Source organism: Stigmatopora argus, chromosome 4 (assembly GCF_051989625.1).
Source record: "Stigmatopora argus isolate UIUO_Sarg chromosome 4, RoL_Sarg_1.0, whole genome shotgun sequence".
Classification (NCBI taxonomy): domain Eukaryota; kingdom Metazoa; phylum Chordata; class Actinopteri; order Syngnathiformes; family Syngnathidae; genus Stigmatopora; species Stigmatopora argus.
This window is the reverse complement of record NC_135390.1, coordinates 19755371-19824680: the sequence shown is the minus strand read 5'-3', so window position 1 is coordinate 19824680 and position 69310 is coordinate 19755371. Positions and strand designations below refer to the sequence as shown.

Sequence of the window (69310 nt, the reverse complement as noted above, 5' to 3'; positions counted from 1 at the left end):
AAACCCCTTCAACGCTAAGCATTCTTATCATCTGACTGCTGTTTTGTAGAAAAGAATCACGGTATCACCCGTAAGCGGCCCATTGATTAGAACAGAATCAGACGTGCAATGCGCTCGTCATTGCGGCGCGCTAAATTATGAAGACGAGCTGATGTCACTCCCTACTTGCTGGAAAAAGTGCCGTAATGCTTGCTGGCCGCGGGGCCCGAATGAGGCCGCCTCACCACACTCAATTCTTCTCTTCTCTTCTGTCTCCAGGATAACATTAAGGAATTTGGAGAGAAGCATCCCACGCAAAAGTAAGCACTTTTTTTTTCCTCCCAAAACCATGTTTGCTTCATTTAGTAGCCCAAGGCGAAAACGATTGGTGATACATTTGCCCTCGCGCTGTTATGACTGCGCTACATTTTTGTGGTATGATGAAAGTGAGCTGCAAAATTGAGCAGGGTAAAAATAACCTAACTCGGCCTGGTATTACTCAAGATGAAATTATGTAAGGAACTGATTTTAGAAGGGCATTCATTCATTACCTGTTGTGTCCAGTTCCAACGAGCCGGAAGGCGAGATTAGCGCGGCCGATGTTCAGAAGTTGTCGTCGGATCTTCGGCCTTTGATGTTCTGGATGTCCAATGCGACCGAGCTCCTCAACTTCTTCCAGGTTAAAGTGGAGGTCATGGAGAAAGAGTGGGAATTTGAAGGTGAGGAGGCATGTAGAAGCAAACTATTATCATACCTGTCAACCTCTGCCGATAACTGCCCTTATAAATGATTATTGATTCCCCTTACAAACCCCCCAAAAACCTTACAAACACCGTACGACGAGTCGTACGGTGTTTGTAAGGTTTTTGGGGGGTTTGTAAGGGGAATCAATAATCATTTATAAGGGCAGTTATCGGCAGAGGTTGACAGGTATGTTTATTCACATTCATACTTTTGAAGAACTTAGATAAATTCAAAATGCAAACTCAAGACAGAAAAAGCCAACATTTCCAAACAGCAAAAACACAAACTCTTACTTCGTGGCTTGATCTTATTCTAAATGTATCTACATTTTACTTCTTTAGATGAAGGATATCATCATTTGTAAAATATATCCCCAATTATAAGTTTTCTTACAAATTAATTTATGATTTTAATAATAATTTTTGACCGTTATCTTCTTAAAATATCAGCATAGATTCATGTGAATATTTTTTTATATTATTTTTCAATTGTTATTATGATTTAACCTTCTATAGAGCAAATCATTCTTTTTTTGTGAGTGTGGTGTGGAACTTTAAAGACAAAAAAGTGAACGGCATGTCTTGATAAGAATGAATTTTTTAAAATTCCATTTTTGTACTTTTTATGAATACAATTGATGCCCCAAAAAAATGAACGATGAAGAAATGATAAAAACTAAATGAATAAATGAAACATTTTTGCGGTCTCAAAACACACCTGGGAATTGAATTAATTTTTTAACTTTGCAGTATTTAACCTATTGCTTGCATTGGACACCATGCCAATCCAATGAACTCAAAATGGGAGAAGCTCATTTTTAAATGGGATAGATGGTGTTAAACATCCAATCCAATTTGACTGGGGGGGCTGGCAGCGATCGAACAACCGGACATTAACGATTAACGCCGTCAACAAGTGAATGAGTTCAATGAGCGACCTATAAAGGGTTAAGCTATAGAAATACACTTGACTACACAAATTTCGCTGAAAATCACATTAAAAACATGTCCAATTCAACACCTGCCGACCAAATAAAAGTGAGCTGTTCTCGTAGACCCTCGCTGTCTTTGGTTTGTTTTTGCTTTCTAGCAGAAGCCCTCAACTTTTGCGGTGAGTCAATGTGTTAGTAATTGCCTCCACCTTGACTAAGCCCCCAGATCCATTTGCACAAACCGCACCATTAGACATTTTCCCACATGTGCTTGAAAGATTTTGTTATGGTCCACTGAAATCAAATCCAAAAAAGTAGGTTTGGCGCGAACATCACGCTGCTCGTCACTAAAAGAACACCCGAACTACAAGTGGAGTGTTACCATTTTAAGAGTGTGTGCACATTTGCGCAACCGCATTATCTTAGTGGTTTTGTTTTACTTTCCCTCTTAAAAAGATTAAACAAGATGTTCAATTGAGCTGTGATGGTTGTAGATCACATTATAACGGGGTGGGATTTTTGTATCTTGAGTTGATTTATTTCATAAGGGACAGCACATATTAAAAATCGTATTCATGTTAATGAATATATATGTACATTATGTAAGATTTTAGTCCCTTGGGAAGGTTAAAGATGACACATACTAGTCACACATACACGTAGCACAGTTTTAGACAGCGTTGTGATCGCAATTTTTGGCTGTAAGATGATTGGCGAAGAGGTTCAGAGACGGGAGTTGACGTATGATAATTGGAATTGAGTTTCAGGTATGTGTGGCACGGAGAGAGAAGGTGCTTTGCCTGAAGGCACTCTTTTTGAAGGGAACTACACATTCACCTCTAGAGCCAGCCCTTGCTGATGTGTTGGCATTTTTTGGTACAAAATCTTGCAGTGGAGGAGGAGCTTTGTGTTGGAAGATTTTGTAAATGTAGTTAGGTCCGATAAGTGTTTTTGACTGCTATTTATTTGAATGCAAAATAGAAATTTGGTCCCCGTTTTTCTTTGGCAAGTCAAGATTTGTAACTACAGGGAAAAAAACACTATTTCTTAAAAATACTTTATTTAACAAAGATGTGCTTTTTTTAAAGCCATCTACTGGGCAACCAGAGCCTGATGTAAAAAAAAACAAAAAAAATACAAAAAAGTTGGGCTCTGAAAATCAATAATGGAGTAGGACCTCAAATTTAGTGTCCACAAGAACAAGAAAAACAGCAACAATTGTTTTAGCGACAATTTAAAAGGCCTTCAGCCTGCAAGAATTGACGTGGTAGAAAAAAAACCTGACATTGTTCTTTATCGGCATCCCATATAAGTGTTTGACTTTTAAATGGCCCTTATTTAACGACTATGACTTTCCCCAAACCATTTTAAAGCGTTATTGTAGTTTTCAGTTATTTGTTTTCATTGACATTTCGCATTTTACCATTTTATTTAGTGTTTAATACATTGATTTTTTTTATTTTTCTGCCATCTGAGAAGGGTGTGTAGACTTTTAACAGCCCTCTTAGGAAAACCCTAAGAACAACGTGGCTTACGACCAACAAGAGTTGACAGTCGTAATTTAATAGGTTCAAATTTTGAGATTGACTCGCGGTTTATTTTGTCAACGTCGCGCCTACAGCTGACGTAATACTTCAATTCCTCTTTTCTCCTTCACTGCCATGGACCTTGATAACCATCCAAACCCATTTTGAATACATGAATTGCACGTAATTTACTCATATAATCCAGCCCCAGGAGATCCGGTGTTGACGGCCGACATGGACACGTGCTCGGAAGCTCTCGCTCAACTCGATGATGTCATCATGCACACCTTCCAACAATGCGTTTACCACCTGACAAAGGTAAACAAACCACCCCCATCGTCATTTTGTCACTCACCTTGCAGTGAAATATTCTCTTTTCTCGTCCGCCAGACCCTTTACTCCCTCCTTCCTTCCTTGCTGGACACCAACCCATTCTCCAGAGAGGAGAAGGCGGAGAAGAAGGCCGGAGAACAGGAAGCGGAGGGAAAGGAGAAAGTAGAAGAAGAAGCGGAGGACGTGGCCACCCTGCCGCCCAAAGTGGCCGGCTTGGTGGAAGTCTATCGCTCGTCCTTGACGCTCTCCCGAGAAGCTTGCCTGTCGCCGCCGCTCACGTCCCAAACGTTCGGCTATCTCTTCTTCTTCACCAACACTTCTTTGCTCAACACCTTGTTAGAGAGAGGTGAGACGTATGCACATGAGATACGTTATTTTCTCACATCATTCAGAACCATTATTATGCAATGACATCATATTTTCGAACACCATATTCACAGAACAGAAGCGACACTCACTGTCAATAGTATAATTTTGGATTCTAATACGTCAACAGATCATTTCATATTTAGGCTTGGAAAAATTACAAATGTAAAAAGGAGCTGCTTTTCAAGTTCATATGTAATTGATACTAGCCTAAAATGAAAGAATGAAACATTATTTCAATTTTGACGTGTCAAAGTGGCGGCCAAGGGGCCAAATCTGGCCCGCCGTATCATTTTGTGTGGCCCGGGAAAGTAAATCATGAGTACCAAGTTTCTGTTTTAGGATCAAATTAAAACGAAGAGTATAGATGTATATTAAATTTACTGATTTTACCCCTTTTAAATCAATAATTGTCATTTTTTAATCCATTTTTTCTGTGTTTTTAGTTCAGAAATCATTTTGGAAAATCTAAAAATTTGTATATAAAAAAAGCTAAAATAAACATTGTTTTAGATCTATAAAAACGGAATATTCAGGGCTTTTAATCCAATTCTTTTAATCCAAGGGTGTCAGACTCGGGTTGGTTCGCAGGCCGCTTTAACGTCAACTTGATTTCACGTGGGCCGGACCATTTTAGATATAATATTTAGATTTGTTTAAATAAATGGAGTAAAAGAACTGGATTAAAAGCCCTGAATATTCAGTTTTAATAGATACAAACCAATGTTTATTTTAGCTTTTTTTATATATATTTTTAGATTTTACAAAATGATTTTTAAACTAAAAACAGAAAAAAATGATTAAAAAATTACAATTATTGATTTAAAAGGGGGAAAATCGGGAAATTTAATATACATCTATACTCTTCATTTTAATTTGATCCTAAAACAGAAAATCGGCACTCATGATTTACTTTCCCGGGCCATACAAAATGATTCGGCGGGCCAGCTTTGGCCCCCGGGCTGCCACTTTGACATGTGTTTTAATCCATTTATTTAAAAAAAACTAAATATTATATCTAAAATGGTCCGGCCCACATGAAATCAAGTTGACGTTGACGCGGCCCGCGAACCAACCCGAGTCTGACACCCTTGTCCTTGAGGGAAACTGTAGTTTATAGTATTTATAGTCTGAATCAATTGGAGAACTATTCCAGTTACTTACTATTAGATCATCATTTCTTTTTTCAGTCAATGGGGACTTATCAGCCGCCCTTAACGACGCTAGATTTCCACTTCAAACGGACTGGACGTCTACTACTGCTAAACTGTTTAAAAACTCACAGTAAATGGATGAAAATAAATAGTTCGTGAATGAGGACCAGTTGGTTCCCACGGTGGTGTTGACATTGGTAGCACGAAAAAAACATGTCTGATTTATTTCATATATTTATGATGATTTTGAGGCTATTTCTTGACCAATGGCTTTAAAAATATACACCTATTCTTCCTCTGGCCAACGTGCACCTTCCCAACAAGTTACATTGTCATTCCAGGGTGAGATATTAAAAAGATAAATAAAAACATCCTATTGTGTTTTTTTTTTTTTTTCCGTAGATGGGCTTTTCTCCTGGTCCCGAGCCGTGCAGATCCGCACAAACCTGGACTTAGTTCTGGACTGGCTTCAGGGGGCGGGGCTTGGGGACATTGCCTCCGAGTTCATGAAGAAGCTGTCAGTCATCGTCAACTTTTTATGTATTCCCAAGACTCGTCTAATACAGGTAATGCGATTTTCCCATTTTTTTTGGGCCAATTGGAATTCCGGTGAACATTTTCCTTTTCTCTTCTAGTCCTGCTGGAACAGTTTAGTAGAGGATCACGCCTTGCTAAGCCCCGCCCAACTGCATCACCTACTCACTCATTACAAACTGGGACCGAGTCGAGCACCCCCTGCCTGTTGGGCTCCCCCACCTGGGACGGAGCTAAGTGGAGGTAATAGACGCATCACATTTTATTCATGGAGCAATTTTTCCATTGACGGCAATTGGGCTACGACTCCCACAGTACAAACTGTGGTGGCATCGAATGAATTCATATTTAATGTGATTCCATTTTCCATTTTAGACATATTTGAGAGCTTCCTGGACCACCCTCCTCTCATCCTGCCAAACGAGACCCCTCGCCTCAACCTCTCCCAACCGGTGCCGAGCCCGGACCTCCAAAAGGAAGTGACGCGTCTTCGCAACTTCTTATGGGGGCTCGATCAGGACGAGCTCCCGGCCAATCAGAGGACTCGACTTTAAGATTTATGGATTTCCCATCAAACAACACAATTGTCACATTTCCGTATCAATTTATGTATTGGATTTGAGTTTTCCAAGTACAGTAAGAGGAACATTCCCAAATATATCTTTAAAAAATGTTCTACACGTCAGTAAAAAATCAAGTTGCCTCAACTTGAAATTGTAACCAGCTTCACTTGAATTTTCAAGTTTGGACGGGAAAGTTCAAAAAGACTCGTTAACATTGTAAACTCAACATTTCAAAACTTCACTTAAGTAGTTTGAACTCAATATTTTAACTGAACTGGACTTCAGTTTAAGTAAATATATATCATAATTTGCATCAGTTAGGGATTGAACACTAATTTCACACGACGTAGCCCATAAATTTGATAATGCAAGTTAACTCGACTTTATATAAACTTTTATGGGCAAACTTACGTTTTTTATTTTACAATTTTACAATTTCTTACAGAATTGTATCAATTAAAACAACTTGTTCTTAGAAAAAAGTCTCAATTGTACTTTTTTTGCTATGATAATTTAGCAAAGTTGTGCCCAAAGGCCCACAGCGCTTTGACATTTGATTGCTTTCCACAAGGCGGCGCTGCATGACCCATTCCCCAAAGACACGCAATGCTGAGTCTGCATGCAAAATTGAGTAAAGAGGCCATCATGACAAAGGCCAAGGGTACAATTCTCATTTCCTGCCATAATGATGACATATAACATCAACTCATGAGTCAATACAATAAATGATGATCAGACAAATGATGGTAAAACAGGTCAGTCTCAAAAGTCGAGGTGATTTTTAAATTCCCCTTCAATCGATGTGACACACTTGAGTGCTTTCCCATTTCGTTCATGTGGTTAATCCCCCCGTGCCGATGTCCGAGAACTCAAAGAAGGGGCAGGTGGCGCAAATATTATGGGCTGGCATGACTAAGAGCCAAGCACGGACTTGTTGATGCGTCCGGTCTCTGTCATATCCAGTTAAGTCCATAAATGTATGGAAGGGCAAGCCAAAGAAAACAATGCCTCAGCGTCTCTGTTTGGAGGCTGAATCTCTCTGACGTCGCTGCAAAGTTATTGTTCTGCGAGACTGGCTTCCACCCAGACCGGTTTCCTCTCTTACAGTGAACCTCTTGCATAGTTACGGTAAAACGCTAAAGGGAAAAAAAAGAAAGAGAACGTCACTATCGCCGAGGGACGCTATGAGCAAACTTCCGCCCCCTTCTCTACTATTTGCATCAGCACTGTTGCCCCCCCTGGTCTGGCCTCCTCAGGATTCTCACCGTACAGACGTTCCAAAAACAGGTTTTGTTGCTGCCTGCTAGACACTACTTCCACTACAGGACCGTTCCACTGAGTAATTTTCAAAAAAGCCACAAACCATTCTGACGTCCACTTAAAAAAATGGACAATCACGAGTTCAAATATGCCAGTGGAGGTCCGTGCATTTTCTCGTAGCGCCTTCAACGAATCAATCCAACCCTCAAAAACTATTTTATGGCTATAAAACCTCGACTGCAGCTACAGCTGCGACACATAAAAAATAATCAATAAATCAATGCACAAAATTGGGGTAAAATCCACTTCCTAGCAGCATTTAAAGATTAAATACAAATACTGGAGCTTTTCAGACATTACAACCGGGCCAGGGAGGTGATTTCCCCAGGAAAAGACAGCAATGGACGTCAATGGCGAAACGGCAAAAATTGCACTAAAATGGGGTAAAATCCACTTCCTAGCAGCATTTAGTGATTAAATACAAACACTGGAGCTTAAATACAAACACTGGAGCTTAAATACAAACACTGGAGCTTTTCAGATATCAGAACTTGGCCCACAATTGAAATATTATTTAGGAATATAGCCATATTTTACTCACCAAAAATCCTTTTTAACTCTACACAATATCCATCCTCCTTTCTTTCTTCCTTCTTTTCTATCGCCATTGAAGCTAATGCTGAAAGTCGAGCCTGTCCTGTCATATTTCTGGCATAGTCCTTCTTGAAAATGGCTTTAAATCAATACAACAATATATTTGCTTGTGCAGCTAGCTCCAGATACAGTTTGGTAGCTAATCATAGTTGGTGAAAGCGATGACGTATCCCTACGCCTGCGACAAGGCAATGACGTATCCCTACGCGTGCGACAATACATTGTGGTGTTGCCAACTCGAAATCTGATTGGTTAAAGCAACAGTCTTATCGACGCTTGTTTAATGCAGCAGAGCCCGCAGAACTGATTGTGAAGGCTTTGAGGCAGATTTCTGACCCTGGCAACAAATAATGGCTGAAATGTGATTGGTTAAATGCTTCAATCTGAAAACACACATCTGGAAGCAGTGCAACCAGGGGGGAAAGCAATGAAAGGAAGCTAACAGACAATTTGGAATTATTTCATAAGTATTGATGGACAAAATATAATATATGATTCAGATATTTCTTAGGCCAGCAGAGAAGGCCTCGAAGGCCCTGACGGCCCACCACTCAAATATGCTAATCATCGCCAAATTCTACCATCAAGTGTAAATAAGCACTTGACAAACCCAGTCACACACACCATCATCGGACCTATCCTCCTGCTTCCATTAAAACTTCCTTTAAAGACACTCAAATTTCTCATTCTGCTTTTCCAAGGTGTTAAACAATGAAGCCGTGACGTCATCGTACAGTCCAAAAGTATTTACCAGAATTTCCACAGATTTATGTTGAGGGTGAGCTCAGCCATTTTATAGTGCGGCTCTATGGAAGATTGCTCTGTTTTGAAGCCAGCCTCCAGTGGGAATCTATGGTACTGCAAGCTTTAAGTTTTTACGTTGCAAAAGACCCTTGGTCACAGAAGCGATGCAAGTTGAGAGTCGAAGTAGTAAAGTACGCTAATGATTTATTGCTAATCATCTTTGCGAATCCCGGGGTTTCCCCATGCGGTTCCTGAACCACTGATTAAAAGTAGGCGATTGTAATCAGCATATTTCAAATTTCCAGTAACACCACACAAATGTAGGTCGTGACACTGATTAACTTAACACAGATGGATCTTCCGACTGGCCCTCTGCTAATGGTTTGAAGTTTGGCACTCCCGTGAGCGCTGTCTGACTGGGATTAAGTAACAGCGCAGAGATTTAGTAAGCATGTGACACACAAATGCTTCCTGTGATCCGACGCAGACGGCATGTCATGCTCACTTTCACCCGGAATTGCGCCATCGTGCAAACCTAACGCACGCACCTCCCGGCCCAGGTGCTCGGCCCCCCACACCTGTTGTTGTGGCCTTTCTCTGTAATTAGCCCCGCACAATTACCATCGGAGTTGAAGACAATGGGGTACTTCATCTCCCCCTGTCATCTCCCGTTTTACCTTCTCATGGCTCGCTGTCAAGTAATGAAAGATTATTTCACTCTTCAAAGCGACGGAGTTTCCTACAAAAACAGCTGAGTCAGAGGAGGAAAGAGAAAAGTATGATGGGGGGGGCAGTGCGAAGATTTCATACCTGTCAACCTCGGCCAATTGCTCCCCTGATTAACGATTGTGTGACATGCTAGTGTTTGGTTTATTAACGATTGCATGTTGAGAATGTACAACAAGTTTGGATTGGATGTGTTTATCGGTGTTCGATTGTTGATCCTTTGATCCACATGGCAAGTGTGTGGCATGTTAAAGAGTATCGGTATTCGATTATTGATGTCTTAGCACATAGCTTGAGGCACGGGGGATTTGTACTCATTACAGTAAAAAGTTGGATCTAAGAAACAACAATGGATCACTGTTCTGATTATTTCTCCCTGTGTTTTAAGATTAAATGCAGGGTGTAACAATTGCATTCCCCTTATTAAGCGATAAAAAACCATACAAATGCAACGCGACACATATTTACCCACATAGGGCGCACTTAAGTCTAAAATTTTCTCCAAAGTGGACGGGGTGCCCAATCAGTATGCACTAAATTCAAGATTCTGTAGATGTCGCTGTATGACGCTCACAGCTTGACGGTCTGGGTACATTGCTTGCTGATGTGCTATATTTATATAGTAAAAAGGCGGATGTGTGAAAGGGGAATGCGCATGCGCATATATTCCTTAAAACATAACAATATTAGCAGTCGACAATGATGTTTTCGTCTGCTACTAGTGACCCAGACGATCCGGATTAGATCTGAAATGGGTAAAACCAGATCGGTTTTACAAAAAAGCTACTTTAAAAAATCCCGTACAAAAGTTGTCATACGGCAAAGCGTATAAAATAGGGGGGGGAAAGTATACTTGGACAGGTATGAGATTGATTGAACTCAGGAGTCCGTATCGGACCCTCAGATTAGATGAGGGATTTGCAGACTTTACGCTAAAAGCGACCATTTTGCAAGGGCTCTCTCATTTGTGATCTGGCAACATTTTTATTGGAGTCCTACGTCACCCTGTAGCCGGCGGTGCACGGACGTTTTTCAAGTCATACATCAGGGCCGCTGACGGAGTCTGTGAGACTATCAGGAAATTGGACTGGAAAGTGTGTGGGCTCCTTTTGGACCAAAGCAGTCATCATTACCACACATTGTGGAACCTTAAACGTGATGTGGACTTAAATTGTTTTTGTATCATGGCCTCGTCGTAGAAATGAGGGGGGAAAAAAGCCCTTTTGGGTCTCAGAGTGAAAATATTTGAAGAGTCTGGTTGTATCAGACGCATTCAGACAGCCAAAGAGTGGAACATTGTTCGCGGCCGAGTCCTGTGTAAAGGTGAGGTAGGAAACACTGCAGCTTCGGGCAGATTCTCTGTTAGTTCACAGACTGGCACGGAGACAGACTAGGGCTGTAGACAGACTGCTCTTGAAGGCCGCTGAGGGAAATAGGTCGCGTTCAGCCAGACGACAGGCAGGGCAGAATTGAAGGACATTTTATGCTCCACCCTTCCAAATTTTATATAATCCACATCCAAAATACCATACCAAAACATGCCCTTTCTGAGTAAGATGCCTTGTTACACGACCCAAATCTAAAACAAAAAAAAATCCTGGAACTTGTACTGGCACAATGACAATCATAAAAGCTATCAATTGAATCCAATGTCTAGAACAGGCATGGGCAAACTACGGCCTGCGGCCCATATACGGCCCGTTAGACCTTTTAATCCGGCCCGCCGACTTTGTCCAAAATCTTATATTTTTATTTATTTATTTATTTTTTAATTTTTTTATTTTATTTTTATTTTTTTAATTATTTTTTTTATGCGGTCAAAATACAGGAAATCATTGGATGACCTGCATGAGCAATTCTGCCGTCGGTTTTGTGATTTTGGAAAAATTGACAGCTTGTGTCATGTCCTTTCTCACAAGACCCGGAAACGCTTCCACAGGAGTTGCAGTTGGAACTGATTGATCTCCAATGTGAAAAGTTCAACTCCCTGAAAGTCTCTGAGTTTTAGGCTTCATTAAGTGCAGCCAAATTTCCAAACATCCAGAAGATGGCACAGAGGATTCTGGTGTTATTTGGCTCTACATATGTGTGTGAACAGACCTTTTAGTCTGATGAAAACCAAGAAAGCACCCCATAAATCCCACATGAGTGATGAGTATCATACTTTAGTCCTTTTTTTCTGTTTATGTTTCATATGTACTGTTAACGGATGCAGTTTTTTATATGTATCGTATCTTGTGCTGACCCGGCCCGCCTGTCAAATTTTTAAAGTCAATGTGGCCCCCGGGCCGAAAAGTTTGCCCAACCCTGGTCTAGAATGACCCAACAAAGAAAAACGTTTAACGGACAAATGAGTTTTTATCCTATCCGCATCATGCAAAGGCGAAAATAGACGCAAACAGGGTATTCCTCTGGTAGCGCGTCCCCAACTCCAGGAAACACATTCAGACATATACTGGGGTATAAAGAAGCCCTGTGAGGTCAGGTCCAGTCACGCAGTCACGCAGTCTCACCACTACCACGAAACCACCGTGCCCTGCCCCAGCCCCCGGCCGGCTCTGCTCCGCTCCCCACTGGCGGCGGCGTGTCCCGGGGGCCGGTGTTTTCCTCAAGCTCTACCTTTTGCCCTCCAATCCCCTCGTCTTCTCCCGCTTCGGACCGGTCGGCCTGCGGGTTGGGGCCTTCTTCCATCCAGCTTCTGTCAGACGTTTGTTCCATTTTGCGTCACGGTGTTGACTGAGCGGACCCCACACTTCACTCCCATAGAGCCGAGGGGCCAGGCCGGCGAGGGGCTAGCGTGGCTCCCGTGTTCAAGCGTGGCAATCTGATGGCCGTGTTTATTTTATGTAGCTCTCCTTTGATGGAGCAGAAAAAAAGTCTTTGGGCTTTTTGTTTCGACAGTTTCACTGCCAGGTCAGAGGTGCTTGCCGTGGTAACTGTCAGGAAGAATAATATTTGCCCTCATATTCGCTCCAAACGGGCTTTTTTTCCATATTAGCGTCAGGGATACTCTTTGGGGTTTCTTCACCTCGGAGGGAGGTCCCCACCTAAATAGGATTGCTCCCCAGAGGATAATTGAGGTGATCCACATGTCGTCCCTGGGGGCCTGCACTCGTGTGTAGCGTTCGGTAGATCCTTCACCTTCAACTGTGGCCGTGAGAGACCCCCGCGTATACCGTGTACCAGTGGCGGTCCGTGCATTTCCTAGTGACGCCTTCAGCAAAACCTATTTTATGGCTATAAAACCTCTACTGCAGCTACAGCTGCGACACATAAAAATAATCAATAATAACCTCATACAATTGAAATATTATTTAGGAATATAGCCATATTTTACTCACCAAAAATCCTTTTTAACTGTACACAATATCCATCCTCCTTTCTTTCTTCCTTCTTTTCTATCGCCATCGAAGCTAATGCTGAAAGTCGAGCCTGTCCTGTCGTATTTCTGGCATAGTCCGTCTTGAAAATGGCTTTAAATCAACACAACAATATATTTGCTTGTGCAGCTCGCTCCAGATACAGTTTGGTAGCTCTGGCTAATCACTAGCCACTCATAGTTGTTGAAAGCGATGACGTATCCCTACGCCTGCAAGAAGGTATTGATGTATCCCTACGCCTGCGAGAAGGCATTGTGGTGTTGCCAACTCAAAATCTGATTGGTTAAAGCAACAGTCTTATCGACGCTTGTTTAATGCAGCAGAGCCTGCAGAAGTGATTGTGAAGGCCTTGAGGCAGATTTCTGACCCTGGCAACAAATAATGGCTGAAATGTGATTGGTTAAATGCTTCAATATGAAAACACACATCTGGAAGCAGTGCAACCAGGGGGAAAAGCAATGAAAGGAAGCTAACAGACAATTTGGAATTATTTAATAAGTATTCATGGACAAAATATAATTAACATCAGTCTGTGATTCAGATATTTCTTAAGCCAGCACTGCCGTGTACATACAGCACATACTGTCGGTTTGAGTAGAGAAGGAAAACATGCGTGCAAAAATACAGGAAAAAAAGTTCCCCTGCCTACTGGGCCACCCTCAAGCTCCACCTCGGCTGTCAGTAATCCAAACTTCCCAGGGGTTCTTTTTGAATGCGGTTACCTAAAAACAGAGTTACCTTTGCCCGTCTGCCTGCGCCTCTCAGCGCCTCTCCTCAAAAGTCACTCACACAGCCGCCAGCCGCCTTGCGTCAGCTGTTTCAGATGGGTCGAAAAGCCAGGGAACCGCACTATGTCATTACGTGAGGTTTTGACCCAAAAGTTAAACTGCGGCCAAACTGTTCACATTTACAGAATCAGAATTCCGACCCCAATTTTTTCCGCGCAAACCACACGGTGGGACGAGTAGCGTGTCGTGTATTGTCTGTCTTTGTCTTCGTGGCACACTGCGCCCACTCGGGTTGACTTGACCTTTGCAATGTTGATGCGATCCCACAGAAAGCGTCCTTTGCTTTATTTTATGAAAGGTCAAGTCTTGTTTTAAAAGCATCATTATTATGATACTTCAGAGAAAAGCAGTCTCGATTGTGGCTGGAATTTTGTGATCCATCTCAATTTGGTTATTGTAATTGGCCAAAGTCTGCACTGTGATCTTGATATTTTAAGAATTACACATTTTCATACAAAATACAACACCCCAGGCGGTTTGATGGCGACAATCTTTCATTTCCTTGAGTAGTTAGACTGATTTTGATCTGCATACAAAGACGTCTTGGTTTTGGACTAGACTAGAACAGTAAGAACACTTGCAAAACAATACAAAAACCATCCATCCGTTTCCCAGAGTACTTATCCAGTTCGGGTCATGGGATAGCGCATGCATGGCGGCACTGAGTAGAAATTGATCCAGCCAATCAACTGGAACAATGTCTATGTGGACCACTACAACAAAATCTTTGGACAGAAACCATGGGTTGGTTTCTGTTTCACATATCCTGTTCTGGGTATTGGGAAAACTGGACCACATCCTAGCAAATGAAAGATGACTACACCCATTTGGAACCCTCTCAAAACCCAGTCAACAACCCACAATGCCCATGTGGATTAACACAGGTGTGTCCTAGGAGCTTAACCCATTTGGACATTACCAATGGTAGCTTAGAAAACATTTGTATCTCTTATCAAAGCTGAATCGATTAATGGCAATGAGAGTAGGTGGCAACCATTTGTTGGATTTTTGTCACACAGTCAGGGAGTTATGGGTAATTTTCAAACAGATTGGAGACCTTTTGGCATCATTCTCTATTTTCACGTAGAAATTCCTCTGCGATGAATCAACAACTTCTGACTACTTCTTCTGATCTCGTACTTTGTTAAGTTGTTCTTTTAACCCCAATAAATTGAATCACAATTTGTCTAGACTGAGTCCTGAATCTGGCACGCTGTTCGGCCAAGTCTTTTAGAAGTCAAGGCAGAGATGATGACCTTCATAATGGTGAAGTCCAAGACCAAGATTGGTCTTGGGTGTTGCAATACTACTGACCACAATGCTATTGCGTGGGTGGGGAGTTGGTATTGTGTGGGAATTGGCCTGAGCAACCAGCTGCTTGAAAGTGATACGTGAAACCACTAACAATACTAATGTCAGGAAATAAATAGCAATAAGATAAGAAACAATTCCTAAAACCTTTGCAGAAGCCCATTTGCCAATCATGTGTGGACCTCCCCTGCGACTGTGAGGTATGTGCTTACTCACAGATCAAGGAGCCTATCCACTGATGTAATCCAGGAGAAACCGTCCCTGGTGGTCGGTAATCCGATCCTTCCCGAGGTAATTTACAATCCCAAAACAATTTGCAATGGGCTGACTGCATCTGTTACCAGACAGAGGGGAATGTGGAGTGACATTTAGTGAGATTTACGAGGTTGACTACGGTTCGATCCCAGACTGCCAAATGTGGGCGATTGTCAAAAAACCCGGGAAGTGACTCATGACCAGGTGCTGTCAGTCAAAACGTGGGGACTCAGCGACCAAAAATCTGCCCCCAGGCACGATTCCTCACCTTCTCACCCGCCGTCGCCCAATCCGAAGCCTAGCGCTTCACGACTTCCTGTCCTATTGACGTGCTCCAATAGCGTGACGCCCTCCGCCAATGTCATCTAGCATTGGGTCATCCTCTTGCATCCTTTTGTTTTGTCTAATCCTGCTCCATTCCGTCCGTCATTGTTCATTAGGCCTTTTTTTCTCATGACTACCCGTGTAATCCCCACCCGTCCCGTCCCATCCCGTCCCTCCGCTTTCCCCTCTTGGTGTGTCATCGCCCGTATCTCCGTCACCGCTCTGGGCCTCCCAGGATAGCCGCCGTCGCCGTGTTTATTGTCTTAGTGTCAAAGTCAGACCGGCTCAGGCCAACCCGCACTTTGTCGTCATCCCCTTTTCATTTCTCCCCAGTGATAGTCTGCACGTCTGTTGTTCCTCGGACTTCCAGTTCAATTGGACGCAGGGAATTTCCTTCTTATCGTTCACCAGGGGGGCCCATTCCTCGAATTCTTGGCATGTTTTCTGGCCCGACCAGAAGCGAGGGCGTCGGTAAAACAACCCGGCCTGGCCGACGCTATCCCTGCATCTAGCGGTGACCTTAGCCACTGTGATTGATGAAGAAAAAGTGAACGAGGAGAACAGGAGGGAGGGCTAGACATCATCAAGAAAACCCCCCCAAAAACTGCAACGACGGTGGGGCAATGCTAACGCGTGTGAACTCGGTGCCAAAAATAGCATAACATTCCGAATGGCTTTCATTTCAAAGACCTTGACTCAGTCAGTTATTGATAAAAGAAGACGTGTCAGGCATTCAGATCTCCCCCGGTAGAGCCATTTGTGGCAAATTGGTAACAGCGGGGGGTCAGAGTTCCCATTAAACAGTGGGAACAAGAGGCATAAGAATGCCGACCGTGTCATTCCTCTTAGTCACGGCCCTCTTCATGATAAAGGTGGTCCTCTAAACAAAGCTTCAGCGAATTGCCACCATCAACAAAGGGCAGAGTAAATGAAAGCAGAGTTTGTGCTGCTGTTCAGCTGAATGATGCGAATTGCAGATACTGCCATTGGCGGTTAGGAAGAATGCATGCAAACACATTACTTTCATATCTTACTGTGCCAGAGATAAGAATGCTTGTTTGGAGGGAATGATGGATATAAAATTCATGGCTTGTGTAAACAATTCCGCCAAGTTCTTACTTTGAGAAATTATCGTTTATTAGAATGATGGGTCATTCCTGAATTTGGCTTCAAAATAATAAACAATAAAAAAATACAATTTTTCTGATTTTCTCCTGGATCAGATCAATGGTAAACGTTTGTATTGTTAAATATCATATATACAGTCCTGGGGAAAGGCCCGGTGGCTTGAGTGGTTAGCACGTGGGCCTCACAGCTCTGGAGTCCTGGGTTCAAATCCAGGTCGGTCCACCTGTGTGGAGTTTACATGTTTTACCCGGGCCTGTATGGGTTTTCTCCGGGTACTCCGGTTTCGTCCCACATTCCAAAGACATGCATGGTAGGCTGATTGGACACTCTAAATTGCCCCTAGTTATGGGTGCGAGTCCGAATGGTTGTCCATCTGATACAGGGTGTCCCCTGGCTTTAGCCCAAAGTCAGCTGGGATAGGCTCCGGCACCCCCCACGACCCCAGTGAGAATAAAGCGGTTCAGAGAATGAATACATATCAAATTTTCTCGGGAATTGACAATAGCTCTTTAGCTAAATATTATTGGTGACCATGAAAATAAACTCCTTTATGTATAGGAAAGAAGTTTTCAAATCTGTTCAAAGGTTCGCATTTTTAAGATAGAGAACAAATTGATGTTAAAAATGGTCTTATTCTGAGTACATGCATAACATGGTTGCATGCAGTTGAATTTTAAATTGACGATGTAAAATCCAGTGTAGTATCACTCTTTTTTTTCCTACCATGATAAAGAGGTTATGCAAACAGAGTTGCGTGCATGTTGTCATGAATAATAATGATTATTGGCCATGTTGTTTATTTTTTGAACAACTGTTCCCACAGTGATCAGACTGCAATGTAACAATTCTGGAATGACCCGCATCTTCTTGAAAGGTTGAAATTCACACTCACAAATTGGACATTGCAGTGTTCAACTGGCAAACATCTCCAGACATGGACATCTTCCAAACATAACGCCTGACAACGTACGGATATGAAATTTCCTTTCTTGTGTTTGCTCTCGGGCGTGACGAAGCCTACACACTCCCAGGGTTGACGCACAGGAAGCGACCCTGGCGGAATCAATACAGCCGCACGCTGCCGTGATAGAAGTTTGCGTTATCTGCTGTCCACCGCTGCGGGAGCCTTGATTTACGACGTCCCGCGTGTAATGAGCTTTAATTTAATGAACGGCCGCTAAAGAGGGGGCCTGAAGTGCGTCAGCGCTGGCCAAAATGTCACGTTTAAGAGGCCGGCGGGTTATAAATGGTTTGAAATACTGGCACGAACCGCCTCGCAGACGTAAGAACCCTGACTCGTACGCGTTTACATCTGCAAAGAACCCTCGCCACGGGGGTCATGTTGATAAACGTTCAGGAAGGTAACGTCACAAGTGTCACTTTTGTCTTCCTTCTGTCCGCCTTCTCTTTCTTTCACACGCGCTCGGCCCTCCTCACTTCCCATGAGCGGGACTTCCGTAGAAAAACACGGCAACCGGGTCATTGTGGGACTGACGTACAACGTGCCTGGTAAATGGCGCCCGGCCCCGATATGGCGTACATGACCCGGGGTGAGCGCGTTCAAATCTCCAGGGGCAACCTCCACGTGCGCTCGGGCATGCATCAGAGATGGGATTTGACTCTTAACTCTAGTAGAAATTGGGAGCAGCTGATCAAATGATCTACTGTTTGGCTACATCTGGTAGTTCAAGGCTCGCTCTGTTTAGAGTTCATCGATGATGAGCGGCCAGGGAGCACAACTGGAGGCGCGTGGGAGAAAGTGAGACGAGGGGGAAGCCATCCGGAGAGAGGGAGAGTTGTAGACAGACGCGCCGTGCAGTGACGGACAAGGAAAGAATGTTTAGAGCGACTGAGAACGGCGCTAGGAGGAAGCGGGACGCTCCGAGACGCTCTCGGCCCGATTAGCAAGCGTTTCAGATGGAAGGGGGAAGACGGAAAGAGTGTTTGCACAGTAAAAAGTTCCCTCTTGCGTGGGCCTGCTTGCTTTTGTAGTAACTCCCCCCACCCTGTAATAATCACTATCCTTTTCATTCTTCAAAAAGCTCATTCGCAGAATTCCTCGCAAGTAAATGACGTCAGTGTCATCCAGATTGAAAGTGTAGTTACCGCAGCATTGATAAAGTCAGATTGTCAAAAGTCAGTCAGATTTGGATTGATTCCAGATTGACGAGATTCCAATTTCTTAACTGAAAGTGCCTATTGATCAGTTCTAATTGCAATTGTCACTAAATGGTCGGCATACAAAAAAAATAATACATGATATCACTGATGACATCATAATACAGAAACAAAATATCTTTTATAGGGTATTTTGTAGGGGGGTAAATCACTCATTTCATGAAAATATAATGTAAATCATATGGACAGTTGGATACAAAGGCATTTAATCCATGTAACGATCCAAATCGAGGTATCGTTTGTCAAACTATAGCCCTAATATCTCATTTTCATGTGAAATGATGCACAACTCTAAAGCCGAGATATTATCATTACAAAGCAATCAATGACATCATCTGACCAGCCAAGCAACAAATCAATTAAATGGAAATTCTTCTTTTATTTCGCAACCCGACTGCTGTCGCAACCACAAAATTCCGTTATAACCAGATGATATTTCCCAATACAAAAACCACAAAGCCCACGCCCATAACATTAAATCCCTAATATCTTAAATAACTTTACCCTCATAAAATCAACAGCAACAAATGTCGTCATTGAGAAAATCACAACTTGATAATGCTGAACTTCTCAAATCACCGAATGAAGACGGACATCGAAACTTGACTCTGCTTCTCACAGAGGATAAAGAATATACGACAGTGGCGGCACGCTGCTAGATATCAAAGTCTTTTTAGTCGCATGCAAATTGTCCTCGTGACTAAAAAAGTGATGCAGACGAAAATATGCCCTCACATTCTCCTTTATTTAGCTCAAGTCAGAGCGAAACATTAATGACGGCTGCACAAAGCAGACAGGTGACTCAAGTCGTTAGGGCCAAAGTTTTAACGAGTCCGAAATCATCGGCTTCCGAGAAAAGTCTGCTTCCTGTGAAGTGGACCGGAGGTTACGATGGACAGAAGAAAGGGCGACCAGACTGGTAAGGAATTGAAGTGGTGATGATTCATTGAAAAAATGAGACGGGCTGAAAATGACAACAGAATGGCCTGCAGGGGAAGCATTTTCACTAGAAAACAGGAAATAACTTCAGCGATATGCAATGTCAAGGCGTGAACTAAACAGCATTGGAGACCAAAATCATTTTTTCCAAATTCACTTTTCATTCATAAGAACGCGGCGAAATCCCCTTTTTTTTTCTTCCCAAGACTGAGTTGGAGTCAAAGATTTGCGCAATCATTAATTTGAAGTAACTTGATAATGCCATGACATCATTAAGTCAAGAGTCTTAATATGATGAAGATGACAATGCTGACATTCTTTCATTTATTTCATTATTCGATGACACTTTAAGCTCCTCAGAGTAGTTACCGATCAAAAAGTCATGCACTGGAATAAAGTGGGAATCTTTCTCATCAATTCATTTCATGATAACGGTGCTGTCACAAATAAATGGCAGATGAGCTAACACTGAGGTAGTAAGGTGGACCCAGAAGCAGGGCGGCACAAAAAATATATATATTCCCCCCAAAAAATTCACTTACGAAAAATACGAAAGAAAGTGTAAACAATTTCCCGAAAAACACGAAAGAAAGTGTAAACAATTTCCCGAAAAACACGAAAGAAAGTGTAAACAATTTCCCGAAAAACACGAAAGAAAGTGTAAACAATTTCCCGAAAAACACGAAAGAAAGTGTAAACAATTTCCCGAAAAATACGAAAGAAAGTGTAAACAATTTCCCGAAAAACACGAAAGAAAGTGTAAACAATTTCCCGAAAAACACGAAAGAAAGTGTAAACAATTTCCCGAAAAACACGAAAGAAAGTGTAAACAATTTCCCGAAAAACACGAAAGAAAGTGTAAACAATTTCCCGAAAAACACGAAAGAAAGTGTAAACAATTTCCCGAAAAACACGAAAGAAAGTGTAAACAATTTCCCGAAAAATACGAAAGAAAGTGTAAACAATTTCCCGAAAAACACGAAAGAAAGTGTAAACAATTTCCCGAAAAACACGAAAGAAAGTGTAAACAATTTCCCGAAAAACACGAAAGAAAGTGTAAACAATTTCTCGAAAAACACGAAAGAAAGTGTAAACAATTTCCCTAAAAAAGCAACTAACAACCAACCACATTAAATGAAGTTACGCCCAGAAATACACAGAAACACAACATGCTAAGGCCAAAGACAGATCTCATCTCATCTCATCTAATTTTTGGAACCGTTTTATCCTTATTAGGGTAGCGGGGGTGCTGGAGCCTATCCCAGCTGACTCTGGGGCAGAGGCGGGGGACACCCTGGATCGGTGGCCAGCCAATCGCAGGGCACAAGGAGACAAAGGACAACCATGCACACTTTAGAGTGTCCAATCAGCCTACCATGCATGTTTTTGGAACGTGGGAAGAAACCGGAGTGCCCGGAGGAAACCCACGCAAACTCCACACAGGTGGACCCACCTGGATTCAAACCCAGGACCCCAGAGCTGTGAGGCCGACGCGCAAACCACACGCTCCACCGGGCCGCCCCCAAAGACAGATATGTCTTATATAAAGCAAAGTTGGCATCTTATACTTACACTGGTGGCCATCTTGTGACAGAGTTCTTCTCTGGGAAGTTCTAAAGTCAAAAACATAAAGTTCCTGATTTCCCTTCCTGAAATACTTTATTTACAACCGCTTTGTTTTATTAGCGGGTTGTCTGAAAATTAATTGAAAAGTGAACAATCTGTAATTATTTCAAAGATCAAACTCCGTTGATTTTAATGTTATGTGCCTCACATAGTCCAGTCCTTAAGACGAGCCACACTTATTTTGAGAACCTTTTTACTTGTTACCTCAGCCAATTTTATTTACTTGTTGGAACCAAAAAAGTAAGATGCTTGAGAAAAAAATACTTATTTTTGAAGTGCAATTTTTTCCAGCGTAAACAAAATGCCGAAACACAATCAAATGGACAAAGCAGGAAAAAACATCCAAGGATGCTAACATTAACCAAGAACCAAACTAAACAAAAACCAAAAGTTACGTATGCGCCAACCCACTAGAAATTTCCATCAAATATATCTCATCTTGGCAAACTTAGTCATTTTAACAGAATCCAATATTTCGCAATTGTGTTCTGCTGGCAATATCAACACATTTGACTGGAAAATTTCCAGTTTGGAAACATACTGATTCATTTGTCTACGGACTCTTGTAAGAACAGAAAAGCGTTTCATGCTTTCTCACCGCACGATCATCTTTATGTTTTTACATGAACACTCAGTCCTAATTCCACGTCTGACTTCTCAATACGACAACGATGCAGTGTTTTCGGACGTTAAATGATCAAATCCTTCCATCCGTCTATGTTTAGAAGACCCCGAGTTGTCCGAAGACCGCACGGAAGCATCCTTGAAAGTGTGAAAGTGCCGCACGTGAGTCACTAATCTCAGCAACACTCACTCCGGCGGCGTCGTTTACACATCAAGACCGTCTTGTCGAAGGTTGTACACGAGGGAAAGTGCATTAGTCAAAGACTTGAGGAGGGTCCCGTGCATGAGCGGCAGGTTGACCCTTGACCCTTATCACAAACAGCGGCAAAGAATACGAGCCGGAGACGTCATGTATTGCTCATTAAGCGCTGCTCCCTTCCTGTGTTACTATACAGTGGTACCTCTACATATGAGCAGCTCTACCTACGAGATGCTCGAGATACAAGGAAAATTTCTAGCAAATAATTCGCTCTAGATATGAGAAAAATTTCGAGATGCGAGAAAGCCAGGTGGCCATGACATGAGAGGCTGTTTATCATTGTAGCGCAGTCTTTTATTTCCGCATCTCTTTCGTGTATAACAGATATCTACGAGCACTGAATGGTTTCTTCACATGAGTTTCCGCTACACATGGGCCAGAAAACGCACAACTTGCATGCGCGGGAAAAAAGAGGGCTTTCTGGGTAATGAAGTATACTCGTGCACACAATACCGATAGGCAATGGCACCCTTTCTCAGAATAAAACTTCATTACCCACAATCAATACGTGAGTAGGCTGAGCTTTTATTACTATTAAACCACTAGTTATGCGTTACTTTGTTAATAGATGGCAAATTACAAGAAATAAAACATTTTTTCCAATCCAATATCCTGTTTTAGGTGTTTTTTCAGAGGGTTGGAACGAATTCATTAGTTTTTAGTTCAATTCAATGGGAAACGTCCGCTCGAGTTACGAGAAGATTGACATACGAGCTCAGTCCCGGAACGAATTAAGATCGTATGTAGAAGTACCATTGTACTATATTTAACCACCTATAAACAACTATTCACACACTCATTTTCTCTCTGACGCAGGTAGAAAATACAAGAGGATATATGGGGGGGTTGTAGGGCAGCAACGGACCCGCGAGTCGGGGTTCGGTTACCATAGCGAATCCCTGGGATAAGATGCCCCGTCGGAGTCACTCACGTGGGAGCGAGCCGGAGAGAATGAATGAGGGGGCCGAATGACGGTGTCGAGGGGAAAAAAAGAGAGAACACAAGGTCAGAAGGAAACTTAAAAGTATCCTGTTATGGGAGAGTAAACATTAACATGAAAAGGTTGGGCCTTTGGTTTCGTCTTTGAAAGTAATCACTGCGTTTGTTTACTCAAGCCCCTACTGGAATTCCCTGGAGGAAATGAGCGTGCGCTTGAAAAAAAAAAACTGAATTTATTACCAGTCCTTCCGAACGCCGTTGCGTCACGGCCAACGTTTCCCTTGTTGACCAATGACGCTCTGAGGGAAACGGACCTGACCGCAAAAACCACGCAAATTGTTTTATTGTCCACCTGGACGGGCAAATACTCACAGCCATAAAAACAGACGGGAAAAAACAGCCATATCGCAATGGACACGCGGTTCAGAATGGCAATAGAAGACTACCTCACCCTATTGTAAAAATATTTTGCCTGGTAAATGAGAAAGTTGACTTATTCATTCATTTTCTGAACCACTTATCCTCGCAAGGGTTGTAGGGGGTGCTGGAGTCTATGCAACAATTGAACAACCAATCATGACAACCTTGCCATAATAAAATATGTTCCTTTTAGTAGTTTCGAAATATTGGCAGTAAATGGAAAAAAACCCAATTGTGCTTAAATTTTTCCCACAAACGAGAAATATTTCCATACATGTTTTACCCTGGACTCATCAGCGTTGGTGGTGACAGTAAACTCGGTACACGGTCCATTGGTCGACGGTCTTTTGGTCGCCCGGAAGGTTATTGATAATTACCATTTAAATCGTTGCTCAAATTCCCTAAATACAAACTGTGAATTACTATTTAGTCATACTTAATGCCCTATTAATTATTAGGCTAAAGAAAAGCTCCAAATTTCCCGGACTTTTATTGTTTTTTGTTGGAGAACTTGTTAAGACCCTGACTGACATGTACATACAAACTCTTCTACACTCACACGTCGGCTCAGTGAAACTGCTCATGGCCATTGTTGGCTTTTATTGATGCGTAGACCGTGTTGTTTTACCTTGTTTGATTGCCGGTCTTTTGGTCGCCTGTTGTCGCGGTCCGGGCGACCAAACGCTTGATGACTCAAAATGTAGCATTCCAGTTGAAATTTTTTGCATGTCTATCTATCGTTGTCAATAGCAGGTAATGAGTTCACTTCCTTATAATAATAATAATAATAATCGGACATAGGCCATGTCGTCATTACCACAACACAAAATGACGACATGGCCTATGTCCGATTATTATTATTATTTATTTATTATTTATTATTTATTGAAGGATACTTACAGGTCTCTTGCTGTTGTTTTTGGGTCACATTTTGCACATTTGTGGCATTCCAGGGACACTTGCTGTCCGTTTAGGATCATTTCTGGGTCACTGAAAAAAAACACAAAACCCCCTTGGTCACTTTCTGTATATCATGAAGTTTATACAGATAACTGATGTTGGGCCATTTAAAAAAAAAATAATGTGCCCACTGGAAATAATTAGGTATGTTTTTGTCAAATTTTGGTAACAATAACAACAAAAACGCCTTAATTTCCCGAAATGGGTTGATTATGTGAATTGGACTTTTTAAAAAATGAAGGATGCAATATGGACATTTTTATAATTGGAAATGAATGAGGCTTTTAAAAAATAATAATAATAATAATAAAAAACAACAACAACAAAAACTGTATTTTGCTTCATCTGCAACCGTCAATAGTTGTTGTGTGACTTTTTGGAACGTTGAAATGACGTCCACGGGTCCGAATACTATTGTAGCATCCCTAAAACAAAGAGAATGACGTGTTTACAAAAGCTGTCAAATAATGATGGTTTTCACCCGCATTACTGTTAAAAAAAAATCCCATTTACTAACACCTGGGATAGCATGATCATACAACCGTGTGATCCTCCCCTATTCGTCGTAACGTCAACTCCGAACAACAACACCATGGTGTTTGTCTTGTCGGAGAATACGGCTATAATCACTCCCAATATGTTCAAATCGGTGCGTTAAAGAGGCTTTGGCAAACACGGTCATGAATCAAGCAACTGTGCGGGCAAAAACCACCAAAGGTGAGCGAAGAGTGGCGGGCATTGAAATGATGTGAAGCCTGCGTAATAATGTGTGAACGCACGCCACGGCGCACAGGAAACCCAGTGTTGCGCAGCTGAGAGAAGCTTGTGTGAGTAAAGTTTGTCTGGCGGCGAGGCCGTGTCACAGGTTCCCCTTCCTCGCCGTTGCCTTTGAGGTCGCAGCCTAAGTGTCTCACTCTGTTTCTCCTCCTGTGGCGCTTTAACACACATCGGTGATGTAATGGGTAGCATATGAAGGCCACACACACGTAGATGCACAAACACACACAAACAGCGATGCCCGACGCGCTACACAGGCACCGCATTTATACCGCCACATGCCCATAATTACACACGCGTACACCCATTTGCACAAACCCTGGATTCCCCCTTTTCCAGCAGACATGTGCCAGTAAAAAAATAAAAAGGCCTGACGCCCCTCTTTTGTGTAGGAAGCGTGCTCGCACAACAACACAGCAGTTTTTTTTATGGGCATGCAACCATTTTGGATTCCTAAATTGGAAGTTCAAAGTAGGGCCAATAAGCTTCACATTACCAAGGGACTGTTTTTTTTCCACAATGGAAATTTTTGATGTAAGGTACACACTTTGAATGCTGAGTTCAGAATAGGCCATTTTTTTTTCGTTGTGCGATGGGTCCTCACGCAAAGTCAACGTAATCTCGAATGAAAAAGTGACAGGCGGCCTCGAACGTTGAATTTTAGTGCCGCGAGTTGATCTTTCTATGACAGGACACAGCCAATCAAATGTTTTCTCGTTGACGTGACTTCAGCTACTGGCACTGGAATCTTCCTCAACATTCAATCAACTAAAGTGCAACAAAAGAAAGACAAAAATGATGGCCACAAGAATACGCCAAATAAAACTCCCAGGTGGCACATTATAACCGTTCAGTCTAAGAAGACACTCTGATTTCAAGTAGCTGAACTGGACAGGTTAAAAAAAAACTGCAAAATAAAAAGAAGAATATGCTAAATATTATAACTACTACTACACCTTGGGTTTGTTCCGTGCGAGGTCGCCACAGAGAATCCAATTTTTCCATCTCACCTTTTGCATCATGTCCTCGCTCACTACATCCAGGTAGCGTCTCCCAGGTCGACCTCTAGCTCAGTTGCCGACCAGTTCCACCCTCAACATCCTTCTACCGATATAGTCCCTACCTCTCTCACGGAAATCCCCAAACCATGCAAGTCTGGTCTTTCTGAACTTGTCTCCAAAACGCCTAACCTTCCCTATCCTTCTTATTGTCTCATCCCTAATCCAACCTTTTGCAATTCCTCCAGAAATGGCTTTTGTCTCTATTCAATAAATCCGTGCTAGCCAATGTCTGACAAAGTGCATAAAAGTCAGGAATCGAAAAGGAACAATGAATGAAGAGATAGCAAAGATGGAGGACTTCAAAATGGTTAGGTAGAGAAAACAATCCAAGCCATCCAGCTAGCTAATCTCTGCTTAAAATGAACAACAAAGTTCATAAAATAGTGATAAGGCCAGACATAAAGAACGGAGAAGTTGCACAACTGGCAGTGGCAGAAGCAAATATAGCATTTTCATTTTTATATTTGTAAATATTCATCATACTGGTAGGTCTTCACACTTTTCCGAACCCAAAAAGTAACTCTGAAGTTCAAAAGGCAAGTATCAAAACATTACTGTTCTAGACATGAGGTAGTCTCCATCTTGTAGCTATAGGCTATACAGTACTACAATTAAGCTATAATAATAGAACACTTTGAAAAGCACACAAAAAACAGACTTGTATTGTCTAAAACCCTCCAATTAATTCAATGAATAAAGCGTTACGGGCATCTGTTTGTGTGTGTGTTGAATGGATGGAGTGCCTGTGAACCACCCAGGAGACCCCCATCATAAGCGCAAGAAGGAGAGTGACTAACTTCACTCTTTCTTTTCTTCTCCTCCCCAGCTGTGTCTTCAAACGGCCTTTTGATGTGGCAAATTAGAAAGAAGGAGCGAGTGTGTCAATATCTAACCCTCATTTTCCCTCCATGCTGTCGACCCGAAAAAAGAGCATGCGACCTTTTTCGCTAGCCATCATCCAATTAGTCGGTGGAAGCCCCTGACCACTGCGCAGGCAAATCCGCGTCGGCGTAAGAATGGAATTTCACCCAGCGCCAATTATTACAATACCACAAAATGAGTGTTTCTCCTAAAAAAAAACTTTCTTACTCCTCCACGTTCTTTCTTTCCTTCTGTTCGTAGGCATTTCTTTGTAAGTAGTGTAAACACTCAGATACCTTATCCCTCTGGCATGACTGGAAAGTCATTTTTGCCCTTTTTGCAACAGCGGGTCATGCTTTACTGCACCTGACAGACTCTTTCCAGTCAGGTCCATGTCAGGATTGTTTAGTAAGAATACAGGAAACATAACGCATGCTCAATGGCAGTTAATAAGAACTTGTATCAACAAAAAAAATATGTCCATCCATTTCTTTGGGCTCAAAAGTGACACCCTGGAGTGGCCGCGCGTCATTAATGGATCTCATGTTGACGCAGGTGACCAGTCCTACGCCTGCGTGTGCGGTCGATTGGTCGCCGGTCTTTTGGTCGCCGTGTTTTGGTCGCCGGTCTTTTGGTCGCGGTCTTTTGGTCGCGGTCTTTTGGTCGCCCCAACTGCGACAACGGGCGACCAAAAGAGCGGCGACCAAAAGACCGACGACCAAAAGACCGGCGACAAAACAAGGTAAAACAACACGGTCTACGCATCAATAAAAGCCAACAATCGTCTTTATTGTTTCCCAAAACATCTATTTCGTATTGTCATGAATTTAGTGATCAGGAGTGGTTAGGTAATAATCCAATCAAATGAGTCAAACCGCCTTTGAGATGTGGCATTTTGTTAAAAAGAAAGGTTTTCATTCAAATATCTGAAATGTTTTAGCACCATATTGTAAAAATTGTCAAAAATCCTTTTAGTATTTTCTCTTGCTTCAGATGAAATATTAATTTTTGTATTAAATTTGTGCAGATCCTATTAAATTGATTGTTAAGATCTAATCAAAATCAAATGGTGCCAGTTGTTCATCATAAGATAATGAAATTGGAGATTTCCACTCCTCATTTCAAAATGATTCAAATTGACCAAGATTTATCAACAACAAAAGAAGAAAAATACATTTTTATCAAAATCAACACCCAGAAACTAAATATTTCACCAAACTCCCTTTGAAATTCAAACCAAACACAATATACCCCCGTTTTTCCCAGGTTCTTATTTTCCGCATTTTTTTGCGGAAAACGGCGAAAAACGGGGGAATACTGCAAATATACCACACAATCCATTTTGCTCCAAGTCAAAAGGTTCCTTAAGATAGCGTGAGGAGCCTCGTTTCTGCTCTGCAAATCGCGTGTGTACGTTATACGTATGTTGTCATGCTGTCCTGCATGACCTCGTTCAGTGGGCACCCCACCCACAGTGTACAAGCGTGCGCTCATGTACCCTCAAAAAAAAAAAAAAAAAAAAAAAATTCAGATGGATGTGCATGTGTTCTCACTGTTTCTATGCAACGCTTTTCAGAGGCCCCTTCTGGTCCGGTCCTGGACAACACCTCTCTCTGCTATCCGTCGCTCACTCCTCACTCTTTCCTTCACCCTGGAGAGGAAGGGAGGGAGAAAGAAAAAATGGGAGGTGGATAGTATGTGTATGCATGTGTGTGTGTGTGGTGGGTGGTGGGTGGTGGGGCAGTGGAAATAACAGGCTGCTGTCTCAAAAGGGGCAGAAAAGGAGAGGAAAAGGTATTTGCAGGGCAATGCACTGTAAAAAAAAAAAAACTTCCTATTAGTCATGCTTGGTTAAGATTTGATGTAGGCATAACTCAAATTCTTAAGTCACTTATTTGTCGTTAAATCATTTGAAGTTAGGTTAGTGTTGTGAACTTGATTAAAAGGGTTAAATTGGCTTTCTTGATGTGGAATGATAAGCCCAACCTCGATGCTTTCAAAAAAAGCGCGCAAAAAGACAGCAAGCCATCGTGTTTAGCTCAGTTGTCTGCCCATGTTCGAATCCCGCTTGAAGTAACTTCTTTTATATTTCACTGAAATATAATATATTTCCTTCAAATTTTGAGTTCAAACTACTTGACAATTTACTTAACTATTTATAAGCCTAGTGGGCTGCCAGTCTTTTCATGACATCTTCCCGCTCCATCATTATAAAAAGAAAGAAAGTACACATTTCGCAATTGTGACATCTTATGGTGAATACGTGAACAAACCTGTTCTGCCAATACTCTGAATTGCAGTGTATTTTTGTTTCTTTGTTTAAACCCTATTTCAAGACGATGCCTCTTTAAGTACGTTTAAGTAATCTCGTCATGATTTCAAAGTTTCTGTCAACTCCTAGTTTGTATTTTGACTTTATACTTTTTCTAAACTGCGAATGCCATCATTGCATGGCAAATGTTGAGTACAAACTCCTCAACTAAACATTGAGTTTTAACCTGAAAACATGATTATTTAAATGTATTGAGTTGACTTGAAATTCACATTTCTGCAACATTTTTTACAGTGTCAAAAGCTTACAAATAATACAACAACAAGAGAAAAAAATATCCCCAGACATGAGCAGGTACTATGAAAGACACATGACTGATGAGCTCAAGTGATACATGTGAAGACAATGGGCAAATAGGGAAGAGATTTGGAGATGGTCAGATAAGACCAGATGCGAACATGATTGGCGCACGGAGGAAGAGGTGCGGGACAGAAACCGGCCGGCAGGGATGGGAGGGGAGAAAGTGATAGAGGAAAGTAGAAGCAGAAACAACAGAATTTTTGCAAAGAGAGAGAGAGAGAGAGAGAGAGAGAGAGAGAGAGAGAGAGAGAGAGAGAGAGAGAGAGAGAGAGAGAGAGAGAGAGCGAGAGGGAGGAGAGTGAAGAGGGCAGAAGGGAGGGGAGAGAAAAGAGAGAGAGAGAGAGAGAGAGCAAGTGTGTGTCTATGTTTGTGTGTGTATGTGTGTGTGTGTGTGTGTGTGTTTTTATGAATGAAGTGAGTCACAGGCGATGTGTCATAGGCCCGACGTCTTTATAAAGGAAGTTTTAAACAAGCCTAAACACTTCACTTGCGGCATAAATTGGACTTATACACATCGCATCCATCTCTCTGCTATTTCTCTTTTCATCTGTCCAAGTGCCTCCTTCTCATCTTCCATAAAGACTCCAACATCTCAAACTTTGCTCCAACTTTGCTTTTTTTTTTTTTTTAAATCCAAAAAGAAAATTGGACGCTATTGAATTTTATTTGATTTGACTTAAAATTCTACCTGGTCTTCAGGAGGCATTTTGACTGAAAAGGCGCCAAAGCAGAAGCTGGAACACGTGACACGTCTATTTATTGTTTTTTTTAATTTATTTATTACTATTTATTTATTTATCAACTTGCTGTCTGGGTTTCCATTCTATTGGATTCAAACCAATATGAAATGTAAGTGAACGTTTTAGTGATATTTTTGATTTTTCTTGAGATTTTCTGAATTGAACTTTTTTCCCCCTCCCAAAATAATGTCATTTCTGTTTGCCGATAGCGTGCATGTCCCGCTGAATTTTCTTAAAACAACAGCAAATATTTGAACTATTCTGAAACGATTCCACTTTGAAGGACAGTGAGTTCACATCCCACGTGTTATTTTGTCTGTAAACGGTTGCGGTTCACCTGTAATTATCAAACGTCGGCGGCTTCAGCACCACCGTGGTCCCCTCCTTTTTAAACGCTTTACACTAGCTTGTATTTTGAAACTTGAAAGAGCAAAAGAATGAATGAGCTTACTGTTTTTGCCGCGTCTGACTTGGCCCCGGCTCTCTATAATTTATAGCGGCAACACATGCACCTATCCAGTTGCAGGTGTGACAACCAGCCGCATTCATTGCTCGGTTTTATCCCGGGCCAGGAGTGATGGCGATGGTGTTTAATGATTTGCCTGTAAAAACATGAATCTGTCACCGAGGCTCAACACGGGGGCGCCTCGTGCCAAGTCTACAGCTATTGTTTATATTATGGTGCAATATCTTCCCCCGGAGTTGACAGCAGCAGCCTGAGGTCATTATCATTACGGGCGAGATGACAGCGCCTCCCAGCTAATTGCTTCCGTTTTTTCTCTCTCTCTCTCTCTCTCTCTCTCTCTCTCTCTCTCTCTCTCTCTCTCTCTCTCTCTCTCTCTCTCTCTCTCTCTCTCTCTCTCTCTCTCTCTCTCTCTCTCTCTCTCTCTCTCTCTCTCTCTCTCTCTCTCTCTCTCTCTCTCTCTCTCTCTCTCTCTCTCTCTCTCTCTCTCTCTCTCTCTCTCTCTCTCTCTCTCTCTCTCTCTCTCTCTCTCTTCTCCTGCCAGTGCTGCTGGACTCGTCGTCGTCTCTGCTCTTCTCGCTGCTATTGGCCCAGCTTCCCGTCTTCTCGTCTGCCTCCCCGCTACCTCAGCGGCGCTCCAGCGAAATGGACAAGCTGTTTAACCAGACCAGAAATCTCATGAAGCTCACGCAAGAATTGCTGGTAAGTGGCATGGGATTGGCAGGTGTCAAACTCGGGGGCAGCGGGCAAGTTCTGGTCCGCTATGTCATTTTTTTTGGACAAAAGATTTGCCGCCATTTTCCTTGAAATCTAATCATAGCCCTGAAAAATGCGACTTATGTGATGCTGAGGGGCAATTTAACACTACTACTGTCATTTTCGGACATTTTTTTTAGAGACCGCTGGCCCATTTCTGTATTTTACCGGCTAATGAACCGCATGCCTTTTTGTGTAAATATCCCACAATACAATGTGGACACCTGCGGCTTATAGTCTAGTACTTTTCGACTTGTATAAGAACAAATACACTTGTGAAATCTGGTGGGCGAGGCTTATAGTCAGTTGCAACAGTCAAAAAAAATCTTTAAAAAAATCTAATAATCTTGATCTAACACACTATATACTATTTGCAAAGTTGTGTAAAGAGCCTTTCCCGTGTTCTTTAGATGGCGCTAGAGCAACAAATGCATTAAAATGGCACCCTAAGATACAAGCTCAAATATCCGTCCCAGCATAAAAAACACTGAAAATGTGATTTTTTTGCCAATCTTCTGCACTCAATTGTATTTTTATGCATTTTTTTTTGGCTGTAGTTTTACGGAGCACACTTCTTTTTCTTTAGCCACAGCCGTACCGTTATTGCACATTCATTTACATATCACACTCCCAAGCTGACAAATCATATTCAAAAGACGCTATTAGATAAGACATAGAAGCTAATGCACAATGCGTCTTTTAAAAAAAATGACTGGCTAGCCATTACTTATTACAGCATTTTAAGATTAAATGTACCTTTTTCTTTGGTGATCTACAGTTAAGCATTCTCCCTTGTCCCTGGCTCAAGGCTTTTTATTATTCTTCCGAGCCATTGCACCCAAGTCTAATTGCCTAATAGCATTAATTAAAGCACTAAAGTTATTTAGAAGTTTACACTCCAATCTTTTGGAACGGGGTTTGTGAGCTCAGCTATTACGTAGGACTCCGGACAGACTTAAGCTGCTTTTAACTGATGACCGACTGGCCAGAGATTTGACTGACTGACCTCACAGAACGCTGACTCAGCAACCTTATGTCACCTGACTTGCACAGAAGCAAAGGGGATTTAAAAAGTGGGTTGAAAAAGAAAATTTCTCACCTTCAGCTCAACATATCAACCACGAAACAACAACAACAACCAATACTGCACAAGATGTTTGCTTGGACTGGTGTTTGGTTTCTGCGGCAAGACTGTGGAAATGTGATTGCAGTAAAGGAAGCTTGTATTTTTCCCACCACATTCTACGGACACGTCTGAGTAAATGCGCCAGTTTTGTTGACATTCGCGCGGCTAGGAAAATGTCATGCGAGAATGTCGCCAAGATTGGTCTCCAGCTGGCGTTTTGTAACAGGTGAAAATACACCGAGATCATATCTGCGCATCTTTGGTTTCGCGTGACTGATCCAGATTCTATTTTTGCATTATGCAAACCCTAAAACTCTTTGTGTTGGGGAGATAAAGCTAATAATAGCCTCATAACGCTCTCTAGTCTTGATTAGTCCATGTGAAGTAGTAGTGTTCTATATATGTACTATGTACTATGTGTGTTTGAGGCTATCACTGTCGCCATCGTTTAAACCTGTGGTTCGGCTTTGAAAAACACATGCACACATCAAGGAGCATTGGGGACAGTATTTGACAGTGTTTGGTAACATGGAAGATGTCTTTTTTTCTTATTGTGTGGAATTTTTGCTAAAAAGAGGACATCGTTCGGAAAGATAAATAGAATAGGAATCCGTGGAAAGTCCCGGCGAGACGAGCAATGAAAGTGATGCTTTTAAAACAGGAGCTGGAGCGTATAACGTATAAGTTTATATAAGTTTTTGTGACAAAACCATGCAAATGTGGCCAAGAGTGTCTGTACGGTGGCAAAGTGTGTGTGTGTGTGTGTGTCTCTCTGAGAGTGCATTTTTGCGGTATGGGGCTTATTGAGGTTTCTGTAAATAGTCACGGTTGTGTAGGTGTGGTGTTTAGTGTTTTACTTTTGGTCGCCACAGCAAAGTGACTTGATAAAAATAAAACAAAAAAAAGATTTATCGCATTCTTGTATTTGCATTCAAGGAAGACAGACGCTAGACGTTAAGTTTTGCCGGGTGAGGTCATGAGCCAAAGAGGAGGGAGCGAGAAAAAGGAGGATAAGAGGGGGAATTAAAAGGATGAAAAAGATGGAGCTAAAACCACAAGAGATGAAGAGATGACAGAGTGCTGTGTATGTGTGTGTGTGTGTGTGTGTGTGTGTATGTGTGTATGTGTGTGTGTGTACCTGATAGGAACGATGGACAGAGGAGGACAAAAGCTGTAGAGACAAAACACAGGACCGCAACATAAGTGAGCTCTTACGAACAGACACAATGAGGCACATTCATGCTTAAAAATAACATTTTAAAAAACACAAACAACAACAACAGGTTTAGGAAAAATGTTGGCACAAAACATTTCTGAACACTAATCACCTTAATGTTGTTATGTTCTCTGAAGGATGAGCCATCATTCATTATAGAATCAGACATGCTTTTGCTCAATTCTCATTTTTCTGAACCGCCTTACCCTGAATTGGTGGCCAGCCAATCGCAGGGCACAAGGAGACAAACAACTATTTACGTTCACACTCATGTGGGAGGAAACCGGAGTACCCGGAGAAAACCCACACAGTCCCGGGGAGAACATGCAAACTCCACACAGGTGGACCGACCTGGATTTGAACCTTGTCTCCCACTGTGAGGCCGACACGCTAACCACTCCACCAATGGGCCGCCCCGCTTTTGCGCAATTGTTCTATAGCACAGGTGTCAAAGTGGCGGCCCGGGGGCCAAATCTGGCCCGCCGCATCATTTAGTGCGGCCCGAGAAAGTAAATCATGAGTGCCGACTTTCTGTTTTAGGATTAAATTAAAATGAAGAGTATAAATGTAGATTACATTTCCTGATTTTCCCCCTTTTAAATCAATAATTGTAATTTTTTAATCATTTTTTTCTGTGTTTTTAGTTCAAAAATCATTTTGTAAAATCTAAAAATATATTTAAAAAAAGCTAAAATAAACATTGTTTTAGATCTATAAAAAACGGAATATTCAGGGCTTTTTATTCAGTTCTTTTAATCCATTTATAAAAAAAATATATCTAAATATTATATCTAAAATGGTCCGGCCCACATGAAACCGAGTTGACGTTAATGCGGCCCACGAACTAACCCGAGTCTGACACCCTTGTTCTATAGAAACACCTTAGTAGAGCTAGAAATTTCACTTGCACTTCTATAAAATAAAAAAAAAGATGGAGTAATATCCATATACGGGAAAGCTGAGCTAAGAGCTGGCTCATAAAATGAAACTGATAAGTCAAAGTCCCAGTGTCCCCTGATGAGTTCAATTCACCTGCATGGATATTGTTTACCCCCTCTGGTGGTCCGGATGAGAAATACAAGATAGTGAGAGCAGATGTGGATGACAACACAATACTCTGTAGCTGAGCAGTGGGCAGTACTGCGTCATTACATCTTTTTATAGTGGCTTTGGAGTTTCCCTTCTGCTGTATGCTGTCGCTGCGCTCTGCTCTGTTGGCCACGGCATGCGTTGTTGTGTGCACAAAACTTCCTGTGGGTTCAGGTCATTTGCTCTCATTGTTGACATTGGGTGGCCAGACTTGAGTACAAAGTACAGGCACATGCAGTTGAAAGTAGGAGTTCAAGAGATTTAGTACTGTATATGTATATATGTAAATATATATATATATATATTTATTATCTCATTTTTTTTACCTATTTATTTATGTCTGAAAAAGTCTTTTCCTGTGTCTGTATTCTCACCCTCTAGCTACTGTGACATTGAAATTTCCCGAATACAGGATAAAGTTATCTAATCTAATCTAATATATATATATATATATATATACAATACACATGTTTGAAGATAACTGCTGAAAATGTGAAAATATACCAAGAACGACAACATCAGCTAGCTCACTGAGTTTCACTAGCTTGGTATTCCTTTTCTATTTTGGGGCAAAGTTAAAGCCAGATCTGATGCTGAATCTTAAAAAATAGCCATTTGTTATTTGGTGAATTAAAAGGTACTTTTAGGTTGTTATTGCTAGGCCCAAGTCTGTTAGCTCGCAAGTAATCCGACGTGGAAAAGGCCAACTGTTGGACCCCAGAACAACTAATTAAATTAAATTCCAGACCTTGGAGGCCTTAAGGGATGCCTCTTCCTTTTCTATAACATGCATAGGCATAATTTTTTTTTTTTAAGCGGTAGATTAAGTAATGCCCAATTTTCCATGTGATGCAGTGACATTTGGATGACAGTCGACAGTTGAGCGGGGCGTGGTGGGACGCACTCAGCATTTCAGAACAGAGACGTAGGCTTGATTTTTCATGATTTTGAAGCCTCATTTTATACACTTGGAATTTGTATAAATCATATATGTTTGGCAGATTTATTAACAACAATCTTCTTTATGGTGTTGACTTCACACGGTGAGAACATAAAGTAAATGCCCCAAAACAGACTTCCCAAATGTAGTAAAGGATTTTTTTTGGACAACCAATACCTGTTTGAACACAACTTTGCTGCAAGCTGATTTGTGACAGGATAATGATAACTTAAACTGACAGGTCCTTCTTAGTGAAACAAAACAACATGAAAGAATATCTGAAATGAGCTCATACTGTAAAAACATATCAGTGCAGTCACATTTTTTTCAGCGTTAAAAGTCCCTCAAATCTCAATCAAACAAGCCCTCAAACTCTCCGCATTGTCAAACGAAAGTACAGAGTGGAAAATCTAGTCCTGAACTATTTTAACTTATGGAGAGGTCGAGTGCGAACGAACTCACGCTGACCTTTACCAAGCGCACGTCCTTCGGTGAGCGCTACTGTCTGAAAGTGCAGGAAACAAAGCGTCTCTCGGCGAACGTTGTCACACCACTAATACTTTCCTCGTGCTGCTGTGACTTGTCTGAGGGATGAGCGCACATTTCTGATGCAAGATCGTGACGAGCGGCTATGTGTTTGTGTCTTGTTTTCTCCTTCAGAGGGAGCATGCTTTCGAATCTGACGTGGAGCCCCACAGATTCAGGTCCCTGCCAGAAATGAGCAACAGATCAGCCAATGATCTCAGCAACCTTGAGGTAATGCCCCCGATAATGTCTTTCTTCTGTGGATGTGTGCGTGTGAGAAGCTGGCTTGTTTTTTTTTTCGTCGTCCTAACACAGTTACGGCACATCTTGACACACCCATGTGCAGTCTCTTAACTTAACTTAACCCCCCCTTAGGTCAAGCCCACACTCTCTCAGCTGCACGCCGACCTGAAGCTCTACGAGCACCACTTTGAGTGGCTGAACAGGGTGTCCAAGAAACACCAGCACCCTGCACTGCCCAAGCTGGTGGAGGTCATCAGGGAAATGAAGTCACTCATCAATCTTCTGTACCGTCAGGTGAAAAATTGCGCTTAACTTTGAAAGTTTTGAAGCACAAGAAAAGTCCAATAATGTTTTGTTTTTTTTCAATAACGTGGGTGGGCATTAAAAGCCTATCCCAGTTGACTTATGGCCCTTTTCCGCTGGCTCGGCTTTTTTCCATTGGCAAAAAGGAGTAATCCTTTGCTCGAATAGCGACACTCAGCGAGTGATTTACGGCCCCCCAAAATGTTTCTATAATTGCCTATAGATGCCATAAGGCAGTGCCAACGCCCTACTTTTTTATATTAGAAAGGGTAATATGTATACTTTTAAATTGAAGCTCCGCCCCCAACTTCAACATAGTGCTCTGGCTACATCAAGTTCTAAGAGAGGGTATTTTAAAGCACAACTTTTACAGAAGGCAGTGCTACTGAAACCATGAAATGGCATCGTTGAGTGTTTTGGAAAGAGCACAAAAAAGTGTTTTTCTCTGCATTTTTCATAATTGAGGATAGGTGTGATAACACTAGACTCGGGTTGGTTCGCGGGCCACTTTAACGTCAACTTGATTTCACGTGGGCCAGACCATTTTAGATATAATATTTAGATATTTTTTTATTAATGGATTAAAAGAACTGGATTAAAAGCCCTGAATATTCAGTTTTTTTATAGATCTAAAACAATGTTTATTTTAGTTTTTTTTAATATAGTTTTAGATTTTACAAAATGATTTTTGAACTAAAAACACAGAAAAAAATGATTAAAAAATCACAATTATTTATTTAAAAGGGGGTAAATCAGGAAATTTTATATTCATCTATACTCTTCATTTTAATTTTATCCTAAAACAGAAAGTTGGCACTCACTTTCCGGGCCACACAAAATGATGCGGCGGGCCAGATCTGGTCCCCAGGCCGCCACTTTGACATCCCTGCCTTACATCATAAGTCACTTAGTATTTAGAAAAGAAGTCTTCTCGCAGATAATGCAGTTCTGAAAGTAAAAGGCTCAATACGCCTCCCGATACCACAACATGGGGGAAAACTCAAACTTTACTGCCAGAATAAAGCTCTTCCACTCACTTCAGAATGTTATTTCAACTCAAACAGCCACAAGAGGGCTCCAACGCAGATTTCTTATGCGTTAATAACCGACGATACGCTGCAAAACCACAGCAACTAGTCTTTGCCATTATTTTTCATGAATAGGGTTATGCGACAAAGTGTGACAACCGTTGACTAAATGAACATTTTGTCAATCCTACCTACAGATGCTGAGGGTGGATGCACCAAAACTGACCTCTGCCACCCCTTCCCTCCCCCCTCACCTTCCTTATCAATTTGATGTGCTGCAATCCAGCCAGGAGCTCCTCCACCACTTCAAGCTTTTCTGTGATTGGGCTTCCAGGGCATTCATCAGCCTCAAGCCAAAAATCACCACACCTCAATAAGAACTCAAAAGAAGTCAGAACGCACAACGGGGAACGACCGGCTTGCACTGTAGTCGATGGCATCCAAAAAAAAAGGCCACAATATCACCTTAAGTGTAAAGAATGTCTTTCTTTCCACCAGAGCCAAAGAGGATACACGACAACGCGACTACAATAACTATCTGCCAGTGTAACTACGGTGACCATCATTTCTTGAACTCTTTCATAGTCCACGACCATGTTATTTATGTATTTATTTATTTATTGACTGTTAGTAATTTATTTAATGTTATTTATTTGAAGTCTTCATGTGTCATCTGGCATCTTCGTTTCTTCACTGATGTGAATTTATTTGACCACATACTTCTTGTTTTCTTGTGTCTCACTGATCTCCAAGGTAGTACTCCCTGGTAATTATTACATTTCTTTAAACTCATCTGTTGGTATTTGTGCATTTTATCCGTTTAATTTTATTCCGGTAGATGTGGCATACATCTGAGATAGTCAAGGTTATTTCACATAGCAGTGCCCTTTAAATTATCCGAAAAACTGAAAAAAAAATATCCAAAGGGATGTGCCAGTGACATCATCAAGACAAGTGAATGCTTTTCAGTGCCAGAGACAGAGTATCTATTTTTGTAACGCTTGTTTGTCGCGCTTTGCATGAGGAGACATCTCTAAATGTGGTAAAGTTGTTTGAGTGGGCCTTATTGTTAAGCACTGATGGACCTGATTAGATTCTTTGCACAAACTTATGGAATCAGCGTCTTGGATGAGTGAAATGGCTGGCCTACAAAGCATATTTTGGAATTTAGAAAAAAAATAAGTTTGTTCTTTTTTAACTTAAACACTAAAAGTCTTTAAAATACTATGTATTGTGACACTCTATTGGTGTACATAATTGTACATGAATGTAAATTGCTGTACAGTGCTTTGTGGATGATGTTTTCTACAATATAATTTAGATGACCTATTTTCTCACTTTCATTTTTGTTCATTTCTTTCTAGTTTTTGTTACAGTATTGGCTATTTATTTAAGTAACTTGGTGGAACTATTTATTTTGTGCTGCAATGGAGCAAGTCTCCTCTATTTCCTTCTTTTATACTTTTATAAAGTTTGTAATCTAATACACTCCAGTTATATGTTAAATTATTGTAACATCGAGATGCCTCTGACACTGATTGGCCTCAATGTGAAAAATGTGCCTTGGTGAAATAAAAACTACAGAATGTGCAAAAGTTATGCAGATGCATTTTTTTTCTCATGGGTCAAATAAGCTAGATATAGTTTGTCATATATAAAGCTTTTTAAATTAATTTCATTTGACTTACTAAACCCTCACACTATTTTAAATCATAGGACCAGCATTGATTGGCCAGCCACTTCCCAGAAATACTGTTTTTTTTTAATTTAAAACGTTTTTTAATGATTCACCTCACTATTACAAAAACCAAGATTATTTCCAATCGGATAAATATGAATATATGCCTTCTTTCATTTTAAAATATGTAGGTACGCTTTTAAACACTACATATACCACAAGGCTTTGCGCCAATGTCTGTCAAATCGCTTTAAAAAAACAAGACGGCAATTCAACATTTTTTAAACAATTTAAAAATACAATAATTTGTTTTTATTAGTTACAGTCCTAATTTAGAAATAAGGGTTTCAATTTACATAAAAATAAAGTAAAATAAAAATAAAACTCCAACATACGTTGAGTTCGAAGTAGCTATCCAATAGAAAAAGCTCATCATATGTCTCAACGGACCAATCGCCGTCCTTGTACTTGGAGGGCGGCTTCGGGTGGAAAACTGTTTGTCTGTGCCGTGTATTGTTAAGGTTGTGTGGATTAGCACTGCGGTATGCATCTCATTCTCATTTTATCGACAATATCGTTTACGTGGGAGTTAAATATACGCGACGAGTTTCATCGTTGCTTTTGCATGCATTATTTTTGAATATTATATAGACGATCTCCTTAGACGAGGGCCAAATGCAGGCCAGTAAGTAACGTTAACTGCATTGTTGACATTGTAAAACAAATCAGGAAAGGTTTTTAGTGTATGTTTAGCCAGTAGATTTTTCCTAAGGATTACGCGAGAACATTTTGCCTGGTATAAATTGATGTGTGTACAGCTTGCAAACTGTGATATGCTGGAGGATGACAGCGAACAAACAGTAGGAACAGTTAAAGATGTCAAATCAGGAATGTGTTAGAGAAAAGTGAGAATTGGTAGTCGTTGTTCTTGCATGAATGAAAAGTGACACTGGATTATTTTTGCATTCGCTTTAGAGTTGTGTTTTAGTGGAACTGACAGCTGCGGCTTCCAGTGGTGGGACGGAATTCTAACACTACAGCAACACCAACAACAACAAACAATGGGCTGGATGAAGTGCAAAACTATGACCCAAAACTGATCTACATCCAAGGAATCTCCTCACCTGTCATGGCGAACTCAGTGGCCACCCTGGTGGTCCAAACAGAGCTGTTGGCTCCGCAGTCCTCCGCCTCACTCTCTCCTTTCCCATCACTTCTCGGCTCAGGCGAGGACGGTGAGGATGACCAGGACAGAGGAGATCTGGTGGAGAGCAACAAGAGTGTGGTAGACAGCGTTGAAGTGGTTCTGGACATGGGGGCGACGTCGGAGTCGGCCCGGCAGTCCGAGCAGTCCGAGCATCCCTTCCAGTGTTTGGACTGCGGCAAGAGCTTCAGGTGGTCGTCCCGGCTCACGCACCACCAGAGAAGCCACAACAATGAGAGACCCTACCGCTGCAACCTTTGTCCCAAAGCATTTAAAGGCTCATCTGCATTACTCTACCATCAAAGGTACATTTGAATTGATGATCTGTTATCATGACCCCCAAATTCAAAACATACAAACATAAGAGGACAAACATGAACTGAAATTGATAAGCTTAATCCAACAATTGGCTCCACAAACAACAATAATTTCCAATTGGATACTACACTTGGTAAAAACCTGCATTATTATGTTTGATTTTTTTTCCAGGTCTCATTCAGGAGAGAAACCTTACAAATGTCAAGATTGTGGCAAAGCCTTTAAACGCTCCTCTCTTCTCCAGGTATGGTTTCACGTATTAATACATTGAACAGGGTTGTGTTGTCTATTCGTTAAGGGACACACAAAAACTAGTATAAAAGACCGTTGCAAAAAGTATTTAAGTATGCAAATAGAAAATTTCTCATACCTCAGCTAATAGAGTACACAAAAAAGACACCACTTAAAAGTGCAGCCAATTTGTGGCAGCAGTTATACCAACACATAAATACTCAGGTGCAAATGATAATGAGAATTAATGATGTCACGAGGAAGGGCAGGCAATCTGGGATACTGGGATTTGATTGGCTAAAATATTACCAGCACTGATAGAATTGGAGGCTCATCCTGGAAATACAGTGGTACCTCTACATACTTGTATATGTTTGATGTCTTCTAATTCGCCATCTATTAACAAATCCATGGCAACGCACTCGTAACCGAACAAACAAATTTAAATTACCTCGGATTAATATATACAGACACTCAAACATAAGTTTAATGTAACTTTACACAAAACTGAATTCTTTTTTTTTTTTTTTACCTTCGTTCTGGCCAGGTTAGCTGTTTGCCACGCCTCCACCCTCACGTTCGCTATCGATGGGCTGTTTGCTGTTGTATTCCCTTCAAAATATTCCGAAAATGATGCACACAAATGTCCTCACAATAGGATAACGCACGGCCACTTGCCAACGAGAAGTAGTCTTGAATGAGCGATCGCGGGAGCTAACAGGCTAAGGAAGGAATAACAGCCTACCCACATATTGATTGTGGGTAATGAAGTTTTATTCTGAGAAAGGGTGCCATTGGCTATCGGTGTTGTGTGCACGAGTATACTTCATTACCCAGAAAGCCCTCTTTTTGCCCGTGGATGCGCGTTGTGTGTTTTCTGGTCCATGTGTAGGAGAAACTCGTGTGAAGAAATCGTTCAGTGCTCGTAGATATCTGTTATACACGAAAAAGATGCGACAAAAAAAGACAGTGCGCTACAATGATAAACAGCCTCTCATGTCATGGCCACCTGGCTTTCTCGCATCTCAAAATTTTTCTCGTATCTAGAGCGAATTATTTGCTCAAAATTTTCTCTGTATCTCGAGCATCTCGTAGGTAGAGCTGCTCGTATGTAGAAGTACCACTGTACTGGCTATTAGTATTTATGTTTCTTAATCAAGATTATTCCCAGTGGGATGTTTGTTCTTGGATATAAACTGATCAAACATTGCTTCATTTCCTCCCCAGGTGCATCAGAGTGTCCACACAGGAATAAGGACATTCTTGTGTCCATATTGCCCTTTGACTTTTAAATGGAGTTCCCATTACCAGTATCACCTACGCCAGCACACCGGCGAGTGCCCTTACCCGTGCGATACCTGCCCAAAAGCTTTCAAGAACTCAAGCAGTCTACGCAGACATAAAAACGTCCACCTGGGTCTCAAACCTTACACCTGCAGCGTATGCAACAAGTCCTTCACTCAGTCCACCAACCTGAGGCAACACATGAGGATACACACGGGCGAGAGGCCGTACGTGTGCAGCGAATGCGGTCGCAGCTTCACGCATTCGTCTAACTTGGCGCTGCATAAGAACTCTCACGCCAACCCGAGTGCGGATGCGAAGGAGAGCAAGGGGGGAGGGGACGCTGGGGGAGAGCGTGACCTGGTAGAAGTAGTTGTGGTGGGCTCTGAGGAAGAAGCCACGTCCATGTTGACAGCCATGGTAGGCTATGTAAGCCAGGAGGGGAATGATGAAGTTGGGATGGAAGAGGTCTTTTTATCCACGTCTTCATCCACCCAGAATTCCAACCTGCTTCCAAAATTTAGCCTCACTTCCATGGGAGAGGGCAACAATGCATCTCGGGCCATCGGGACCGAAGTCCACTTGAGCACGGACACTGGCGCTAGCTTGTTGCTTTACAGCTGTGGGAGCTGCAACAACACTTTTGCCAGTCGGAATGATCTTGAGGAACATCAGTCAATTCACATGAGGACTGAAGAACTCGGCTCTGGCGGGGAATCGCGATCAGGGTCGGGGGAAGTGGAGGTAGGTGGGTTAGTTGGGGCTGGCCATTTGCTCGCTGATTTCGAAGAAGTGGTGGAAACAACGGCAGCGGCTGAAAGTGGACATACGGCAGAAGTGCTTCTTGCACTTCCAGACACAGTTGGAGATAATTCAGTAAGTTATGAATACTGTAAACTAACACACTAAGTGAAGAAATTAAGCTATGTCTCTTTTTTTTTGGTTGGTTCAAAAGAATGTGGCCACCTCCCAGGCCCAGTTTGAACTTCTGCAAAGCTTCAGCAAAGTGATTCAGAGTTCCAAGAGTGTTCAGCCAGAAGCTCCAAGCACATGGGCAGGCCTTTCATGTGGCTACTGCAATAAGTCCTTCAAGACCAGCGGAGGCCTCAATAGACACGTGTCACTGGTGAGAACTCCTAATACAGCGTGATAAATCAAACTTCCTATTAGTCATGCTAACTTAAAATTTTAAGTAGACTAAACTTCAATTCTTCAGTTCTCTTATTTTGGGTGATTTTATCAAGTAAATATTATGAACTTGATTACCGGCAACCCTTTGAATGATGGTGTGTTTTTTTCTAACTCCTGACATAATCTCTGCTTCCAGATGCACTCCCTCTCCTCCCAATCCCGGTCTCAGTTCAGCTGCTCTGCCTGCGACCGCTCCTTTCCCCTCCTGTCCTCGCTTCTCACCCACCAACACACCCACACTCCCGAGCAACGTCTTCTGGCCGAGGCCGAAGCTGAGATAGTGTGCCCGCCTTCTCTTACCTTGTCTCTGCCACTGCCTTCCTCTCCTGACAAGCAACAAGAGGGAAAGACGGAAATTCACGCTAGCTTAATAGCTATAAGCGAGGAACAAGAAGGACTGCCTGCAAAAGTAGCCAAAAACTCCAAAAGGGGCAGCGGCAGCAAGAACACCACCAATGGAGGTAATTTGGTGGTAATAAAACACATATACACACTATAGGGATTCTAGCATGAGGACATTTTACATCCAACCCTTCAAATTTGACAAATATGTTGCATTTTTTTGCTTTTACAGTAGTAAGTTTGTTGTTTTGATAAGCAGTAACAGCTAGCGAGAATGACTTTGAATCTGAATGCTTTTCAGCATGGATGAAAATTCCCATTGTGTTTTCTTTGTCTTTTAAACAGAGCGCCCGTATCGCTGTTCAGAGTGCGGAAAAGCCTTCAAAGGTTCCTCGGGGCTCAAGTACCACATGAGGGACCACACTGGCGAGAGACCCTACCGATGCACTGAATGTGGAAAGAGTTTCAAGAGGTCCTCGCTACTGTCCATCCACCAGCGGGTAAGAAAACCACCCAAAATTGTTTCATGCAGTGGTTGTTTTTGTCACAAATTCTTTGGATTAATCCTTTCTCGGCACGTCCAGGTGCACACGGGCGTACGTGCATTCCAGTGCCCTCACTGCGCTCTCACCTTCAAGTGGAGTTCGCATTACCAGTACCACCTGCGGCAACACACGGGCGAGAGGCCTTATGTGTGTAAAGAGTGTGGCAAGTCCTTCAAGAACACCAGCTGCTTGCGTAGGCACAGTCAGATGCATTCCGGACTGCGACCTCACGTCTGCACCATCTGCTCCAAATCGTTCTCGCAGACGTCCAACCTCAAACAGGTCAGCCCAGCAGCCATGAACTCATTCGCCGTCAATGGCACCGAAACGTGAAAAAAACTATGAGAGGAAAGTAACAATAACATGTTTTATAAATGTGGCGAATGTTAAAAAAAATGGTGGTTAGCCGACTATCAAAATAATCGTTTCTGGCATCCCTATGCCAAACGGTCCAAGCGACGACTCCTAACTTTCTTTTCTCCTTAACTGTTTTCACAGCATGAACGCACTCACTCCGGCGAGAGACCATTCCAATGCTCCCAATGCAACAAGTGCTTCACACACTCCTCCAACCTTCAACTGCACCTTCGCACGCATTCTCCTCAGAAGGACTTCAAATGCCCGTACTGCTCCAAAGAGTTCGTCATGCACTCGTACTTGCAGAGACACATCCGAACGCACAGCAGCACCCTCCCACTTCCCTCCCCCAAGGGCGCGGGTCAGGACGGCATTTCGGTGAAAGCCAGCGTCGGGGGTGTTACCACGACCACTACGCTCCTCAACCCCATCACCCTGGAATCGTCGGGGAACAACGGGAGCCTGATCGTATCGCAACCGGCTCTTAACATCCCGGTCAACACGTCTCAAAACTATTTCATGATTCAAACAGCCAGCGGTTTGCAGCTCATCCCGCTTTCAGCTCCCACTCCACCTCCGGCGCCTCCGCCACCACCTCCATCCCAAGCCCAGAACTTCTACCTGCTACAATGCCCCTCCACTAATGGCTCTCAGTCAAGTTTAATTCTAGTCCCCACAGCGAACCAGCTTCCAGCACCCACTGAGCCTGCAAGCGTACCCATGTTTCAAACGTTCAACAATCAAACACACTCTCAGGTCACCCAATTTCCGGTTTTGTCGACACACCAGCAGACTCACATTGCGATAACCAACAATAAAACCGCCTCCGTCGCCCCAATTCCTAACTCTTTACTATGTAAACCTATTTTGGGGAAGAGCAACCGGACAGCAAGAGGAAGACGGGGTCGCAAACCAAAAAATGCTCTTCAGAAACCTGCTGAAACAAAAAACCCAGATCCCACCATCAGGACGATACACCCCAACAGTGCCACTATCACGGCTAATTGCGATCTTTCGCCGTCCCCTGCTTCTGTTTACACTCCTTCTACTTCCATTGATACTCAATCACCACCAGCCATTGTTTCTACTCCCGATAACACCCATACCAAATTAACTGATATGAACTCATCAGAAACACTGACAGAAAAGCAGTTTGTTTTATCCTTTGACAATGAAGTGCAATTTGCAGCCAACGCGCGAGGAGAGGCGGAAAAGGAGGGTGATAAAAGCGCGATGATGTCACTTCTACAGGACTGGGGTGGTGAGAAACCAAGCACGAGTCAACTCGGAGAAGACGAGTGCGGGCAGGGAGGCTCTTTTGTATTTCATTTTCAGGAAGGCGATCAATCCCAAGCTGATTTTAACCAACACCACGACGACAACATGCCGCTTTCCTGCGAATCGGCCCAAAACTTGGTGCCTCTCCATAGTCAGGGTGTGGTGTTCCAAGTAGGCGATGACAGCAAAATGGAACAAGAATCCCAAGAGGGAATGCAGATGATAGCTTTGATAGAACGTGAAGATGGGATGATGGGAGTGGATGGTGAAAACTGTAGCAGTGCAGCTGGTGCAGGGGGGATCTTCCAATTAGAAGGGGGTAATGAAATTGTCATCATTGAGGTGAGCACCAGTAATTTAATAGAGGAAAGGATGGAGAGAGTAGTTGATTTGGAGAGTTCGCCTAGCAACGATGGGAAAATGGAGGGCGATAATGAGGAGGAAAGTGAAAAGTCTTCCAAAGAAAACGGCTTGGGTGATACAGAAGTACAGACTGAAGAACACGTAATTGTTAATGGAACTTTATCACAGAGATGTACTGCACTTACTAATTAAAATATACGTCACAAAAATGTAGGAGTACCAGGATTATGGGTCGAATTTCAGGATTAACTACTACAACTGTAAATGCTGATGTCCACTTATTCAATGAGTTGGTGTTTAACCATGTGAGTAAGCCAGTCCAATCCATTTCAACAAATGAACGTTTGTTCCTTCCCGGTCGACATGGATTGGACATCTAGCCCAGTCAACGATTAATATTTGAATAGGGAATTTAGACATTTTAAATTTTAATTGAAAATTGCCAGTCAACATGGATTGGACATCTAGTGCCATCAATGTTACTGAAGGATGACCATTCGAAACTGCTCTGCCAATTTAAATGAATTAAATATCTATTATTCTCAATGGCAAAGTTTAGTACTATGAATTTCTTTTTTTATAATTTTGTTATTATGTCATAACTAGTGTATTTCTGATTTTTTTTTTATTTGTTGTAACCTTTAGTCAAAAGGTTGTAGTGTGTTAAAAGTTCATCTTGAAATTTCACACAAAATTCCAGTATCCTTAAATTTTGAAATGTGCAAGTCTAAGATGTAATAACTGTCAGTGAAAGGATGGAAGGGCGCATTATTTTACTCGCACTTTACTTTAAATCTCCTGGAACTGAGAGCATGCAGTTACGGGGAAATGTGTTGTCATGCCTCAGTGCCACTCGTTAGAAATGTTATACATTCAAATAGGCTGGGCATGTACTTTTGAATAGTCTTTAATATATTAGTTGAAATGACGCCGTCAGAGGTAGTCAATGTATTGATGAATTTGTTGTTAATAGATGTAAATTGTCAATTTGTTCACAATATTAATAGTAGCTTAATAAAAAATCTAATGTATTCATACAATGTTTGACTTGTGCTTCTTTCGTGCATAAATCATGATTTCATTTTCAAAAATATATGCTTACAGGGTACTCATTTAACTAATTTGCCACCATCAACGGCGTTAGACGTCCAATCCATGGATCCTAATGAATTGAACGTCTAGCACCGTCAATGGCACTGAAACATGAGAAATTACAGCCAGTCTTCCCGGTTTAAACAAATTGGACGTCTATAACCATCAATATCATGCATTGAGTTAAATACTATGACGAAAAAAAAATCTAACCTTATAAAGGTTTAAAGTTCTTTAGTGTTAACTTTTTTAATAGCTGTTTACTTTAGTGACCTCTCTTTCTGAAAGAATTGAGCCTAAATAAACATTCTGGACGTAAAGTGTACTTTACGTAACATTTACCATTCACGTTCAAACCACGCAATGCGGGATGTTCGTACGCAAACGGCGTAATCGTCCATGTTGGATCTAAATTAAGACGGAGAAATGTGCAACCAGAATAGCACTTTTACGCAGAATAGTCTATTGCTGTCATTTAATCAGACGTTCAAACGCTCCATGGACATGACGACATAAATTGATTTTTTCCCAACGTAATTGGGGACGTGAAGAAAAAAAGGTAAGTTGGGCTGAGGACGAGAATGGTTCGGCATGATTCGTGGCTAAAAACTGGACTCTGCCTGTAATGGTCAGTCACCCTCAGTGCAACCTAAAAAAATGCACTATTGTTGGTAGTTGGTGCATAAATAAATTAAAATGAATGGAAATGTACCGTACTTTCATTCAAAGCCTCGTTCATAAGAAATAATTGCCATATATTTGGGTCAGCGAGCTCATTTTCATAATATCAAAAAGGAGGACAATGTCATTTAGTGAGGAAAAAAAATCGCATCATCAATTTCATCGATCGTCACAAGGGTCGCCGGGGTGCTGGAGCATATTCTTTTTTTACACTCTGAACTCAATGGAATCATAATTTCAATTATTCTAAGACATGTTGTCAAAAGACAATTTATCTATCATATACAGTGATTGATATGTGTAAAAGAATAGGACAAAATATTAGAAGGCATATTTTATTTGTTTATTAAAACTAATTTGCATAAACATTAATACGTATAAAATACAAATCCTTGTTTTTACTAGCGCTTTTATGTAAACATTGAGCCTGGCAGTTAGTAAAAACCTCTTTGTATCATTAAAAAAGAATTAATTAAATCCCTAAAAAGCAAATGTTTAAAATGCAATGCTATTCTATTGAATAGAAATATATATCAGAATATTTACAATCATTGTAAAAAGGAAGAAGAGTCCAAAGCAACCAACTATTTTTTTTTCCAGATGAAAAACTGCTTGAATGCCCTTTTTAGGGTCTTTTCATAAACACAAGTGGATGTTTTAAGGTCAGAAAATCAAGTAATCATGGTGAAGTTGGATCTGGATCAAGTGGTGTTCAGGAGGATGAAGGAAGAAGACGTTGACATGGTCAAAGCTCTCATTAAGGTTTGTTGAATTGTATTTTTTGGATTGACATTGAGCTGCTTTTCCATCGGAATCAATTTATTTGCAGGAGGGTTGCGAAGGCATGGAAAACCGCCTCATCCTGCACATCCTTACTCGTCCACTTTGCCTCTTCATCCTGGCAGTTTTTTCATCTGCTCTGCGCTGCCTTATTCACTCCTTCATCCTGGCTCTTGCTATTCCCGTTTTCCTGCTTATCATCTACCTCAAAATCACCATGCCGCGCTCGACGGGGGTTCTGGGTTGCAGTCGCCCGTCGTGGGACTACGTGGGCAGCAGCTTCAGGGGTACACAGGATGAAATACTAGACAATCCTTACTCGAGGATGAGTGGCAAGAAAATCGGAACGAAAAAGGTTGGTTGAATGGTGAACTGATCGCCAACTGTTACTTGTAAAACGTACTATCGTAGTTTTTGTTGCTTGAAATGATTGATTTTTTGTGTTCGTCTATTAACTCTTGTTGCCATTGACAGTGATAGACATCCAATCCATTTTATCGAATGGGACCAAAGCTGTTGTTTTTATCTCCCTTATATTTCTTAGTCAAGGCGCAGAATCGGAGCCAAAGAAACCGACAAGGACGCGCCAACGGAGACAATCACCCCAGAAAGGGAGCAAGCCGCGGGTCTGGTCTGGGTAGCGGAAAGCGAGGGGGAAATCCTGGGCTGCCTTTTTCGAGAGAGCGAAAAGCAATCGGGTGTCAGGCGGTTCTGTCGAATGGTAACGGGCAGCTGGTACCGCAGGGAGGGCCTAGCCCGGCTCTTCATCCAGAGTTTGGAGCACAAGGAGAGAGAAACGGGAGCGTTCAGAGTCTATGCACACGTGCCCTATCCGTCCAAGGTGGGCGAGGTCTTCTTCAGAAAAGTGGGTTATGTGCAGCCAGGGGAGGAGCCTGAAGAAGACGCAAATGACGAAGGACACCAAGAGATTCCAGAGAGGGGGTTTCTGGGATATCCACTCACCAAGGTGTTTTATAAAGACTTGTGATGGATGAGTCTCCAAACAGGAGTGACTATAAAAGTGCAAGGTGGACGTTTCATCTTACAAAATAAGGACATCTAGGTCTGTTTAGTAGTATTTATTTATACATATATTTAACACAAGGATGCTCTGGTGTTATCGGTGCTTGTTTTGGCTTGTCCTGTCTTTTATTTATTTGTTCCAATAAACTTCATTTCTTATCTCGATCTTACCATATTTCTACTTGCGCAAGAAATATTTATGCTTTGGTTTAACAATATTGGATGAAAATAAAACACTGTCACCACAATCGCAAGATATAATGGCATTATCAAGTACTGAAATGTTTCCTGTATTCGTCTATAAATTGTTTAAAAAAATTTTTTTACAAACCAACCAATAAGAATACCGTTTATGATCATTTTAGCTCAGCCCTACAATTTTTAGAGTTCCCTCCTTGGGCCATGCTACTCCTAAATCAAACTGTGCTGTGACAGATGGATAAACAAAGCAACCAGCGTTGGCCACAAGTGTCCACTCTCACACATTGCCAAAATACCGCACGACTAGACTGACCTCACATGGTGTCAGTGAGGTTTTCATCAATCTGCCACAGCTTCCAGACCACAGCACAAACTGTGTTTGTCCAATGCTAATGTGGAGGAAGACTGCTACATTTCATATGAGAAGCTGACAGGGGCAAATTTGCTTGTGTTTGAACCCAAAATGCTTCAATTTGGTTGAGTTGTTATTAGTTTAGGTAAAAGAAATCAGTTACATCTGTGAGAGAGTTATTACTGAATTATCTTCCTGAGGGCCACTCATAATCCAAAACACACCCACTCGGCAGACCCCATCATGTAAGCTTCCCCTGGAAGCCGCCGTCCTTTAATTATCTCTGATGAAAAAGCTTCGGCGCCCAATAACGCAACACTGTTGTTAATAAGTGCTCGATCAGAGTTTTTCGCAGCGCCGAAGCTGTGTTTTAACAATTTGGCCCTCGTCAGATTTGTTTCTTCTTTCTGCATGACTGGCAGAGAGCAGACACCTGTTAGCGGGGTCTCCGTGCCCGCCCAATCTGGGGCTATTATTGTTGTCAGGAAACAGATGTGAGTTCACACACTGGAAAGAAAGTGTGTTTGCGACTGTGGTCATGTGTGTCTGCACGGTATGGCTGTGTGCGAGCGTGTGCCGGGCCTGGGCGTGCACGGAAAGAATGAGTCTGCATTTCCTACACTGAGGTTCTGGCCCTGACGAGGGGTTAAATGCACTGAAATGTCTGGCGGTACAATTCTTCTCCATCTATTTAGACACAAGGAGGCCAACCATCCACACTCTGTATACTTGTGTACACGGTCTACTTGGAAAAACGAGAAGCACTGATTTAATTCCCTAAGGAAAAAGTAAATTACTGTATTTTCTCACATATAAGCCGCATTTGTAACTAAAAAAAATCATGACTGAATCAAGGGCATGGCTTATGCTATACTTATGCTATACTCTTTCACCAGTACATGTTGGCCAATTTTACATTTACTGGTTATTTTCTGTTTTGCGGTAAGAAAATAACCATTGCTGGATGAATTACTAACTTTCTTATGATATTGATCCTAATAATGTGCTTTTGATTCATATGGTATCTCAGAAATACCACGTACGATGATTTTTATTAAGATTTTCCCTTCAAAGTAGCACATTTGTGCTCCTATCAAAACCATGAATACGGAGGTGAAAATTGTGAATCAGGGGGCGGCTTATACATGAGAAATTGTAAAATTCAACGATTTTAAGGGTGAAGCTTATATGCGGGGCATGACTCCCTTCTTTTAACTAATTCCGTATCTTTGACAGCGATACACATTCAATCGAGTTGAACTGGGTCCAGAAATGATAATTCATGGTGATGAGGCTCTAAACAGGATTCACCCAATGCATTGAAATTTTGATGAATTTAGGAATGCAAAATACCATATTTTCACAACTATATGGCGCATCGCATTTAAAGCCGCATAGTAGCTAGCTAGTAGCTAGCGTAACTAGCCCGGCGCTGCCTGCCACCCTTTGTAAAGCTGTGTTGATGTCGATGTCCACGCCAAAATCTACCGGCAGGAGTTCTTTTGTAAATCCAGCCGGAATGACGGCGAGCACCAAATTAGTGTGTTCGCCGTCATACTGGGTGTATTGACAAAAGAACTATATATCCCTGCAGTCAATGCGCAGTTCTTTTTCTACGGGGAAAATGGTAGAGCCGGGGGCTGCTTGCCGTAGTTGTGACATCTGTAGAGGATGGTGTACCCTATCGACTGATTTATTTTATTTTATCGTGAAAACAATTTTAGTATTGGTCCATATATAAAGCGCACTGGATTATAAGGCCCCCTTTCTATTTTGGAGGAAATTTAAGACTTTTAAGTGCACCTTATAGTCGTGAAAATACGTTGCAGATTTCCAGATGTAGGGGAGTAAAAGTTAAAAGCCACCGAATAATATACAGCATATACCTGGATGGGTAGCTAACAGTGAAAAAGTATTTTCACATTATTATAGCCCATTACTTCAAACATGATATAGGCGGAAGCGCATGTGGTTGACCACGTGTGACATAAAATGACCTCGGTTGAATGTGGTCAACAATGGGAAGTGTTTGCATATAATTGGGCATATGATCAGCCACTACAAGCAGAAAGTACACACATGCGCATGAGATCAAATGAGCAGACAAGTTGGGTTTATTGCTCTTTTGAGCATTTCAGTATAAAGTGAGACATGAATCAGCCTAAAATTAGCCCGCCACACGATAATAAGATGAATGACATGCATTTGTTCCAGATGATGTATGGCACAACGCCTGTGAGAATAGCATGCCCATGCAAAGGGCTAACTTCACACACAATTGAGCGGCGAAAAAACAACCACCCTGGGAAAGGGTGGATTCCCCCGACCGCAGAGTGCATGGGAGGGTGAGGGGAGTCTTGGGCTGGATTGGAGTTGAAACAGACAGATGGAGAAGAGAGGAAAGACCAATGCTGACTAGAACACACCCTGATTTGGCGAGAAGCGTCCAGTTTCAAGTGTCGCAGACGTGCCAGGTCAGAGCTGACAGTCTGGGGAAACCCAGATGGCAGGGTGAGGTACTTTGTGCCAGTCCTCTGAGGTCTGGGCTTTACCAAATTGTGGTTGCATTTGGGACAGGACAAAAGTGCATGACACGCTAATGATACCTTTTTGGTTTCAATTGAGGGGCGCGCGAAATGGATGAAAGTATTGAGACACTCTTGGGCCGCATCGTAGCTTTGGTTTCCTTCGGAGGGCCGTTATGTCAGCCAAACCATATAAATATTCAACTTATTGGCTGCTATTGATGCCACTAGACATCCAATCCACTCTGACTAAGAGGTCTGGCAGCGATTATTCGTGTTGGCCCTCCATGTCAGAATAAATTGAATGTCTACCGCCATCAATGGCAATGAAACTTCACATGACAAAATTATTCGACTATTAATCGGATATCAGCCCTGAGATTGGCTGGCCACTAATTCAAGGAGTCCGCTGATTGGTGCCCGTAGTGAGCTTGGATAAGGTCCAGCATCATCCGCGACCCTTGTGAGGATAAGCCAAGGGTGTCAGACTCGGGTTGGTTCACGGGCCGCTTTAATGTCAACTCGATTTCACGTGGGCCGGAGCATTTTAGATATAATATTTAGATTTTTTTAATAAATGGATTAAAAGAACTGGATTAAAAGCCCTGAATATTCCGTTTTTTATAGATCTAAAACAATGTTTATTTTAGCTTTTTTAAATATATTTTTAGATTTTACAAAATGATTTTTGAACTAAAAACACAGAAAAAAATGATTAAAAATTACAATTATTGATTTAAAATGGGGAAAATCAGGAAATTTAATATACATCTATACTCTACATTTTAATTTGATCCTAAAACAGAAAGTCGGCACTCATGATTTACTTTCTCGGGCCACACAAAATGATGCGGAGGGCCAGATTTCGCCCCTGGGCCACGACTTTGACACCAGTGGGATAAGCGGTTCAGAAAATGAATGAATGAACCACCAATAATTTTGAGGGTTGACGAATGGTTTAGCAACATTGATGGCATTAAAACTCATTTTTGAACCCTTTTATATACAATATTTTCTTTATTTTTCATATACATTTTGCATAGAGAGAAAAAGACGCTCGTGTGTACTAATGATTTGACAAACATAAAAAAAATCCCAAATATGAAAGGTTAAATAGACTTCACAGAGTCAAACCAAAACTATTCAAAATTTAAAAAATCTAACCAGAAGCTTGTTCGGTTGGATGCAGAATGTTTAAGATGAGATGTATGCTTTCACTTCCCTCCCGCAAAACACACAAACTTTCGGTCTTTGTCACTCACCTTCATTTATTACCCACACCCGGCGATTGACAAAGCGCATCTTTCAAAATGATTACAAAACTTGACAGGTGAGCTAAACAAATGTATTTATAGCGTTCACCTTTTCATTTTACTGATGCATACATAATACCTATTAACAATTATAGGTATACGTACTTATACGCTGTCCACTGTATTAAATATTGCGATTTTCTGTTTGGAATTGAACATGTTGGTACAAAATCGAGTCTGTTGTATTTTTCCCCAGAGGCGGAATCTTCACTTTCACGCTATTAGACAGACACCATTAAAATCTACCACCTTTAAATTGTGGTTTCAGCCTAAATGAGTAATAGCGACCTGGTTTCAATAAAACGAGTGAAAGTGAAATTAGAAGGGTAAAAATAACCCTATTGTCCAATACATTTTTACATATCCACAAAGAATTGATTGGTTAGCTTTAAAAATAAACATTCATCTACAGTAGTTGTGTGTGACAGCATAGAATTTTTTTTCTGTGTACTTAAAGTTGTAGTTTCAACAATAGCCTTCTTTGTAGTTTTACACGACCGCAAAACGCAATAATAAATAAATTGTCGATTCAATACGCTCACTGAATACTAATAGATTGTTGTTTTTTGGATCAGTGTACTAATGCCCCAGAAAAAGTTTATTTACCACTACAAGAACCTTCGCTGGGCAAAAGGCCGCCACGAAACGTACCTGTGTTTTGCGGTGAAGAGGCGAGTGGGGCCGAACTCCTTGTCTTTTGACTTTGGACACCTCCGGAACCGAAATGGCTGCCATGTAGAGGTAAGTAGTGTAGTGGTGGGAATGATAGAAGCCTGCCAAGGTACATGAAACGACAGAATTAATAAAGTGCGATTGTTTCAGTGATAATCTGATCTCCCGTTTACCTGAAGTTGCTGTTTCTGCGCTACCTGGGAGCCTTGTGCCCTGGAGTCTGGGGTAATGGAGAGCCAGGCAACAGGGGGCTCAGCTACTCCATCACTTGGTTCTGTTCCTGGTCTCCCTGCGCAAACTGCTCCGTCACTTTGTCCCAGTTCCTGAGCCGGATGCCCAACCTTCGGCTCAGGATCTTCGTTGCCCGCCTCTACTTCTGCGATGGAGAGGACAGTCGCGAGAGAGATGGCTTGCGACTGCTGGAGAAAATGGGAGTGCAAGTCACAGTCATGAGTTACAAAGGTAATAGTTTAAAACAGTTACTAAAATTTGGGAGTAAACTATCTCATTTGGTGTTTTTCTTGAATCGTTTAAAGCACATTTGTCAAAGTGGCGGCCCAGGGGCCAAATCTGGCCCACCGCATCATTTTGTGTGGCCCGGGAAAGTAAATCATGAGTGCTGATTTTCTGTTTTAGGATCAAATTAAAATGAAGAGTATAGATGTATGTTAAATTTCCTGATTTTCCCCCTTTTAAATCAATAATTGTAATTTTTTAATCATTTTTTCTGTGTTTTTAGTTCAAAAATCATTTTGTAAAATCTAAAAATATATTTAAGAAAAGCTAAAATAAACATTGTTTTAGATCTATAAAAAACGGAATATTCAGGGCTTTTAATCCAGTTCTTTTAATCCATTTATAAAAAAAATATCTAAATATATTTAAAATGGTCCGGCCCATGTGAAATCAAGTTGACGTTAAAGCGGCCCGCGAACCAACCAGAGTCTGACACCCTTGGTTTAAAGCCAAAAGTGCCTATTATTTTTGTTCTATCTGCCTTAGACTACTACTACTGCTGGCAAACATTTGTGGATCGGAAGGAAAGCCACTTCAAAGCATGGGAAGGCCTACAACAAAACTCTGTGAGATTGTCCAGGAAACTCAATCGCATCCTGCAGGTACAGCAATAAACTAACTATCACAATATTGTAATTCAAATCAAACAAAATTCCAACAATATCTCTTTCAGCCTGGTGAGATGGATTTAAGAGATGCCTTCAAGCTTCTTGCATTCTGAAAAAGATATCTATAGTGGCCCATCACTACAATTGACTGATACTGAGAAACGAAAAAATGCTTTGTGCAGCAAGGCTTGAAAGAAATGTTTGCTTATCGCTTATGCAGTATGGCCATATTAAATAAAACAAATATTTTTTTGCTGGTATGAGTGAATATTGAGTCAAGTTTAACAGGTTTCTCTGCAAGTATTTCATTCTGATGCTGATTAATATCCAAAATTTGAATGCGTTACTCTTATAATGAGTGTTTTAGTTTAATTGCTATTGTTACCTCGCCAGAGTAGTAGTGGTGCCGATATGATCCGAAAACCGTAACGTCTGTTTAAAGTGACACACACAAATTTACTACACAAAAAAACATAAGGGTTTTAAAAATACAATCCAACAGATAAACAATATCAACCACACTCAAAATATTATTTTTTCTTGCACAATAATTAAAAAAAGGGTGGAAAAGGAAAACGACGTGCGCTATTTTTGCTGTTTTACGGCCACGCTACAACCGCACGGATTTAGCCATTTGCTTGCCCACCACCACCACCAACATCAACACCGGCAACGGCGTACATCGACGGAATATCAAGGCAAGATGGCGTCAGAGGGTCAGTTAGAATACGAGTCGGTCCTCTGCGTCAAACCCGAAGTCAACGTGTACCGAATCCCACCGCGATCATCCAACCGGGCCATCAGGTGAGGCCTGGCCGCAGGGCACGACGCCCGAGAGCTGTCAGTGGATGAGACAACCCGCATCACGACTACCTACTAGCCGACCTCATGTAGCTTCATGCTACTGATTAGCACTCTTAGAATTCCAAACAATTCAAAATATACGAATAAAAGCTCTTATTCGTACCTTTTAGTCAGTCAAAACATTAGACGGACAGTGTTGTTTTTGACGCTCCAAACGTGGCCGGCCAGTGACATGCCTGATGAGAATTGATGCTCATGTAAAGCTATTTGTTATTTTAAAACCGCCTGATTATATTTAATTTATTTTACATCAGGCCCTCGTTGGATGAATACATTTCCTGTTGGCTTATTGACAAGTTAATTATGCTTAACATCCAATGCACTACATACGTTTTGTCAAAGCTATATTAGGTAAATTATTTTAAAATCCTGACATGAGATTACTTAATATATTTTTTACTCACTATATCTTCATTTTAGTGCACATAACACTGATATCAAAAGCACACTATTGGTCGGTTGCTGACCATATGAAGACGAGAGTGAATATGGCAGATGATGTAATAATTTATCTGGAGGTTGTAGTAGTCGGATGCTCACTTAAAGATTGAGACACAGTGTAAATAGCATTGTCACTTGGGTTTCTACTGACCTCTAATCTAAATTGTAATATTTTATCAATGAAATGAATTTATTCGACCCAACAGTCCATTTCCTTAAATTCATAGTGTTTCCCCAGGCTCTTGTTTAGATCTCTGTCATCACATGTTGTCATGTCAGTGTAAATTCCCCAGGGCATTCAAAATCAGTAGTGCTGGTCCATGTAACTTAAAATAAACAATTAACCTAATGAGTGATGCATATTTTTTCCCAGGGCCGCTGATTGGAAGCTGGACACTCCCGATTGGTCGGGACGCATGCGAGTGGTGGCTCGAGGGAAAGTCGCCTATGTGAAACTGGAGGACAAAATTTCCGGTGAGATAAAGCAGCTTTGCCGTGGATTTTTATTTTTTTTATTTTTCTGACGTTCTCTGTTTCATTAGGTTTGTCATTCTCTTTCAAGGTGACCTACAAGTTTGTGTCCATCATTCATCTTTTTCCGTCTCTCAGTCAGACCCCCAAAAACAGATTATAGATGTGCTTTAAAACCTCACTATTCATAAGGTTTATGGCATTAAGCCGTGAAAAGTGAAAAGTACAAAATTCTTGGTAAGATTATTCACTGTTTAATGCCCAGATTTATGAAGTCATTCTTTACGAAACAGACCGTAGTTTGCCAAAATGCTTAGGGATTTTTCCCAAATGCATACCTGTCAACCTCTGCCGATAACTGCCCTTATAAATGATTATGATTCCCCTTACAAACCCCCCAAAAAACTTACAAACACCGTACGACTCGTCGTACGGTGTTTGTAAGGTTTTTGGGGGGTTTGTAAGGGGAATCATAATCATTTATAAGGGCAGTTATCGGCAGAGGTTGACAGGTATGCAAATGACCTAGAATACATTTATAAAAACAAAATCACGCAAATGTTTTGTTCCAGTATGCCATCAAACCTTTGCTCTCAACATTTCCTTTTTTTAATTTTACTTTTGTGCTACTTTGCAGGGGAGCTTTTTGCGCAGGCACCGGTGGACGAGTACCCAGGCATCACCGTGGAAACAGTGAGCGACTCGAGCCGATACTTTGTGCTGCGCATCCAGGATGACAATGGTGTGTACATTGCTGATACAAACACCCAACTGCCCAAAACTTTCCAATTAAAGGAGAGATCCAAACTTCTGTATAGTAACATGGTAGTTTTATTTCAGGCCGCAGCGCTTTTATCGGTATCGGGTTCGGAGACCGAGGTGATGCCTTTGACTTCAATGTTGCTCTGCAGGACCATTTCAAGTATGCTGTTTATTTAATTGGTAATAACTGAATGCATTTTATGAAACCATCTGCATTGTCTGTTTTTTCTGCTTCTGTTTATGAAGGTGGGTAAAGCAAGAAAAGGAATTCAGTAAACAAGCCCAGGCGCCGGACTCTGCTCCTAAGCTTGACCTGGGTTTCAAAGAGGGACAAACCATCACGCTCAATATTGGGGTAATATAATTTTGTTTCACTTTCAGTAATATACCTCCCCCTGCTGGTATTATCTCCATAATGATTTGAAAAAAATATGTTAAATTGAGTTACACTAGAGCAGGGGTGTCAGACAAGGGTTGGTTCGCGGGCCGCTTTAACGTCAACTTGATTTCACGTGGGCCGGGCCATTTTAGATATAATATTTAGATTTTTTTTTTAATAAATGGATTAAAAGAACTGAATTAAAAGCCCTGAATATTCAGTTTTTAATAGATCTAAAACAATGTTTATTTTAGCATTTTTTATATATATTTTTAGATTTTACAAAATGATTTTTGAACTAAAAACACAGAAAAAATGGATTAAAAAATGACAATTATTGATTTAAAAGGGGGTTACAGTAATAAAACAATCAGGAAATTTAATATACATCTACACCAAGGGTGTCAGACTGGGGTTGGTTTGCGGGCTGCTTTCATTTTAGATATAATATTTAGATTTCTTTATTTTTTATAAATGGATTAAAAGAACTGGATTAAAATCCCTGAAGATTCAGTTATTTTATAGATCTAAAACAATGTTTATTTTAGCTTTTTTTATATATATTTTTAGATTTTACAAAATGGTTTTTGAATTAAAAATACAGAAAAAAAATTACAATTATTGATTTAAAAGGGGGAAAATCAGGAAATGTAATATACATCTATACTCTTCATTTTAATTTGATCCTAAAAAGAGAAAGTCGGCACTCATGATTTACTTTCCCGGGCCACACAAAATGATGCGGCGGGCCAGTTTTGGCCCGCGGGCCGCCACTTTGACACATTTGGACTAAGGGCTATTTAAGTTTTTAAACTTTTTTGTTCCTAATGTAACGTATTTTATCGAATCACATAGACACACACTCATTCGACTGTTTTTCCTCTCAGCAATCAAAAAAAAAGGATAGGACTCGTCCACAGAGTTCCGGCGGTCTAGGACTCCTTCCACCTCCCCCCGGAGGCAGGCTGGCACCGCCCCCATCATCCCGATCTAATAATCATAACACGCAACCGTCAGCGGGAGGAAATGACACAGGTGGGTAATTGTAAGCCTCCGTGGAAATGCTGATACTGGTCGGGTGGCCAATTAGCCCGCCTCTTGTATTTTATTTTCCTTTCATGTCAAGAGTATTTTGTGATCTAGCGAAACAAGAGGGTATGGTTGAGGTCACCAGGTGTCTTGCTTTTGAGTTAACATGTCATATGTTGACTTCCTAGTCATTTCTATTAACTAAATACTTTGTATGTACCGTTGTTCGTAAGTCGTATGTTCGTAAGTAGGGGAGCGTCTGTAATGACTAATATTCCACACATACATATCATGATTAATACGCACATATATAATAATATCCCAGAATAACCCCAACACAAGTCCTTGAACAAATTGAATTGTTTCTCAAGGCACCACCACCATACTGTCATATTTCATCTTGACAAATTGCCTGAATTGTGATTGAAATGTGCATCTTGTCTTGGGTCTTGTCCACTAGGTTGCCTGCTGGACCTGGACACCAGCAATTCCAACACGGTGGCGCCATCCAATCCTTCCCTGACGGCCAACTCGGACCTGTGGGGAGACTTCGACTCCCCAAAGTGAGCAGAAAACCCATTACGCTCTTCCTCCCGCTTTTCTCTCTGAGCAACATTTATGCAGCACTTTTGGCAAAATTGCGTTCCCCTTTCAATGAGGGTCCCTCCAGCTCCCTGCCAAGCACCCCAACCCTCCACCAATTCTCCTAATCCGTTCAAATTCTAATCTCGTTAGTCTCAAACCTAACTCTAACACACCAACGTTTTTTTGTTCTTCATTTTATCTGTGAACATAGAAATGTGCTTAAGGAAATATAACAATGAATGCAGTTTCTGTACAGAGAATATTTATTTTCTGTGTATATATATATATATCCCAGTCGTCCAAGTTATCCGTGTTGTAGATTTTTATTTTCTGGTTATATGCACTCTGTCTGTTGTTAGTCTTAACACTGGGATTGTTGTAGTATTCTTGTAAATGAGGTTTACCACCATATTCTACTTGAAAGAAACTACGTTTAACTGGAGTGGGTGCTGCTCTATAGCACTGTGTAGTGGATTTAAAGGGCATAACAGCAATACTTAAGGTGTACTTGACATGATATAGCAGCTGCTGTTTTTTCTAAACTAGCAACAGAAGTAAATCATTTCAGTGGGACCCAAGTTGAACGTAATCCGGCCTATTTTAAACGGTTGTAATTTAGTGGCTGTGGATGGACGCTAAGATGGGTCACGACCTCTGCCCTGCTTAGTGAAGTCACGGCTTGTCATTCTTTTGAAGCCGCTGTCATTGGATAACCCGAAAGGCGGCGATGTGTGCAGTACTGACCAGTTTTCATATTAAGTGCTTGAAGGTGATATTTGTGAAATGCATTGTGGGTTGGTTTGCTTTTCGCTTCTTGTGATTATTGTCGTGTACAAACAGATGGATTATGTTGATTCACAATGCAATTGGCACTTTAAGAAATTAACCTTAAAATGTGTTACTGTCTCATGTCAATTATTGTGTATGAATATTGGAAATGAATATGAAAAGATAAATATAAGATGGAAACAACACAACTGCGTGTTTATTTCGTTTTCAAAAGAAACGCGGACGGAAACAAAATCGTGTGCGGTCGATTGCTCGCCGGTCTTTTGGTCGCCGGTCTTTTGGTCGCGGTCTTTTGGTCGCCCCGACCGCGACAACGGGCGACCAAAAGACCGGCGACAAAACAAGGTAAAACAACACGGTCTACGCATCAATAAAAGCCAACAATGGCCATGAGAAGTTTCACTGAGCCGATGTGTGAGTGTAGAAGAGTTTGTATGTACATGCGTTGTCCCTTTAAGAAGCTACGTCAGTTCAGTCAGGGTCTTAACAAGTTCTCCAACAAAAAACAATAAAAGTCCGGGAAATTTGGAGCTTTTCTTTAGCCTAATAATTAATAGGGCATTAAGTATGACTAAATAGTAACTCACAGTTTGTATTTAGGGAATTTGAGCAACGATTTAAATGGTAATTATCACTTACCTTCCGGGCGACCAAAAGACCGGCGACCAAAAGATCGGCAACCAATCGACCGTGTACCAACAAAATCAAGTCTTGGTATAATCAATGGACTACGACAGAGCTTTTGATAGATAATGGATTATTAGTTAGCACCTTGCAATGTCAAAGCGGGTATTTGTGCAAGGAATGGACTTTATAAGAAAGCTTTTTATTTTTATTTTCTTCATATCCACTTGAAGTTCTTTGTATTTGGACAAAGGCTGGTTTCAGTCCAAAGGTAATTGAGGTCTGTTGGCGACCAATGCAGAAAGTTACTGGTAGAAAATGGACAGTTTATAGATGAAGACAAAGAAAAAGGGTACTATTAAGGGAACTTGAATGACTGCTCCCATGGCTTTCCATAGGACCTTTTAAAGGGCCATTAACCCTGCTTGACATGATCCATGAAATGCATGGTATTCACAGGCAATTAAAACTTAGGACACATAAACAAAGATATGACTCAGCACGTGCGTGTGTGTGTAAAAAATTTCAAAAAAGGAGAAGGAGAGCCCGCCATAGGTGTTGAGTGCTGGATTTATGGTGTTATGGAGTGTTTTGATGACAACCTGAGTTTGGCACCCCCAAACCCATCAGGCCTTGTTTGCCCAGGTTGTGGGGTTGCCACGGCGATTGCGACAGCGTTTCCCATTAGATGACCTGGCGAGGCGCCGGGGCCAGCCGGACAACTCTCTGCATAGCTCGGCTGTAGGTCGAAGTTGAAAGTTAGTGGGAATGTATTGAGATGTGGTTAAAATGTGGGTTGTGTCACCTTTTAGATACTCCTCTTGTTGGCACACTGTCCTTGTGCAGATTTCGTTGTTGATCACATATACTCGAGGGAGGCTGAAATGTAAACAGAGATGATGCAAAAACCTAATTTGATCTTTTTCTAAAGATTTTTTTTTTAAAGACTTATGTATTTGGTTCCATATATGTGTATTTTGTTTTAAGGTCATTCAAGAAGCCATTTTCAAACTTGCAGGATATTTTTTAAATATTAAACAAAAGAGGTGATTATACTTTGGGGATTGAGGTCAAATGTCAGTGAGGTGAGAAAAGGAAATTTGCCATAACTTGATAACGGATTAACCTATTTCACTAAAATGGGCAGGTTTGGGGATATGCTGAGAATGGAAAGAAGTAAAGGACTCAGAGGTCAGAAATAGGTTTCGTTCGCTGCCGGACCACCCAGCTAAAATGGATTGGATGTCTACTGGTGACAAATTAATTGAAATTCATAGCAGAAGGATAAAAAGAGCCATGTGATTGGACATTTGACATTGTCAATGTCTGTTGAAACTGTCGAAAATATGACTTTTTTTAGAGAGTTTAGTTGGAGAGCGTGCAATGAGATTTTATACATTTTTACATTAAGCAATATCATAGCAATCCCATACACATACCTCCTAGTAGCTCTGAGCTCATTGTCACAGATATTACTGTTTTTGATGTAAAACGCGACATTTTCTTGCCGCCATAATAAATCCTTAATATCTTTTAGTGGCCATTGAAAGGACTACACATATTGCTTACTAAAAAAAACCCAACAGATGAACGAATGTCAGAAAGGCACAGCAGGTAAGCGTCTCATTTTAGAACTGAAACCCAACCCAATTAATATGACACACACTGCTGCCAACATGTGTGCCGTATGCATTAAAATAGCCCCAAGATCATCGTAAATTCAGCTACTACTTCCATTGCAGTCACAGCCTGGCCACCGTTGTATATTTGACTGAAAAGATGAATGTAGCGTAGCTCTTTAAGTCAAATAAATGAGCGCATGGTGTACATTTATATCTGTAACTGATTATTGCCATCTGTGCAGTAAATCACCTATAAATGCAGCGCCCACCGATGCATCTCTTGATGGGCCGATGGACAGAGTACATCCTGGTGCAAGGATACATCTCCTCCCTGCAGTCTACACACACACACACACACACACACACACATGAATGACCTCATTCATTGCCATGACTCATCTTTGGACGTCTATTGTCGTCCATGGTCGGGGATGAGTTAGAAGCAGAGGGAGCAAAAGTATTGCTTTACCCAAAAAGTATCGATATGTCTTGCGGTTAATAGTCTAAGTAATTAGATCTCTTTACTTCTGTTAAAATAAAAACTACATTCTAAAATAGACCTGGGCAATGAGTGGTCGTGACCGGACGATTCGCCGAAAGACGTTTCGCCGACGGGCGTTTGGCCGGCGGACAGTTCGCCGAATGGACGTTTCGTCGAACGGACGTTTCGCCGAATGGACGTTTCGTCGAACGGACGTTTCGCCGAATGGACGTTTCGTCGAACGGACGTTTCGCCGAATGGACGTTTCGCCGAATGGACATTTCGCCGAAACGGGATTCGCGCGCTCGCCCCGCCCCCGGATCGTGTGTGTACATGTTTTTCAACCTCAGCCCGCGGGCCATATACGGCCCGTTACAGATAACATTCATTTAGGAATAACAAGGGCATTTATTCACGGCCAAACACACAAAGAACAGTACGTGACAGAAGAAATAGAAACCTACACCAGCATAGAAAACGTTGAGATTAATCTTTGAATTAAGGTTCTCAGCAAATCATTTTGAATATATATTTCCTAAAATAATGGGAAATTATTTAAGAACAGTACGTGACAGAAGAAATAGAAACGTTGAGATTAATCTTGGAATTAAGACTCTCAGCAAATCATTTTGAATATATATTTCCTAAACGTCTGTCGGCAAAACGTCTTTCGGCGAATCGTCCGAGTACCATGAGTGGTACCTCTAGTTAAGAAATTAATTGGTTCGAGAAGTGGTTTCGTAACTTGAATTTTTCGTAAGTAGAGATGCGCTTTATATGTGAAAGCCCTATCAAACTCAGTTTTGGTCGTGGGCCGCATTCATGCTAACTAGATCTCGCGGGCTGCACCAGTTCACTTTTGGGCCAAAATGTTAACTTACATGCCACCATTGACGGCGCTAAACGTCCCATCCATTGTGTACGCACTTGATCACCAAACACGCAAACATCTGATTTTGCGCCGCCCTTGTCGAAAAAATTAAATCATTTCATTAAGTATGTCCAGCATGAATGAGCTACAAAGTGCCCATTGGGCAGAACAACCCCGGGGGCCGCACGTTTGACACCCCTACAATAATTCAATACTACCAATTTAAACCCTTTAAAAATGTTTAGACTATCCCAACTGCTCTAAAATCTACAGAATTTGTTTCATGACTTGGTTTCTTGTTATGATTTTAATCTTTTGTACTCTATTACTTCCCTTCACTGGATATTTAGCAACATTTTAGCTTGTGGTGCCCCACTTACTGTCTGGCAATGCAGGCCTGCCAGGTGCTTCAGTGGCTCCCACTGGGTACGTAGAAGGGTCCTGATTTAAAATATCTATTTGCTGGGCTTGGACTGTAGCCGTGAGTGCTGGGAAATATACACAGAGAGAAGATGAAAAACAACATTAGGGGAGTCTTCCTAAAAAAATAAAAAAAGATGAGGGTGACCGGAACATCATTAAACAAGTTGATTTATTGAGTGTGTTCTGTTTGGTAGCGTTACCATGGAGACCACAGAGGAGGAGCACCACTGGAAAGTTGCCCATTCTTTTAACTTGTTTGAGCTGAGCTGCTATATAAACTGTAGGAAGGAGAAAAAAAAAGGAGTTCAAAGATGAATCATGTACTTTTAGTTTGGATTTTGTTTAGAATTATTGTCGTTGTGGTGGTTTATCATTATAGAAGAATTGTCATATTTTTTTAGGACAACATTTTATAGTGTCTAGTGTATGTTTATAATCAACCGGCATTGAATGATCCTGTTTCAATGCCATTCAGCCTAATTCTAATTCACTGAAATAAAATATAAAATCCAGTGGATGTAAAAAAAAAAATTCTCCACACCCCAGTTCAAGTTCATTTCAAAACTTGTACCATTACTGTGACCAACTATTTAAGGAAACATTCTCCTTGAAAGGCACAATCAAAACAACATCTGAGATAATGTGTGGACACCCTCTAGTATATGTAATGTAATGTAATGTACAGTAAGTATATCTGTCTATATTTCAGTCTACTTTTGCATGTATTGTGTACGAAAGGTGTTTTTAAACATTTTCTCATTTGTAACCAGTTTTTTTCTCTCTCTCAAAAGCCTTCATCATTCCTCTTGCAATGTGTCACAGCAACTAAGTCCAAATTGTGAGTTCTCACGAAAGAATGTGGGTTTTTTTTTGGGGGGGGGGGTTGTTTTTATTTTTTTAGGTGCCCATTGTGAGCCTTTCCTTTGTGACATGTACACATTCTTTCACATGATTCTTTTTGTCGCACAAATCCGAATATTTTTTTCAAACTTGCTAGTCATCCGTTTTCAATTGCCACACAATCGCATATTTCTTTCTCTCTTAGGTTTAACTCTCAAGACATTAAGAAAAGTGCTCAACTTTAAGATCAAATCTGGGGATATTTGCTCTTTTCTGCCCTTCAAAACTTACAAAACATGAGACAATACTTACGACTTTTGCTGTTGTTCCAACCTGCTTTTGTTTAACGGTTCCTTTGTCCTCTTGTTGTTTTCTCCTGTTCTCCTTCTCTCCTTCTCCCTCCTCCTTGCCTTCTCCCGCCTATCCCATCATTGTTTTCACAATTTCTGCCTGCCCCATTTCTAACATGCCTAATTAATAGCATACTTCCTGTTGATTTGATATACACAATATTCAAATAATGCTGTTTTTCGGCATATTTTCCTGTTTTATATTGGTGGGAAATGTGCCTTGCAATTTTGATGTTGGGAGTTTAAGATTGACAAAGAATTTGAGTCGAGCTAATTTTGTCATGAATGGTTTTGGAAGTACTTTAACACTATAAATTCCAATTGAATATGTAGTAAAGCAGATGGGTTGTACTAAATGGAGTTTTATGGGTGGCAGCAATCGAACGATGGATTGGAAATCTATCATTGAAAATGGCAACCAGTGAGTTAATACTTGAAAATACATCTTAAAAACTTAATTTAATGAAAGCGGCTATTGGGGGCAAAAAAGTTAAGAAACATCTGATCTGCTTGATACAATTGATTTGAAGTTGAGTGAAAAAAACGTGACTAATCTGAACACGATGGCACAACACAGCAGTCCTAAAACGACAAACGTGTCAGGTGACTTCCAAAAGTGAGACGTCCATCATCCTCCTGGCACATCGGGGTTACGCGGCGTGCCTTTTGTGAGGGCCGGGGGTTTAGTTGGAGCGGCCTAACAAGGTCGCAGGAGAGACTTTGATGACAGCTTGACAGATTGGAGGGCAGAGTAAGCAAAAGCTCGGATCCGACTGGGACAATCCGTCCTCTACCCACGTCAAAATGACATGCCAGATATGAAATACAGGAAAGCAGTGCAGGAAATACCCAGGATGATGACAATGCTTGGGTACTGTTGTGTTACAAAGCAACTAACAACCACCATTGTACATTTTTATATCCATTGCCCTACCATATGAGAACAAACAATTAGATTCAAATTCATTATTGATATGAGAAGAAAACAATATATATTTTCGAATTTTCTATCTGTCATCCCGTAAAACGTCATTCTATGGCTATTGCGTTCGTGGAAAAAATAATAATAATTTCAATATTCATTTTTCAATGGCAGCCTTCATTTTTGTCCAATACTGTCCCCTGTTGTCGACTGAAATGAACTTCACAACCCAAAAAAAACAAGAATATTAATTCAACATATTTTTTTTAAATGATGATACAGTTGATTTTTTAAAAATACTTTTTAAATTATATTTACAAGATATAACAATTTACGTACAAAAATGATGAAACAAGATAAATACACGACGAGAAACGATGATGTTGATTTCACTCGACACCATATGGCAGTATTTAACAAAATGGCGGCAGGTATGACAATTGAACAATTTATCTGTTTATTTTTTATTCTAAAAACATAATATCATTGAGAATGTAGTATATTTATTTTTTATTTTTTATCCTTTAAGGCACATACAACACATTTTTGGAGGGGAAAATACATTTTACTCCCAATACAGAGAGTGAGGAGAAGTATTACTTCTACCTCTGGTCCGGTGACCCGAAAGAATCCATAAAACATGCTGGGTAGTAAACACCCGATAAAGTTTCGGTTCGTTTATTGCATGAACGCGGTTTGTAAATGCATGCCAGCATTGTAGGACATGTTAATAACCTCCTTCCATTTCAGATGGGGACACGGTTCCCCTTCTGCGTCTCCCCAAGGTGCTGCATTTCACCCCAGTGGAAAAATGTTTCACCATTGCTGGGCTCCCTCAGAGAGAACTCCAAAGAACTGGAGTGCTATCATGACCCGGCGGGGTGTAAACAAAGCCGAA

The 69310-nt window shown here is 41.3% G+C and overlaps 7 protein-coding genes and 2 long non-coding RNA genes across 13 annotated transcripts in view; 6 read left to right on the top strand and 3 right to left on the bottom strand.

Annotated features, from left to right (window-relative positions):
- The window catches only part of LOC144073616 (uncharacterized), a 14300-nt gene extending 10345 nt beyond the window's left edge, over nucleotides 1–3955 (bottom strand). Inside the window, exons 1-2 of one of the 2 annotated variants that reach the window (XR_013300128.1) lie at nucleotides 3536–3955; nucleotides 531–651 (exon numbers count right to left, since the gene is read on the bottom strand). This is a non-coding gene — a long non-coding RNA (uncharacterized LOC144073616). The remainder of the gene's footprint in view (nucleotides 1–530; nucleotides 652–3535) is intronic. The other variant, XR_013300129.1, reaches the window with a different exon arrangement.
- Nucleotides 1–6335, top strand: part of rasip1 (Ras interacting protein 1) — a 15816-nt gene extending 9481 nt beyond the window's left edge. For both annotated transcript variants that reach the window (XM_077599599.1, XM_077599600.1), the window contains 7 exons: nucleotides 259–299; nucleotides 544–698; nucleotides 3386–3498; nucleotides 3571–3859; nucleotides 5436–5599; nucleotides 5669–5810; nucleotides 5943–6335. In XM_077599599.1, the coding sequence (XP_077455725.1) occupies nucleotides 259–299; nucleotides 544–698; nucleotides 3386–3498; nucleotides 3571–3859; nucleotides 5436–5599; nucleotides 5669–5810; nucleotides 5943–6121 (1083 nt within the window). In that variant the 3' untranslated portion in view covers nucleotides 6122–6335. The remainder of the gene's footprint in view (nucleotides 1–258; nucleotides 300–543; nucleotides 699–3385; nucleotides 3499–3570; nucleotides 3860–5435; nucleotides 5600–5668; nucleotides 5811–5942) is intronic.
- A 24368-nt stretch (nucleotides 6336–30703) lies between these two features.
- Nucleotides 30704–40004, top strand: il11a (interleukin 11a). Its single transcript, XM_077598427.1, has 5 exons — nucleotides 30704–30825; nucleotides 31724–31881; nucleotides 36967–37062; nucleotides 37207–37368; nucleotides 38603–40004. Exons 1-5 carry the CDS (start codon nucleotides 30819–30821, stop codon nucleotides 38780–38782), a joined length of 603 nt encoding a protein of 200 aa, XP_077454553.1. The 5' UTR covers nucleotides 30704–30818; the 3' UTR covers nucleotides 38783–40004.
- Nucleotides 31646–42091, bottom strand: LOC144072973 (uncharacterized). Its single transcript, XR_013299986.1, has 4 exons — nucleotides 41976–42091; nucleotides 41208–41344; nucleotides 34200–34232; nucleotides 31646–31833 (listed from the first exon to the last, which is right to left on the bottom strand). It is a non-coding gene; the product is annotated as an uncharacterized LOC144072973 (long non-coding RNA).
- On the top strand, nucleotides 40550–48236 carry znf628 (zinc finger protein 628). Of its 2 annotated transcripts, none has more exons than XM_077598423.1 (9): nucleotides 40550–40625; nucleotides 41059–41592; nucleotides 41777–41849; nucleotides 43064–43996; nucleotides 44076–44246; nucleotides 44448–44772; nucleotides 44999–45153; nucleotides 45238–45480; nucleotides 45697–48236. In XM_077598423.1, the coding sequence occupies exons 2-9, from the start codon at nucleotides 41213–41215 to the stop codon at nucleotides 47386–47388; spliced, it is 3972 nt and encodes a 1323-aa protein (XP_077454549.1). In that variant the 5' UTR covers nucleotides 40550–40625; nucleotides 41059–41212; the 3' UTR covers nucleotides 47389–48236. The 2 variants fall into 2 exon arrangements, with proteins under 2 accessions (XP_077454549.1, XP_077454550.1); XM_077598424.1 differs by having other exon boundaries at nucleotides 40623–40768.
- Nucleotides 48237–48672: 436 nt separating this feature from the next.
- On the top strand, nucleotides 48673–50937 carry nat14 (N-acetyltransferase 14 (GCN5-related, putative)). Of its 2 annotated transcripts, none has more exons than XM_077598913.1 (4): nucleotides 48673–48847; nucleotides 49632–49731; nucleotides 49799–50104; nucleotides 50294–50937. In XM_077598913.1, the coding sequence occupies exons 2-4, from the start codon at nucleotides 49651–49653 to the stop codon at nucleotides 50735–50737; spliced, it is 831 nt and encodes a 276-aa protein (XP_077455039.1). In that variant the 5' UTR covers nucleotides 48673–48847; nucleotides 49632–49650; the 3' UTR covers nucleotides 50738–50937. The 2 variants fall into 2 exon arrangements, with proteins under 2 accessions (XP_077455039.1, XP_077455037.1); XM_077598911.1 differs by having other exon boundaries at nucleotides 49570–49731.
- Nucleotides 50938–55160: 4223 nt separating this feature from the next.
- On the top strand, nucleotides 55161–57209 carry aicda (activation-induced cytidine deaminase). Its single transcript, XM_077598150.1, has 5 exons — nucleotides 55161–55180; nucleotides 55739–55904; nucleotides 56015–56297; nucleotides 56838–56953; nucleotides 57025–57209. The coding sequence occupies exons 1-5, from the start codon at nucleotides 55161–55163 to the stop codon at nucleotides 57070–57072; spliced, it is 633 nt and encodes a 210-aa protein (XP_077454276.1). The 3' UTR covers nucleotides 57073–57209.
- Nucleotides 57210–57554: 345 nt separating this feature from the next.
- Nucleotides 57555–62467, top strand: necap1 (NECAP endocytosis associated 1). Its single transcript, XM_077598426.1, has 7 exons — nucleotides 57555–57763; nucleotides 58638–58738; nucleotides 59373–59477; nucleotides 59576–59657; nucleotides 59744–59852; nucleotides 60764–60911; nucleotides 61366–62467. Exons 1-7 carry the CDS (start codon nucleotides 57663–57665, stop codon nucleotides 61470–61472), a joined length of 753 nt encoding a protein of 250 aa, XP_077454552.1. The 5' UTR covers nucleotides 57555–57662; the 3' UTR covers nucleotides 61473–62467.
- A 630-nt stretch (nucleotides 62468–63097) lies between these two features.
- On the bottom strand, nucleotides 63098–67571 carry mfap5 (microfibril associated protein 5). The gene is made up of 6 exons (XM_077599096.1): nucleotides 67453–67571; nucleotides 66501–66578; nucleotides 66258–66365; nucleotides 64776–64863; nucleotides 63709–63782; nucleotides 63098–63642 (listed from the first exon to the last, which is right to left on the bottom strand). Exons 2-6 carry the CDS (start codon nucleotides 66541–66543, stop codon nucleotides 63530–63532), a joined length of 426 nt encoding a protein of 141 aa, XP_077455222.1. The 5' UTR covers nucleotides 66544–66578; nucleotides 67453–67571; the 3' UTR covers nucleotides 63098–63529.
- Between the last annotated feature and the right edge of the window lie 1739 nt (nucleotides 67572–69310).

Bases quoted from the DNA above. Each gene is read 5' to 3' on its own strand.
- il11a (XM_077598427.1), top strand. The intron at 37,063-37,206 runs GTAATGCCCCCG...ACCCCCCCTTAG, and splicing joins ATGATCTCAGCAACCTTGAG to GTCAAGCCCACACTCTCTCA. The intron at 37,369-38,602 runs GTGAAAAATTGC...TCCTACCTACAG, and splicing joins TCAATCTTCTGTACCGTCAG to ATGCTGAGGGTGGATGCACC.
- znf628 (XM_077598423.1), top strand. From the start codon at position 41,213: ATGGCGAACTCAGTGGCCACCCTGGTGGTCCAAACAGAGCTGTTGGCT. The intron at 44,247-44,447 runs GTGAGAACTCCT...CTCTGCTTCCAG, and splicing joins TCAATAGACACGTGTCACTG to ATGCACTCCCTCTCCTCCCA. The intron at 44,773-44,998 runs GTAATTTGGTGG...TCTTTTAAACAG, and splicing joins CAAGAACACCACCAATGGAG to AGCGCCCGTATCGCTGTTCA.
- nat14 (XM_077598913.1), top strand. From the start codon at position 49,651: ATGGTGAAGTTGGATCTGGATCAAGTGGTGTTCAGGAGGATGAAGGAA. The intron at 49,732-49,798 runs GTTTGTTGAATT...ATTTATTTGCAG, and splicing joins TGGTCAAAGCTCTCATTAAG to GAGGGTTGCGAAGGCATGGA. The intron at 50,105-50,293 runs GTTGGTTGAATG...TATATTTCTTAG, and splicing joins AGAAAATCGGAACGAAAAAG to TCAAGGCGCAGAATCGGAGC.
- aicda (XM_077598150.1), top strand. From the start codon at position 55,161: ATGATTACAAAACTTGACAG. The intron at 55,181-55,738 runs GTGAGCTAAACA...TTTTTGGATCAG, and splicing joins ATGATTACAAAACTTGACAG to TGTACTAATGCCCCAGAAAA. The intron at 56,954-57,024 runs GTACAGCAATAA...TATCTCTTTCAG, and splicing joins AACTCAATCGCATCCTGCAG to CCTGGTGAGATGGATTTAAG.
- necap1 (XM_077598426.1), top strand. From the start codon at position 57,663: ATGGCGTCAGAGGGTCAGTTAGAATACGAGTCGGTCCTCTGCGTCAAA. The intron at 57,764-58,637 runs GTGAGGCCTGGC...ATTTTTTCCCAG, and splicing joins TCATCCAACCGGGCCATCAG to GGCCGCTGATTGGAAGCTGG. The intron at 59,853-60,763 runs GTAATATAATTT...TTTTCCTCTCAG, and splicing joins CCATCACGCTCAATATTGGG to CAATCAAAAAAAAAGGATAG.
- mfap5 (XM_077599096.1), bottom strand. From the start codon at position 66,543: ATGGGCAACTTTCCAGTGGTGCTCCTCCTCTGTGGTCTCCATG. The intron at 66,366-66,500 runs GTAACGCTACCA...TATATTTCCCAG, and splicing joins CCTCCTCTGTGGTCTCCATG to CACTCACGGCTACAGTCCAA. The intron at 64,864-66,257 runs GTAAGTGGGGCA...GTGTGTGTGTAG, and splicing joins CAGGCCTGCATTGCCAGACA to ACTGCAGGGAGGAGATGTAT.